The following is a 72089-nucleotide window of genomic DNA, read 5'->3' as shown; positions in this document are numbered from 1 at the left end:
TCCAAAATCTGTAATACATACGCCTTATTTCGTTGTTGGCTGTTTGTACAAAACACTCCATATTGCTCAAATATTAGCAAAGCCCTAGCCAAGGTAATCCTTGTACGGAAGCGTATTCTTGTAAAATCAATCTAGCGGTTGATAATTACTATAAGTACACAGAAGGAACTTATTACAATTTCTACACTTAGACTAGAAATTAAAACCAGATAACCTGTGAAGATACACTGCCATTTAGAAAGTGGTCAAATGTATCAACTGTTATATTTGGGATCACTTTCTTAGTAAAGTACTTATTCTCGTTCTTTTTGGGATTGAGTCTCGTCCGGGATTCGAACCCACACTGCCAGAGTGAGGCACCTAATCGCCAGCACACAAAGTCAGTGATCTAACCCACTCAGCCACCGAGGCTTCTACAAAAAGGAAAGTCCGACAACTGGTAGTCTAGATCACATACTTTGTGTACCCCTCTGACAAGGGTAATTTGGCACGGCTCCCATGGCCGAAAGCTATGAACACACAATGCCATATATGATAATAAATTGACATTGTCACTGTGCATATGAGCACAGTAGCCACATTGAAACAAACACAGAAAATGAAAACTGACTACTCACGTGGATTTCAGAAAATATATATATAATGTAGTCTTAAATAAAACAACCAAATAAAGAAACAAACTGCCAATGTGGAAATATCGACCAGTATAACATTTTTACAAATTAAACACGTTACTGCAATGTCATTTGCATACATAGCGGTAACAGCTTGTCAATAATTAGAAAAGAAATAGAAATGAAACCTTTTGAATAAGTAACTGAAAACTATTCACAGATGCCGTATTAATGATAATAAGGGTGAGGTTACCGTAACTGTACCTAGGACTCGCGCGTTTTAAAGGACTAAGCCTCATGTTGTTGATAGCAAATGTACGCTGAACGATGTAGATTAATGTACCAGTCGTAATATGTTAATGGCTGTTCTTGACTTTAGGTGATGGTAATCAACTGTTACCATTTATTTTCATTTTCATGGGCGCGTTGCTAACTGCGTTTTGGTGTTGAACACCTGTACATTGTATTTCTAACAAATAAATGTAATAAAGGTATGAAACCTATACAGTAAACTACGGTTATAACGAACACGCTTATAACGAACTGACGGATATAACGAACTTACTTTTTGGTCCCGACTACTTGCTGTAGTCATGCTGTATATGTACTTATAACGAACTACGGTTATAACGAACTAAAATTAGTAGTCCCTTTGAGTTCGTTTTAACCGTAGTTTATTGTATTTACATTTACGAGAAAACAAACCAAATAAAATACATAATAAGGTGCGGCACGAGTTATTTCCCTTCTTTTTGTAACTGCAGTTAATCTGCTGGGGTGTCACACCTTAAACATGGCGAAGCTATTTGCCTCACATTTTGCAGAAAACATACAGGAGTAAAGAGTCAAATATGTTAAAGACAACACACAAAAGGCACTAATACCTTTGATCATCCGTAAATGGCTTCCACGGGAGATAACGCTTGGGTGAGATCAAGCGATATCTACACTGTAGATATCGCTGCAATAAAACTGCATCACAATGTTTTACAGACCATTGTGATGTCATTGGTTTCCATGACGTCACAATCAAATGACATCACAGATGGCTCTGCTACTGAAGTTGTTAGCAGTACTTTTTACTTAAGACACTGCTTATTACTGTCTACAAACTGAAAAAGTTGTAAGAATGATGTTGGATGATAGATAAAATCTCACCCTCGTGTCTTTTGATATCAAATATAACAACACTCGTTGATATAATTGATATCAAACGACACGAGGGTGAGATTCTCTATATGTATGTACTTAACGGAGAAACAACAAACTGACTTTAAAGCGATTGATTCGCCATGATAAGCCGAAGTTTTGAACCATTTCTACTTTGACGCTCGTTAACGTAACGGGAGCTCTATAATAACTTCTTCAGTAGAAGACTTCCGACACAGCTTAAACAGGTACCTAATTTCACCCCGTATAACTGAAAAATTGATATCTTGAAGAATTCGGAATGTCATTATGCAAATTTTAACTTCACAACTCGCATGCGCGAACTAAAGGATGCAAGGCTATGGATCACTTTTTAAGGTGAGATGAAATTGGGTTTTAACGTCGCGTCCAAGATTATTGCACTTATATAGCAACGTACACGCACGTTTGTGTGTGCGTGTGTGCGTGTGTGTGTGTGTGTGGTGCTGAGATACCATGCCGCAATTTAACATGAATACCCAACTCAGACACAGTATACTGACTCTGAGCCGACCAGTCCTTGTTTTAGCCCCTTAATGCCGAGCGCCAGACAGGGTAACAACAAGTACCATCTTTTAACGTCTTTTGTATGACGTGGCCGGGGATCGAACCCCGGACCTTTCACTCTCCGGGCGGACGCTCTACCACTAGACCACGGAGGCGGTCGATCACTTTCTAAACATTCAAGAGATGATATGTCCAAGATGTATCAAAATATAAACGTGAACCCGAATACGCCCATGGGACTACTTCTCAATAAGGTTAATTCGAGATCAGGTTGTATTTCTGTTATGGGGGAGAACCTATGCCCAGATTGCCTTTTCTTTTGAAAACTATCTTTCCAAGTTTCGATCGCTGATGGTAGAGACCAAAGGATTCGTTTTGTGAAATAGACGTTGTGTTACTGCATGTGACACTGCAAAGACACTATCAAACATCATCAGTAACCATCGTAGAACACGTGGTTCGTCACAGTCGTATACTAACCATTCCAACACTACAACTAAGGGGACCATTCTAACCAAACACAACTCTTCTCCAGCACAAATATTGGCTCTCGCTTGTCATACTGTGAGGTGAGGTGAAATTGGGTTTAACGTCGCGTCCAAGATTATTGCACTTATATAGCGACGTGCATGCACGTGTGTGTGTGTGTGTGGCTGCTTGTACTAGACCGGACTGATGCCGATTTATAGTGCTAGCACACTGAGAAACCATGCCGCAGTTTAACATGAATACCCCTCTCAGACACAGTATACTGACTCCGAGCCGACCAGTCATTGCTTTAACCCCTTAATGCCGAGCGCCAGACAGGGTAACAACAAGTATCATCTTTTAACGTCTTTTGGTATGACGCGGCCGGGGATGGAACCCCGGACCTTCCGCTCTTCGGGCGGACGCTACCACTAGACCACGGAGGCGGTCGTCATACTATGAGATTTCCCTGGATACATATTATCGTATTTCAGAAGAAGAAATATTACACGTGGGACACACTATAAAGATGCTGAATCTAACAAAATACTTACCCAAAAGTCGTACAAACCAATGGGGGTGATGCCTCCTTTGCAAAGGGAGGTTGGTTGGTTGGTTGGTTTGTTGTTTAACGCCGCACTCAGCAATATTCCAGCTATATGAAGGCGGTCTGTAAATAATCGAGCCTGGACCGGACAATCCAGTGATTGACATCATGAACATCGATCCACGCAATTGGGATCGATGTCATGCATCAACCAAGTCAGCGGGCCTGACCACCCGATCCCGTTAGTCGCCTCTTACGACATGCATAGTCGCCTTTTACGGCAAGCATGGTTTGCTGAAGACCTATTCTACCCCGGATCTTCACGGGTCCTTGCAAAGGGAGGAAACCACTCTCAGAAAAATAAGGCCATCTGTCGGGAGACTTCGAAGATGTACGAGAAACTGCACACGTATCGATATACCAAACCGCAGTTCAGGATATTTGATTGAAAAAAAGTTGTCATGTAAAAAAAAAATGATGCTTCAATCTGCGAAAACAAATTGTCTGCCACAAAAATACCTTCTTGCAAGGCGTTTTTTTTTAGGTAAATAAATATTTAAACTTATTGTCTTAATTATATAATATCTGGTTTTGCAGCAGTGGCCAAAAACACCAAAAATCTCATGATCATACAAAGTCCCAGCCCGAAGAGACAACCGGATAAATAAACCCACAAGGAAACAATATGTGGAGCCAAGATTTGGCGCCCCTACTTTGAAATTGATGGAATGTTCCATAATTTGGTAAAATAACTTACTCTCTCACTGACTCGTGTATTAAGGCAGGCTACGGTATATGCAGATAAAGTATTCAGCGTGGTAGGACACAATCTAGTTGATATTCAGAATAGCAACAGAGCCAGTGAAGAGTGAGTGAGTGAGTTAAAGTTTAACGTCACATCGGCAATATTTCAGCCATATCGTGACGACAGTGAAGAGAAACTCCAGTCTATCACAGGCAACCTGGGCTGATCTTTTTGATTAAATTCTTTAATGTACAATATCATAAGCTAATGCTTATGTATATCTTAGTATCTAATATTAGCTGACCATTATCAATACCATTTTTAATCTTAGTTCAGTATTGGAGTATGGCAATTACGAATCTGGAGTAAAATATTCATTCGGTTTTCACTGAGTTTGTTGATAGGTGTTTGCCCGTTGCATAGGTAATTCAGGGAGACACGATGTTCATTCCCTAAAGTAAATTATCTATGTAGTATTTGTAGTGATTGAGTGAGTGTGGTTATACGCCGCTTTTAGCAATATTCCAGCAATATCACGGCGGGGGACACCAGAAATGGACTTCACACATTGTACCCATGTCGGGAATCGACTCCGGGTCTTCGGCGTGACGAGCGAACGCTTTAACCACTAGGCTACCCGACCGCCCCTGTAGTATTTGTAAGCCAGGCATTTAGCATGCATTTAACATGGATCTCGAAATATGTAAGTCAATATGTGTTTACATGCTGTGAGACAACCGGTATTCCTATACGTCAACGGTATACGCGCGTCCCTGTTTGGCCGAATGTTGCGAATTGCTGAAAAAAAACTGTCAGAAAGGAGAGAAGCATTGTTCTTCACAGTTCCTTCAATTGTTTATCATGTAATGTCTTTTTAAATGCAAGGTGAATTTTTGCAAAGAACTATGGTACTACTATTGTGATATCCTTATATACATCATGGTAGGTTTGGTATTCTTTGTGACCCGTAAAAATCCGGGGTAGGTCTTCAGCAACCCATACTTGAGGTGAAAGGCGACTATGCTTGTCGTAAGAGACAACCAACAGGATCGGGTGGTCAGGCTCGCTGACTTTGTTGATGCATGTCATCGTATCCCAATTGCGTGGATCGATGCTCATGATGTCAATCACTGGATTGTCTGATCCAGACTCGATTATTTACACACCGCCGTCAAATAGCTGAAATATTGCTGAGTGCGGCGTTAAATAACAAACAAACAATGGTATTCTTTGTTTGTGTATCTGGCAAGGTATTAGTCGGTGATGTCAGTCCAGTTCTCCGGCTGGCCGCCAGTCTGCTTCTGATAGCCATCCTCCCTAAACAAGGGACTCCAATCTGGTGACGTCTACTGCCAAGGCACAAGCACTGAAAAATACATCTCTTTTGATAATCATCATTGACAACGCACACAATCGTCAAATTATGCACCAATATTAGAATCAATCAGATTTTTCTGGCTTCGTTTATTGAATAACATAAATTGCCAGTGTAACAAGCTACAATGGATAGAAAAGCATTTGACATATTTTTTCTCTGTTCATGCCAATGAGTATTTAAATGTTCACAGAGATTTAATCATGTCATGTTGAGGTGTTTGGAAAAGTCTCCTGAATCGAAATAGTGAGTGAATGTTGTTTTACCCCAAACTATAATCAAGCCTTACAATGATAGACTTATGTGCAAAACTAACAGGAACCAGTAATATATTATGTCTGTCATCCACAAATTGTTGAGACTAACAGGACGTACAAAAAGAATAATGGGGAAACAAGATTTGTTTGTTTGGTGTTAACGCCGCACACAGCAATATCCCAGCTATGCCAGGGGTCTGTAAATAATCGAGTCTGGCCCTAATCCAGTGATTGACATCATGAGCTTCGATCCAAGCAATTGGGATACGATGACATGCATCAACCAAGTCGGCAAACCTGAACACACAATCCCGCTAGTCCCCTTTTACGACAAGCATAGTCGCCTTTTACGGTAAGCATGGGCTGCTGAAGACCTATTCTACCCCGGATCTTCACGGGTCGGATGGTCTAAGTGACGTTTACATCAACCTCAACCAGGGCAACAGAATCTGAGCAATTACGCCAAGTTCTTGGTGGAAAAGGGGGCTGCCATTCCATAAAGTTTCCTCCACAAGCTTCTCGGTTCCATGGACAGGGAGTGTGCTGGAGATGGTGAAACAACCGGAATATGCCAAGATGTTTCCGTTCACGTTGGTTGAACTGTGATGATCTTTGGTGTCTTCCAAACACACACATGCCGACCACAACGCTTTTAAAGCATTGTAGAAGTCACACAATCAATTTCCTGAAAACACGTGCGTTGGTTTGTTTTGGAAAGTATGTAACTTCACTGCTTTCATTGAGCTCTGTAGTGTTGAACAATTCTGTATGTGACTGTTCTCATGTTTATGCTAAGGATCATTAAATAATTGCCTGTTGCCCTCTCATTCAAAAACGGTCTTTTAGTACTGGACACTTAGTTTGTTGTGGTTATTAGTTAAGAAACGAAAATAGTGTTAAGTCTGCAACTAAGATGTCACAATGAGGCAGCGGAAGGCAATGAGAAATACTGTATCGCCACAGTCTTACCTGCTTACCCTTTTCGCGAACACCTGGTGTCATCACTGATTTTCAGTGGCCCATGCATATAGCTGGAATATTGCAGAGTCCGGCGTTAGACAAACAAACAAAACGTTCGGTTATGACAGAACAAAATAAACTAATAGTTTCTGCTCTAGCCTTGCTCCAAGGCTGTACTTAACGGTAAGTCCGTGGTGTATAGTAACACTATCTTTATAATAGGCAAGTCTGGATACTAGAGTAGGCGGATACTATATCTACGGACGCTAGTTTCTTAAAGAAACAACTTGTTCTTATTATGTGTATAATCAAGAAATAATGATTTAAACAAATAATTAATGCCTTAGAGACTTGTGCAAGTCTATTTCTGCTCGTACAAATGCCTCTTTAAAACAGACATAGCTCAATCCCGAGCGGTAAGGGATGGCCAGAAACATGGTATTAGATGAAGATATGTAGAAAACGGTCAAGGTCATGTCGGCTACTCCTGGGGGATGGAAAGAGGTCGCGCCCTGCACGGACGCACGTATCCGGGGAGACCCATGTCCCCCTCCTACAGATCAGGGTCAGGTGATCGCTCATTGTTTTTTCTGGTTATCCACATGTCGAGAATGTTGAGTGTAAGTGTTTCTAGACACGACAAACTAATTTACCTTCTGCCAGAGTTTCTCGGACAGAGTGATGTATCGGACTACGTTGTGGCGATACAATGGTTGTGTTCATAGGTTTGTGATTAAGATTCGGATTTGTTTTGTTTTTTATAATGGAATGATTGTCAAATTATGGTTACACAGGAGTAGGTCACTTACGTTTGTTTGTTGTTAAACGCTACACACAACAATATTGCGACTTTATGACGTCGGACTATTAAGTTGTCTCGCTCGTACGACAAGCATCGAACTAACATATAAACCCTGAAACATCTCCCCTCTCTCTCTCTCTCTCTCTCTCTCTCTCTCTCTCTCTCTCTCTCTCTCTCTCTCTCTCTCTCTCTCTCTCTCAATTTAAACGGGGCGGTCGGGTAGCCTGGTGGTTAAAGCGTTCGCTCGTCACGCCGAAGATTCGGGTTCGATTCCCGACATGGGTACAATGTGTGAAGCCCATTTCTGTGATATTGATGGAATATTGCTAAAAGCGGCGTAAAACCATACTCACTCACTCACTCAATTTAAACTAAAACGTGACTACATACTTCCTCCTTAAATGTGTTTTTAGGCGGTACATGTCAATGTCAAACTCTGACCTATCTCTTACGAGCCGTGATACTGATGCTATTTGTTAAAAGACAGATGTTCCAAACCTGAGACTATCACGTGACTTTTAAGCTCCCCACAGCGATATCATAAACATTGATTTGACTATCGGCGTTCACAATCAGCTCTATGAATATATCACTAGACAGGTGTCCAGTCGAAGTGAAAGTGTGACGTAGAGCTTGGAAAGTTGTACCTCTTTAAGAGATATGGCGTTTTAACAAGGGTACACATTCCCAGTTCTTATCGCAATAACACTGTTGTGTCTTTTTTCAAGAAGCTTGTAGGATATCGACATATGAAATCAGACATATATACAGAGTACCGGTTTTCATGACAAGCAAATTTATTGCACCACACACAGAAATATCACACAACACACACACACACGCACACACACGCACACACACACACACACACACACACACACACACACACACACACACACACACACACACACACACACACACAGAGATAAACATAAAACGTCAACGCCAAAGAATAACCAGTCTCGATTATCCGCCGAAAGACATTCCACCTTATATTAAAGGCAAAATAGTGGAAATAGTAGAAACTAATGTTTATGTATCACTGAAAGGTATTATGTTATGTTTTAAAAACCGTTTTTTAAATACCCATTCTTATGCCACTATTTTGGAGGTGTATCCAAAATCTGTATTCAGTTTGTTTACAATTCCTTTTACATTTTTTTCCTGTTTTTGAAAGTCCAGTTAGCTACTTTAAAGATCGAATTGTTGAATTTGCAATGAATTGATTTCTTAAATGCGCTCGCCTGCCACCAATTTGAATATTTTCTCAGATGTTCAGGCCACGTGAACGGGTCATGACACACTTTCACGATTTGTTGTTATATAAACGTGTATGCGTGTGTGTTGTGCGTGTGTACGTGCGTGCGTGCGTGTGTGTGTGTGTGTGTGTGTGTGTGTGTGTGTGTGTGCGTGCGTGCGTGCGCGCGTGCGTGTATGTGCATGTACATGTGCATGTAAGTGTCGGTGGTCCAGTCATCTAAGGCGCCAGAATTCACTGTGCAGAGTTGCCTTTCTTAAGGTTCCCAGGATCCTATTATAGTTGATTCGAACCTCAGGTTCACCATGCTTATGTTTCTAGTTTTGTCAGCATCCTACACGTGCTCGTGGGTTAACAAAGCGGTAGACATCACTTCCGGTTTTCCTCCAAGCTGATACGCCATGAAATATTTTTCAAAGCAGCATTTAACCAAACTTATTCAATCACTACATATTGAAGTGGTAGAATAAAAATTAGGAAAAGTTAAAACAGAAAAGAAGGGAGAAAAGAATAAAGAATCAACAAGACACACACAAAACAACATAATTTCATTACTGTGTCAGGCTTGTGTGCATGGTAAAGACTTCCCTTGGGTGATACACCATCAGGCATTCTATCCAGATCATGTCAACATTGGTATTAAAATCTTTGACTCTTAATACCACACCAGCTGCCCTGCTTATGTCAATATTTGAATTAATAATTGCCCCAGATCAGTTCATGATAAATTAATGGATCAAAGCCGGCAGTTAAACGGGGTGACTCAAGACCTTCATCACACTATCAACTTACATTAATTGACCGGTATACCATTCAAACTATACCCTCATTTACATCGCAATGAGTCCGTAAACACCGGAAATGCTCCTAGACTACCACACAACCGGAAGTTGTGATTTGATTCACCATATTTGGTAAGCTTCATAGAAAGGTCAGTGAGTTATGACATTTCATTGTTTGTTTGCTAAAATATATATAACCCACAGTAACATGCTTCTGTCATTAAGGGTGATATCATGCTCCATGTATTTAATTAGATTTATTCAACTGCATTTATATTCAACATAGTGGTGCTTATATAGCATATATACTGTTCGATGTTTGAAAGGGGTATTTTTATCCTTCAAAGATACACAAAACTGCACACAAAAATGTCAAGTGTATCAAAAGAGAGACACATTTGATTATCCTTATCAAAGGTTGAGTATTACATTATGCAAATATTAATTTCATTTATCAAAAACATTCAATTCTACTTTCCTTAAACACATTTTTCTATCTGTGGGCGGGGCGGTCGGCCTGGCTTACAAATACTACAGGTGCGGTCGGGTAGTCTAGTGGTTAAAGCGTTCGCTCGTCACGCCGAAGACCCGGGTTTGATTCCCGACATGGGTAAAATGTGTGAAGCCCATTTCTGGTGTCCCCCGCCGTGATGTTGCTGGAATATTGCTAAAAACGGCATAAAACCATACTCACTCACTCACTCACTATCTGTAGACTAGACTTGTTTCAAACCTTTCCGCCGGGCGAAAAAAAGTATACACTTTGACAAAAAATATTTTAAACGTAATCAAACAGTAGCCGGAACACTGCAAACGTAAGTTTAAAAAACCCCATTGATTCCCGTATCCAATACATGTCTTTTGTGTTGAATCTTTAGCTACCATTCAATCTCATTAAAATCAGATCTTAGTTCTCGCTACCGCTAAACAAAGCTTAGCGGTAGCGAGAACTAAGATCTGATTTTAATGAGATTGGCTACCATTAAACATGGGTGTATTCTTTCATTTGCTGGGGCCTTTATTATGTCTTGTTGCGAAAGCAAGTATAAAAATATAAGTGTATTGTACACGTTTTACGGACCGAAGACCAGCATACAAATCAACATTCTTCTTCTAAAATGTACAAGGTTATATTTTGAATAAAGATTAATTACTGTTGCGCTAGGAAACATTAGTACTGGAATAATCGTGGCTAAATCTGATGAATTGGCCTCTCGCTTGTGTGTGTACAATTACCCCCAATGCTACCCCAGCGGTAATGAGGGGGCATGTCCATATGATAGATTGATAAACCCGTAGACGAAATAAAATTTCACTGTCCGAAAGGTTTCCATGGCAACGGGTACTGATGATAAACGACAAAGGGAACTGGCCGGCTTTGTTTCACTAAGTCTCAGACGATAATGGGGAATTGATTATTCAAAATTAAAAGCACGTGCGGTAGCACGTAATCTGCAGAAGGGGTCAAGTTTGGGGGACTGCGGGAGATGCTGAAGGGGGAGGCGGGAAGGGGAAAGGAGTGGGGTGGGTACGGTGTAGGTTGAATTAAAAACGGTTGCAATTGAGAGAGATGCGTAGTGCCTCGGTGATTAGGTTCATTTTGAATGGAGGGTCAGCTTAGATTCATTTGGGGAGGGGTGACGGCGAAGATGATCCCTGGGAGGGTGGGGGATCATTGTTGAAGGGTGCCTTTATCACATTATAGGGTGCGGTTCATTAGTGGTAGCTGGGCGTTATCCATTGGGGATCTGAAGGGACGATTGCAGATTACCACTGGAAGCGGAGCGTCTAATCGCATGTTCGCTTCATTGCTATTTCACTTAAACTCTCAGCCAGCTTGTCAACATTATTTTGTCCCAAGAACTTCTCAATCCATTATGCAGATGCAGAGGCAGAATACAATTTGTAACATTCCCCAGTTCTTCAGCAAACGACTCTCAGACACCCCCCCCCCCCCTCCACCCCCCACCCCCCACCACACACCCCCACCACCGCCATGCCAAAGTGTATTTCCTCTATGTGGCGAATTCGCACACTCTCTCTCGCCCCCTCTCCCCTCTCACTATATCTATCTCTCTTTCTCCGTCTCTCTTTCTCCGTCTCTCTCTCTCTCCCTCTCTCTCTCTCTCTCTCTCTCTCTCTCTCTCTCTCTCTCTCTTTCAGTCTCTCTTCCTCTCATACATTTGTGATAACGGTGTGACAGCCCTCTATTGTGCAGAACTACATAATTTACATGTATGTCACGAATTGCATTGATTATTGTCTGCTGTGTTTATGCAATACTGTTTAAGTCCACGCCTTACATTCAAGACAAACATATTGGATATAACACAAGGTACACTTGTTCGAGATTCCGAAATTAGAAAATATATCCCCACAAGGACCATATTGTACTGATTCAGAAGTTAAGTCTGGTATTTGTGTTCATACATATCACTCCTTGCTCTCATCAAGACGTCTCTTTGTTGTTCAAACAAGATTGGAGCTGCCTTTTCATAAATCGTTATGATCATATTTTGTAATTTCAATATTTTGCATATGACACTATCGCGTCTTTTCTCTCTCAGTATATACAGATACTTCCCAACTCCTACACCCTGAACAGAATGTAGGTATTAAAAATATGTCTGACATCTTTAGCTCTACGCTTGTTTAGGATCTAAACACAAATCTAAACATGTTTTTGAAACTTAGAAACAGTTTACGTCTCACACTGTGTTTAGAATGCAAGCTTGTTCTTAAAGTGCACGTTTTAACTTATTGAAGGATATGGCTGGACGCAAATGTAAATTTTGATAATGCTGTAACGGAGTAGTTTTGTTTTAAGCCGATACCCCACTTGACAAGAGCACCCCCTGCCCCCGTGTCACACTACCCAGTGACCCCCTCAGTACAGGTACAGCGTATCGTGTCTACTGACAATAACGCTATCCCCATCGCCTTACCCTCAACATTCCCCGCAGGGGGCTCCGATACAGCCTGGTCCCATTGGGCGTGTTTATTTCAGACAAGCTTTCACTGATACGCTTTGCCGAGGGGTAATGCATTGGCCCGAACATTCAGGCCCCTTGCTCCAATCCCCAATACGTCAATGCTAAATATTCTCTTTTGATTGATTACTTGTATCTCGGTAACAATGTGATTCGCTGGTTAATTTAACTTGACAGGAGTAGAAATCTTTCTCCCAGACCCTCGAGAAAAAGATTTAAATAGGGTCCAACTCAAGTCAAGAATGAAATTAAGGAATGTGTAGATATATGTTTTTAAACTACTACTACTACAACTACTTGCTGCTACCACTACACCACCACCACCATTACTACCACTACCGCTACTAATACTAATACTACCACTACTACTACTACTACTACTACTACTACCATTACTACTATCCCTACTAATGCTACTACTACTACCACTACCGCTACTACTACTACTACTACCATTGCTACTACTACTACTACTACTACTACTACTACTACTACCACTACCGCTACTACTACTACTACTACTACTACTACTACTACTACTACTACTACTACCACTACCGCTACTACTACTACTACTACTACCATTACTACTACTACTACTACTACTACCATTACTACTATCCCTACTAATGCTACTACTACTACCACTACCGCTACTACTACTACTACCATTACTACTACTACTACTACTACCATTACTACTATCCCTACTAATGCTACTACTACTACCACTACCGCTACTACTACTACTACCATTACTACTACTACTACTACTACTACCATTACTACTATCCCTACTAATGCTACTACTACTACCACTACCGCTACTACTACTACTACCATTACTACTACTACTACTACTACCATTACTACTATCCCTACTAATGCTACTACTACTACCACTACCGCTACTACTACTACTACTACTACCACTACCGCTACTACTATCCCTACTACTACTACTACTACTACTACTACTACTACAGCTACTACTACTACTACTACAAATACTACTACCACTACTACTATTACTACTACCGCTACTAATGCCACGACGACGACTACTGCTACTACTACTACCATTACTACTAATGCTACGACTACTATTACTACAACTACTACTACTACTACCACTACTAGTACTAATACAAACACTACTACTACTACCACCACTAGTATTACTACTACTACCACTACTATTACTACTACTACTACTACCATTACTACTGTTACTACTAGCATTACTACTATCCCTACTAATGCTACAACTACTACTATTACTACTGCCATTACTAATGCAACGACGACGACTACTACTACTACTACTACCGCTACTTCTACAACTACTACTACTACTACCATTACTGCTACTACTACTACTACTAGTAGTACTACTACTACCACTATTACTACTACTACCACCACTAGTACCACCACTACTACTACTACTACCACCACTAGTACTACTACTACTACCACTACTATTACTACTACTACTGCTTAATTTCAACCACAATTCATTTATTGTCAACATAAAACTGACCTTTTTTAGGCCCGATACGTCACACTGAATACAAAGTCTGCCTGTTTGTATACAGGCATTGTATTGACAGATAGAAATAGTTGACATACGTCTCAGAACTGTACAACCACTGATCACAGTAAATAATTCAGCAACCAATGTTTGTCTTAAGACTCGACTAACGGTATCGGGTGGTCAGGCTTATCATTTCCCAGTTGCGTAGATCGATGCTCATGATGTCAATCACGGGTTGTCTAGTCCAGACTCGTTAATTTACAGACCGCCGTTATAAAACTGTAATATTGCCAAGTGCGGCTGGACGTTAAACAAAAAACAAATCACACAGGCACCTGATTGTTCGGACTATGAAGCCTATGAGTAGCCCCGGCAGTTTTACCCCTAGACCGAGGTGGGTGGCACACATGACTAGATTTACTGCCCCTCTCTTAGACTTGCCTCCAACTATCTCTGGCATTCACCGTCAGTTTATGTGAGAACAACTCTTCTAAATATTTATAAGTTTTTGATATGTGCACCTCTCCCCCTAGCTTCTGTCTTTTTCCCTGGGGATGAGTCAGCGAAGACTGCTCAGTATGGAGCGTAGCCCTAGCTGTCGACAACATCCAACGACACATATGCCATGACGTCACAGTCAAACACAAAAAGTGAAATATTTGGGATACAGCAGAGACCATACACCGGTATATCTCAGGATATAGTAAAGATTCTTTCGGCCCAAAATATTGTTTCTTTACGGTGAACCAGAAAGCAAATATATACATTTGCTCTTACAAAATTGTGGCGCTACGCCTGTCGTCATATATACTATTTATATGTATTAGGATAGCTCTATCGCTACTTTCCCTTTTTGAAACAGGGCCTTTGGTCTTTGGTATGGGTAAAGATTCAGAGTGATAAAAAATATCCAACTTTCCAACAATCAAATTTCCCTTTTTGTTAAGCAATATTTTAGCAGCTCCAGGCTTTGGTGTCTACATTTCACAACGTTATTTGTACAATCGAGTCAAAGAGCGTCAAACGACTCTTGCTCAAATGCTCAAAAGTTGTTTGATCAAGGTTGCCACATCCAAGGCCTTCCTAAAGCGTTCAAAACGTCTTTCTGTAGACGTGTAGAGGACACACTTGACGCATCAGTGACCATGATGTCCGATGTAACTCCCTGTTTGGACTTGTACCAAATTTTCCCGTGATCAATTGACTTTGCATGTGTTTGTGACAAGTACAACCAGAGGGGCAGGATACGCTCAACTTTTCGTGAACACTTGGTATCATCACTATCAGATAGTGATTCATAACCTCGGGATTATGAAAAAGTTGGAATCGTACAATCGACTCAGTAGATGTTTCTATTGATCATGGAAAGGGTTTTGTCTCTTCTATAGAAACGTTTGCCACTTTTGGTGAAACCCATTAGCACAGGTATTTTGCTGCGAAATCTAGAAAAATAACCAGGGCGAACCAGGATTCGAACCCAGGATCATAGGTTTCTGACACCTGTAAGGGACGCAACTCCGCACAGCGAAAAGTTTGGAAGGGAAATTGGGGGATATAACAAATTGGGGGATATAACAAATCGGGAAACAGTCATTTTCTAGCTGACTTTACAAGTTAGAAACAGAAAAAAAATCTGGACAGGAATGGCAGTCCCAGCTAGGTTTGTTTAAATCGATCACACGTTACTTTGTTTACCTGCCAACTGACGGCGGTCTGTAAATAATTGAGCCTGGACCAGAAAACCCAGTAATTAACAATCGTTCTGGGTAATTGGAATACTATGACATTTGTTAATCGAATCAAAGATCCAGTTAGTAGCTTCTTACCACAAGCATGGGTTACTGATGACCATTTCTAACCCGGAATCTTAGTCTGTCTTACAGACCCTGATACATTTATATCAACTACAGCCCATGCAAGTCTATAATGTTTGGCAAGTCTAGATTACTGCAGAAAATGAAGAGAATCACTGGGCTCCCTTTTTATTAGATTTTTATTTTCTGTATGATATGTTCATTTCAGAGACTATATGTTAGTCTACCGGAATCTGCACGGGGCTATATGCTAATGATTACACTGATACAAACATCCTGGAGTATCGTGTATAATGTATCCAGTGTATCATGTATCCAGTGTATCATGTATCCAGTGTATCATGTATCCAGTGTATCATGTACCGTGTATCATGTATCCAGTGTATCATGTATCCCGTGTATCATGTATCCTGTGTATCATGTACCCAGTGTATCATGTACCGTGTATCATGTATCCAGTGTATCATGTATCCTGTGTATCATGTATCCAGTGTATCATGTATCCTGTGTATCATGTATCCAGTGTATCATGTATCCAATGTATCATGTATCGTGTATCATGTATCCAGTGTATCATGTATCCAGTGTATCATGTATCCAGTGTATCTTGTATCCAGTGTATCATGTATCCGGTGTATCATGTATCCAGTGTATCATGTATCCAGTGTATCATGTATCCAGTGTGTCATGTATCCAGTGTATCATGTATCCAGTGTATCTTGTATCCAGTGTATCATGTATCCGGTGTATCATGTATCCAGTGTATCATGTATCCAGTGATTCATGTATCCATTGTATCATGTATCCAGTGTATAATGTATCCAGTGTATCACGTATCCAGTGTATCATGTATCCAGTGTATCATGTATCCAGTGTATCATGTATCCAGTCTGTTATAATCAATATCCAGGACCCTTTCACCACATATAGCCTCGTTTTGAAAGTGACGTCACCAGCTTCATCTCTATTGTAACTAACTTAGCACAAAATGTCTCTCGCGCATGAATTTCAAATCAACAACCAATCAAAATCTTTCTTCTAAATGCGAGTCGGGGCGGTCGGGGCGGTCGGGGCGGTCGGGTAGCCTGGTAGTTAAAGCGTTCGCTCGTCACGCCGAAGGCCCGGGTTCGATTCCCGACATGGGTAAAATGTGTGAAGCCCATTTCTGTGACATTGCTCGAATATTGCTTAAAGCGGCGTAAAACCATACTCACTCACTCACTCAATTTAAACTATAAACGTGACCGCATACGTCCTCCTTAAATGTGTTTTTAGGCGGTACATGTCAATGTCAATTCTGGTGTCCCCCGCCGTAATATTGCTGGAATATTGCTAAAAGCGGCGTAGAATCATACTCACTCACTCACTCTAAACGCGTGTCGGACATGGATCTACATTCAAACTATCGCTGGCTCACCGACTTAAAAAAATAGTTTCCAGCTGGAAAGGATGTTTCCCTGGGGACAAAGACAGGGAGGGAAGTAGACTAACATCTAGTCTCTGAAATGAACATATCGTACAGAAAAAACAGTTGTTCAGTTATCTTAATAAAAATATAATAAAAGGGAGCCCAGTGACTCTCTTCATTTGACACTGCAGTAATCTAGACTTGCCAAACATTATAGACTTGCATCGGCTGTATTTGACATATATTTGTATCAGGGTCTGTAAGACAGACTAGGAGGGAAGTCATTAAGCTACAATGTGTGCTGGTTGTATTTCCAACGGCAAGCACAAGTTGAGGGGGTGGGGGTGGGGGTGGGGGTGGGTTGATGCACTCTCCCTACGGGCGCGGGGAACATAAACTAACAGAAAGGATACATACCCCCATGCCATGCGAGTGGGGACCGGTTGACAACGAGTTCATCTAACGGAACACATATATTGCACGCATACTTTGGTCCGAGTCGGCAAGCATACCACAGTTAGGCATGTATAATCCACTCCGTTGTGGCAGAAAACAAATTTAGAGTTATTCCCCTTGATCAGTTTCATTCGGAAATATCGTAAAATATATTCTCTTACATCATTAATTCGAGATACAAAATTGCGGTTGGTATGTTGCAAATGTAATGCCAACAGTACGGCAAAGGCGAAAATAAGAAATATACGTTACAAAATTCGACATTCATGTGTAATGTAAGTTAGATCGTAATAGAATGGATGTATGATACACTTGATGATCGACGATGTAATTACATATACACAAGGTTTTTTTTCAAACTACAACTCCCAGACCTATGGGCAACTGACAGTGGAGTATAATCACCCTTTAAATAAAATAACTCACCAAATCACAACCACGTATTCCTGTCATTCGTGACCAATACGTGTTATTCCGGGACAAGCCGGTTACGGAAAGAGGCGAGTGTTGACGAATGGTGTCCTTGTAGCATTTCGTACGAAAATATCCGAACAATCAAACAAAACGACAAATCTGCAATATGGCAAATCTAGATCTCATCTTTCAGGAAATGAAGAGATTCTCTTGGCGCCTTTATATAAAAAGACAGTTAACAAAAGAAGTCTTCAACTATTTTCATTTCAGGGACCAAATCTTAGTCAAGCCGTAAAGATGATCCTCATTTTACATTAACCCCAATAAATCTATACTAAAACACAATTTAACCAAAAAAATCTTGAACGAATAGTTGCATTTCAGAGACTTAATGCAAGTCTACAACTAATGGTGGAAACGACTAAGCAGACATTTTAAATTACAAACAAAAATTCTCATTTTACCAAACGGCTCCTATGATGGACCACGCATCTCATGACAGAATGTGTCGGCATAGTACAGTCTGACACATTCCAACCGTTATAACAAGCCAACACTGTACAAAGTGCTACATTGGTGGCTTTGAGTGGCCATTTACCGCTTTTCGTGCACCTGCTACGTCACGTGACCTTTAAGGCATGTATGCCAATCAAGATAACATACCATGTTATCAGAAGTCCATTACTGTTCAATACGCCACCCTCGGGCATACATACTGTAACAGGGATGGGACTCGGGCTAGTTGCTTGGGCTTTGATCTTGGTCAGCTGCTATTTAGCTATGGGTAACAGTTGGTTTGTCTAGACAAGTGCTCCAATATCAATATCTTCATAGCAGAGTTAAGAATGAAACAGTTTAGAACCGTTTCTCAGCCACTGTTAGACTAACGTCTAGTCTCTGAAATGAACATATCGTACAGAAAAAAAACAGTTGTTCAGTTATCTTAATAAAAATATAATAAAAGGGAGCGCAGTGACTCTCTTCATTTTCAGATAATGCAGTAATCTTGCCAAACATTATATACTTGCATGGGCTGTATTTGATATATGTTTGTATCAGACTACCATGGTGCTGCAGTAATCTAGACTTGCCAAACATTATATACTTGCATGGGCTGTATTTGATATATATATTTGTATCAGGGTCTGTAAGACAGACTACCATGGTGCTGCAGTAATCTAGACTTGCCAAACTTTATAGACTTGCATGGGCGGTATTTTGATATATATTTGTATCTTATCTGGGTCTGTAAGACAGACTAAGCCACTGTCAACTCCGAAAATATCGTCTAAGTGACCATAAATTAAACACTGAATTAGGAATATCTTTAAATCCAAGGCTTTGTTCTAATTTCGCCATTATTGAAGATGAAAAACACTGTGTAAAACGCTGTATCAAACATTATCATCAAACACGTAATAGTTGCAAGGTAGACACAACCGTTTGCTGAAGGAAGGAAAAGCACTGTTCTTGCCTAGGTTCCAGAATTGTTCCCTAGAACGATTTTATGAACGCTTGAGGCAAGTCATCAAATTTGCACTCCGAGCACTTGAGACATAACGGGACTGCATATTTTAAGCCCCCCTCGTTATTTAGCCCATGGGCTTATAAACGAAAATCTAAAACGCCTTTAAGCCCATGGGCTTAGATAGAATTGAAACAGTGATTGATCTCCCTGATCGGACGTTCTTCAGCAAGTGTTGCGGCACGCTTCTATGTGGCCAATTTGCACCAACATTGAACCTAAATCTCAGTTAGGGGTTTCCACACTTACTAGCCATTTTGGGCCCATAGCGTAGGTTGGTTGGTTGGTTTATTGTTTTACGCCGCACTCAGCAATATTCCACCTATATGACGACGGTCTGTAAATAATTGAGTCTGGACCAGACAATCCAGTGATTGATTACATCAGCATCGATCCACGCAACTGGAATGGATGACATGCTTAAACCAAGTCAGCGAGCCTGACCACCCGATCCCGTTAGTCGCCTCTTATGGCAAGCTCAGTCGCCTTTTACGGCAAGCATGGGTTGCTGAAGACCTATTCTACCCCGGATCTTCACAGGTCCATAGCGTAGGTGATACCCTGAATACTCAATGTGGCATTTTAAACGCATATTACAGACACGCATATCTGTGATATCCGTTTGTTGCTCCTACTGGTACAGCTCCCATTTCAGTTTTGAACGTGTTCTTCGCTCATAACTTTCAAGTTGAAAAAGAAAATCACGTCTTTTGTTAAAGTGCTGTTCTCTCATTTCATTTTTGAGTATTGTTCCATTAATCTTGGGATATTCATTCTCCCTATCATGCTTTTGTCCTTTATCGTTTTCAAGCCATGGGCTTACATTTGGATAAAATGTTACTCAATCAAAATAGGCAATATCCGTGGGTAATCCCAGGGCTTAAAACGGTCTTCTAGATAGAGATCTTATATAAATATGGTTTTATAAATATAGTTTTACATTTATTATTTATATATAATACATTTTTATTATCACTGTCCTGGCCAGAAAACTACTAGTTTTCATGACATCCTGCTTTTCGTAACCACAGGACGATGGAATACTACCGTAAATGATCCGATAAGCTGCATATGGAACGGAAATAATGTTGGTGATGAATTCACTTTTACAGACCTTCGTAATTTGTTTACTGTAAACATTTGCCAAAAATGCGAAGAAATTACAATTTCAGTATCAAAGTACAGAAATTGTGTATAATCTGCACTCATTCTAAACACAATGATATATGACGGTTAACGACTGCCTGTCATTTTTATTCTTCGTCATATGTTGAGGTTCTGCGAAATTAAGTTCTGTTCAGTTTTGCCGTGTCCTGATCGGAGTGTTTGAACTTATTTTATGAACGCTTCAGGCAATGCATTATATTGTAGGCACACGACATAAACACCTGTCGCACGCCTGATGTATACAATAGTCGATTTTGTGTTCTTTTAATTATTTTCTCATGTCAAAATTAACCCTTTATTGGAGAACGTGGTAAGACGTCGGTTTAGTCAAAAAAAAATCAGTAGTTTACGGAATCTGAACTTAAACCAACAAATAACTGGGGCCATTAGCATCATTTTAACATTATAAAAGGGGGATGTGGCCGACACAGAAACCCATCCTCTGTATCTCCAGGGCTCGCATCTCGGTAACCTAGACTAGTCCCTGAATCCATTCCCGTGCTTCACAAACCAGAAGCCAATTTGATTGCAACACTGCACAGCGAATCGCGGCGCCTTAGACGACTGTGCCACCAGTGCCCCCTGGTGACGTATAACCCCATGTTACTATCTCACTTTTATTAGGTCAATTAAGAATGGGTCCCGTGAAGATTCCGGGGTAGAAGAGGTCTTCAGCAACCCATGCTTCCCGTAAAAGGTGACTCTGCTTGTCGTAAAAGGCGACTAACTGGATCGGGTGGTCAGGCTCGCTGACTTGGTTGATACATCACTGGATTGTCTGGTCCAGACTCGATTATTTACAGACCGCCGTCATATAGCTGGAATATTGCTGAGTGCGGCGTTAAACAACAAACCAACCAACCAACCAACCAATTAGGAAGAGAGTGTTTTATTTTCTTTTTTTTCTTTTGTCTGATACAAATCTATAAAAGTAATCGTGATTCTAAGGTAGCAAGCTTGTTGTCTTTCAAATCACAATTCTACCTTGAATTTCAGTGTGATTATTTGTTGAAATAAATCACATTTCCTTTTACTTTGACAAAATTCCCAGACATGGTACTGGCATTCGAGACAAGTGCAGCTGGCTCGTTTGAACCTTGTGGTATTGTTCCAGGGACTGTCGATAGCTTACAGCACGCCACGCTTTCGTATGTTAAGTATGCATTTGATATAAAGATATTGTTTCTTCAGTTCAATTTTTCTAAGATATGTTTTGACCTTACAGTTGTCAGGTGGCAATAGTTCCAAGCATTTGAACTCGAACCTTACTTATTCTCGAGCAAATTTTACACGGATTCTGTACTTTCAGACATATTTAGTATTTTCTTTACCGTTTGTCAAATTCAGTATTTTTTCACAGGTAGTCAAATTCAGTATTTTCTTTACAGGTTGTCAAATTCTGGAATTTTGATACAGGTAGACATATTCAGTAGTTATGCATAATATACATATATAATTATGAGTTTGTGACATACTATACATTCAATGTCTAACGGGAGGCGGTGTGGTAGCCTAGTGGTCAAAGTGTTCCCTGGTAACGTCGAAGACCCGGTTTCGATTACCCATTTGGGTACAATGTGTGAAGCCAATTTCTGGTGCCCCCCTCCGTCATATTGCTGGAATATTGCTAAAAGCGGCGTAAAACCATACTCACCCACTTCATACATTGTACCCATATGTCGGGAATCGAACCCGGTTCTTCGGTGTGATGGGTGAGTGGGTGGATGAGTATGGTTTTACGCCGCTTTTAGCAGTATTCCAGCAATATCACGGCGGGGGACACCAGAAATGGGCTTCACACATTGTACCCATGTCGGGAATCGAACCCGGGTCTTCGGCGTGACGAGCGAACGCTTTAACCACTAGGTTACCCGACCGCCCCATCAACTGAGTAGAATATCAATGACTAGATATGACTGATAAAATATTTGGTATGAACAAACTATGGGCATGATCAGTTTTAGAAATATATATACTCTGCAAAAAAAAGAAACGCAAAAGTGATTTCAGATGTATATTTTATGTATCATATAAATAATCAACAGATGGTAATTGATTGTTTGATTTGAGCAAAATCAGGATTTACGAAAAAATGGCAAACCCTTAACTGAACTGTTACCAATACATACATATATGTGACTGTTTGATTTCAATTCTACCGTGAACACTTTTGTATTAGTCAAAGGGAGATTATTTAACATTTGAAACCTGTAGCTGGTCTCTCTGTTTCAAATTCAATTTATCAATGGCAAAACTAAATTTAGTGTGTGTGTGTGTGTGTGTGTGTGTGTGCTTGTACTAGTCCGGACTGATGTCAATTGATAGTGCTAGCTCACTGAGATACGATGCTGCAGTTTAACATGAATACCCCACTCAGACACAGTATACTCACTCCGAGCCGACCAGTCCTTGCTTTAGCCCCTTAATGCCGAGCGCGAGACAGGGTAACAACAAGTACCATCTGTTAACATCTTTTGGTATGACGCGGCCGGGGATTGAACACCGGACCTTCCGCTCCCAGGGCAGACGCTCTACCACTAGACCACGGAGGCGGTCTAAATTTAATCCTACATTAAAAACTATGTGAGTTATCACCATTCTACCATGGCAAACGTGAAATCTTTGGGTTTGACGAAGGAAATGAGTGAAATGGCGCTAATTTAACATTTAAAACCTTTATTGCGTTCGGTTCCAAATTGAACTGAGCGCTGTCAGCTCTACAGGAAACTTTGCTCTATTTATGTATCACCCTGTAAATTTGACATGCTAAAATTAATCAAATACCTGAGTTCTATACCCAACAGATTGTTTTTGGAGATAATGTATTGAGTAACCTTACAGTAAAGTTCAATACAAATGATGCAAAGATCTGCCAGTGGTTGACATATCCCATTAAGTACCTCGATGGTATATATAATAATCGAGACTTGCTATGTTCAGGGAAGCCGAGAATACCTAGTGTATTTGAATTTGAATATAGGTTTCTATATTATCTACGTTTCTCAAAATGAAACACCTTTTCGTCCTCGCCACACTGGCCATTGTCAAAGTTATGGCAGCTGGTGATCCTGACAGCTTCGACGAAAACGTCGAAATGTCGAGTGACGGAAATCTTGATGCTGAATTTGACGCTTGGATAACGTCGGAGGAGAAGCAAGCGAAGAGTGGACAGGCAAGTGTGGAATACAAGGAGGGACAGAATAACCATGGTAAAGACAGCGGAGACGATGTCAGAGATGACGAGGAAGAAGATGACTGGAAGGCTGGGGGTGCTACGAGGGGTAATGTCAGAGATGACAGGGAGGATCGCCGATTGGACATAGGAAAGAGGAGAGGCAATGGTAGAGGAGAATGGATTTCCAGAGAGGTTACAATGGTCAAGAAGCACCCATACCAAGGTCAATATGATTTTTATCTTCTTTCTTTCGGGATAAGTAATCAGTACTAATTCTTGTTCACGAGGAATAAGCACTGATTTTATTGGGACGAAGAATACAAAGGCATATTCTGCCGACTCTCACAGGGGGCACGGGTGGCCCGGTCGTCTAAGGCGCCGCGATTCGCTGTGCAGAGTTGCGTCCCTTGGGCACACCAGAATCCTATGATTGTTGGTTCGAATCCCGGTTCGCCCCGATTATGTATCTAGGTTTGTCAGCACCATACCCGTGCTCGTGGGTTTCACCGAAGTGGTAAACATCTTAGACCTGCATCACTTTGGGCTTTCCTCCCACATTAAGCTGACACGCCGTGATATAACTAAATACTGTTAAAAGCGGCGTTAAACCCAACTCACTCACACTCACTCACTTTCTTTCGGGATAGGTAATCAGTACTAATTCTTGTTCACGAGGAATTAGCACTGATTGTATTGCGACGAAGCATACAAAGGCAGCGTGTGTCGACTCTCACAACGATAGGTATCAATTTGGATTATACATCCGTTACCAGATACCCGTCTGCAGGTGATAGAACACATGATAGTGCTCAGGTTTGGTTGAGTCGTCTAAGGCGTCGGTTCGACTCCCAGTTTTGATCGGATTGTACATAACGGTTTGTCAGGACCATTCCCGCCCTCGTGGAGGGACATTTGTCACTAAACGGTGACCATAAATTTACTTTCATCTCTATCTTCAGGTTACATTGTCAAAAAGGAAAGCAACTGTCATCTCCAGTTTACTGAGAAAATGTTTTATTTCCTCATAGATAACATTCATGTGAAGAAGGCAAGAAGTAGGCATCTACATGGGTAACCAGTTATGCTCTTCTTGCTTGTCTGTTTCTTGATCAATTTGAGTTTATATCTCTGCTGGATTGGCAAACTCAGAACTCGAGAATTTAAGTTTCATGTATATACATGATCTGATTTCGTTCAGTAGTGAACAATTAATCTATTTCCACTGATTTACCCAAATGAACAAGTAACAAAGGAAACCAGTGAAACAGCCTCATCTATTTCATAATTAGAATTGACATACGATTCAGAGTGACAAAAAAAAACTCTCCACAAGATTCTACCATGACATTGATGAATGCTTGATGCTTGATTTTCAAAAAAATTACGCCTTTAAAAAAGACGTGCGTATGAATACATAGATATCCTACATATAAACTGGACGGCAAAAGAAAGTATAGGTCGAGTTCCATGATCGATAAAAAAAATTCAAGAAGAGGTTTTGTTGAGAATTATAATATAATCTAGGGAGGGGTAACAAATGATTGATCAACCACAGTTTGAATAAAATTGTGCAATCACAGGTAATGTAAGCTCAAGGTAAACAATGGTGGGGTAAGAAATTTCATTTTCAAAAGTTGTCTGAAATGTCACCAAAAAATTGTCAGACACTCTACAAGTTCATTGTCGACACAGTTGCCTTCAATAGCGTGCTTCAATGCATGCTGTGATACGCCGCCTCATCGATGATGTCAAGTCTTCTGATGACGTGGACTGGAATCCGTTGCCACTCGTCTCTCAGGGCCTGTTGCAATTCTTGTCTGTTGACGGAAGGCTGATGGCGTGCTCTAATCTGTCTGTCAAGATGGTCCCACAGATGTTCAATAGGATTCATCTCGGGTGAGTGGGGAAGGCCAGGGCAAAACGTCAACGTTCTGCTGGTTTAGAAAGTTCCGAGTCAGTCTTGGAGTATGGGGCCTGGCATTGTCGTGTTGAAACAATGTCCCCTGCTGTTGGTTTTGTAAGAACGGAAGCACAACACTTGGTCTCTGTACTGCACAGCGTTCAGGTTTCCCTGTAAAATCCCTAAATCAGTCTTCTGATCTCCACAAATACCGCCCCACACCATGACACCTCCCCCGCCGAATGGATGGACCTCTCGAATACACGCCGGAGCCAAACGTTCTCCTCTGCGTTGATAAACTCGTTCTCTGCCGTCATTTCGAAACAAGTTAAACCGACTTTCATCAGTAAACAGCACTCGACGCCAATTTCTCACTTGCCAGCGTCGAACCTGCCTCGCCCATCGCAGTCTCCCTCGTCGATGTTGAGCAGTCAGTACCATTCCTCGGAAAGGACGATGTGCTCGGATTCCAGCAGCACGAAGTCGTCGTAGTACTCTACGTTGGCTAATGGGATGTCCCAACGCTGTTGCTGCCGTCGCCGTCGCCGTCGCCGTCGCCGTCGCCGTTACGAATCTGTTTCGCAGGTGAATGAGCCGTATCTGACCGTCTTCCAGTGGTGTTGTCACTCGGGGTCGTCCGGTCCTAGGCCTGTCCTGTGTCCTCCCTGTCTGCTTGTATCGTTGAATCAGCCTGGCTACTGTCAATGGTGTACAACTTAACTTTCTGGCAATTCGGACCTGTGTTGCCCCCATTTCGGCCATACCGATCTCTCTCTCTCTCTCTCTCTCTCTCTCTCTCTCTCTCTCTCTCTCTCTCTCTATCTCTCTCTCTGCTCCAGTGACAGTCGTGGCATTTCTTTTGTGTGCTTTCATAACGTGTGGTTATACCCTGCAGACGGACGCATTTATACAGCTAACCTGCACGTGCAGTTTATGCCATAGGCGGGAAACCTGTTTCCACCGCGATGGAAATAGTTTTCTGTATTTTCATTTTAGTTTTGACCTTTTCGTTTTTGTGTTTGACATTTTCATTTTAGTTTTCGACCTTTTTGTTTTTGTTTTGACATTTTCATTTTAGTTTGTTGTTTTTTTCGCTTCACTTTTCAACGATTCAGTATCTTCCTTATACATAATTTATCACATAGTTGTATGACAAATCGTGTTGATTTGCAAAAGGTTACGATAACAGTATGTGAAATATCAAAATATTGAAAAACAGACTCCATGTCACTTATAGGCCACTGTATTCCACAGAACCTAGACTTCATATGTAAGAGCGACAGGGGGTTATAGGTTTACTTGTCACACTTGAGCCGTCTGCTGCATTTGACATGATAGAACACACCAAATATAAATTACATACATTGTCAGGACAAGAGAATACCAGTGAAGATAACCCACCGAAAACTATTTCATTTTGCGTACATGGCAACATAGCTGTGAAAATTATCTGAATGGACAACTGAGTGAGTGAGTTGGGTTTAACGCCGCTTTTAACAGTATTACAGTTATATCGCGGCGTGTCAGCTTAATGTGGGAGGAAAGCCCGAAGTGATGCAGGTCTCAGACGTTTACCACTTCGGTGAAACCCACGAGCACAGGTATGGTGCTGACAAACCTAGAAACATAATCGGGGCGAATCGGGATTCGAACCCACAATCATAGGTTTCTGGCGTGGCCAAGGGACGCAACTCTGCACAGCGAATCGCGGCGCCTTAGACGACTGGGCCACCCGTGCCCCCGAATGGACTTCTGAAAATCAGTGATAACCATATGTGTTCGTGAAAGGGTAATCATGTTTCTCTACCAGTAGGATTAACTAATGGATTGTTCACACCATGAAATATGACTAGAATGAAATGTCCTCAAATGATTCTAGTCATACTTGAATGGACGCACTCGGTCAGTCACTGTCAATCAAGCAGCATCTTATGGAATAGTTCTCAAGTGGGAAGGTGTTCCTCAATCATAGGATAATTAAATGCTTGTTTTTTCATGGGTTTCACCGAAGTGGTAAACGTCTGAGACCTGCATCACTTCGTGCTTTCCTCCCACGTTAAGCTGACACACCGTGATATGACTGGAATACTGTTAAAAGCGGCGTTAAACCCAACTCACTCACTCACACTCACTCTTTGAAACAACAATATCTGGTATTCCTGCAGTTGTCAACATTTGTTTATTTGCTTCCTTTTGAATTTCAGAATCAAACTGTCCAAGGGATTTTGTGTATATCGCCAAGCTGAAGTTCTGCTTCAAAGCGATTCACGAGAATCGCTGTATGTATACCGCCAAGAGAAGATGTCGGGGCATGGTCCAGGGAGGTCGCCTTGTTCAACCGGACACAAGCGACAAACTGAAGGAACTAACTAAATACACCAACAGCCTTAAACACAGTAAGATATTATGATTAGTCTCCAATAAAGTTGTAATTTCTCGTATTATGATACTATCAATCTGCAGTGTTACGTTAACGACTACTCGAAATTAAAATGTGTTTACAAAATAAATGTTTTTTAATTCCTTGAAGGTGAAGTGAAATTGGCTTTAACGTCGCGTTCAAGATTATTGCACTTGAATAGCGACATGGATGTGATTGTGTATATGACTGCTTGTACCAATCCAGATTAATGCCGGTTTTATAGTGCTAGCCCACTGAGTTACCATACATTTTACTGACTCCGATCCGATCAGTCCTTGTTTTATCCCCATAATGCCGAGCGCCAGGCAAGGTAACAACAAGTACCATATTTTAACAGACGGGGATCGAACCACCGCTCAATCGAAAAGATCAGGGAAGCACTCGAAGACCATGACGTCAGGAGTAACTTACATGCGAAAGTGATTATAAAATATTTTGGACTTTGGGTGTGTTCATAACATCATCTTACTGACATAGAGGCCTGGTTGTTTGCAGTATTAAGACGTTAATAACACAGTCAGCTTGCAGGATGTGTCCGTTAAGGCAATTACATCAACTCCACGTGAGGATTCTGAGTTAGAATTGTCCCAGCAACCTTTGCTGGTCGTAAGAGGCGACGTTTCGCTAACTTTGTTTGCTGTTTAACGCTGCACTCAGCAATATTCCAGCTATGTATGACGGCGGTCTGTAAATAATCGAATCTGGTCAAGATAATCCAGTGATTGACATAATGAGCATCGATCCACGCAAATGGGATACGATGACAAGCATCAACCAAGTCAGGAAACCTGACCACCCGATCCCGTTAGTCGCCTTTTACGACAAGCATAGTCACCTTTTTACGGCAAGCATGGGTTGTTGAAGACCTATTCTACCCCGGATCTTCACAGGTCCAGTGTCACGCGGACAGAATATCGGGTGCCTATTTCCAAAATATTCATAACATGAACATTTGGTTCCAGTGACTCGAACTGGCTTCAACATTGGCGCCATGAAACTGTTCTCAGTCTACAATTGGATGGACGGAAGCGAAATGAAGTATTCCAACTGGTGCCCTGGTTCCCCGGATAGAGGTCATATGTGTGTCAAACTCATCTCGCAGCGAGAAGACGAGGGCACGTGCATGGACGACGACTGCTGCTTCCGCCCGGGATACTTCATCTGTGAAAAACCTATCCTGTAATAATAGGGGTGGCCCAGTCTGAAGTCTGTTGAAAGCATCTTCCCGAGGTAAGTGAGTTGACTGACTGTAAAAGTCCAGTTTCCACCCTTGCCGAACTAGGCTGGAATTATGGAGTTACATTTTGCCTGGACTAACGAATCAAAATCGCGCAACGAAATCGAAATCCGGTTATTAAACTGTCGTGCAGATTTAGGTCGATTACTGGATTTGCAAAGCATGTGCACCACTAACTCGTCAGCAGATATTTTCCAAGACTTTGCATGTTTATGATCAAGTTGCTCACGTTATTTGATGCACTTCGCGATGTAAGAACCATTTTTATCACAATATAGATCTTGACTATCGATCAGATCGTCTTGACTGGCCGCCGCCATTTGGCTTGAAACAAATGCAAGTGATAAGAGAGGTAGAATCTGATTGGTCCATAAGAGAGGGTTATAAAGAACATAACTCGTAATAACCACTGGTGGCGCTACGATTGAGCCTAGGAATTCCTGCCTTGTTCGGCAAGGGTGGAAACTTGGCTTTCAAGTCAGTTAACCCCATTGCCTCGGGAAGATGGTTGAAAGCGACATTAAACCTAACTTACTATCCTTTAATATGTTTTGTATTATGGGTGTATCCAAACCCTTTTTATATCTATCCAGCCAGCCAGCCAGCCAGCCATCCATCTCTCTATCTGCACACTTCTTGAGGCGAGGTGAAATGGAGGTTTAACGTCGCGTCCAAGATTGTGTGTGTGTGTGTGTGTGTGTGTGTGTGTGTGTGTGTGTGAGATTGATTGTACTAGTCCGGACTGATCCGATTTTATAGCGCTAGCCACTGAGATACCATGCCGCAGTTTAACATGAATACCCCACTCAGACACAGTATTTTGACTCCGAGCCGACCAGTCCTTGTTTTAGCCCCTTAATGCCGAGCGCCAGACAATGTAACAACAGGTACCATCTTTTAACCTCTTTTGGTATGACGCGGCCGGGTATTGAACCCCGGACCTCCCGCTGTCGCATACTGCTTGAGAATTTTAGGAGCTTTGAATGGAACTTGGATATAAACGGAAGTACAAAGGCAACTTGGCACCTATATTGACTCCGTTATTAACCATTCAAGGAAATTTGTCCCGGTTTTGCAATAACAAACACCAGGTACACTTTTCCAGCAAGATAACGCTAGACCTTATACAACCGGAATACCATGAACTTCTTCACGTCTACGTTTTGCCATGGCCAGACTCGATTATTTAGAAACCGCCGTTATATCACGGGAATATTGCTGAGTGCGGCGTTAAACAACAAACAAACAAGTTGCAAATCACGAGACACAGGACAAGCTATTCTAGTGAGTGAGTGAGTGAGTGAGTGAGTGAGTTGGTTTTAACGCCGCTTTTAACAGTATTCCAGTGACATCACGGCGTGTCAGCTTAATGTTGGAGGAAAGCCCGAAGTGATGCAGGTCTCACACGTTTAATTACCACTTCGGTGAAACCCACGAGCACAGGTATGGTGCTGACAAACCTAGAAACATAATCGGGGCGAACCGGGATCCTAACCCACAATCATAGGTTTCTGGCGTGGCCAAGGGACGCAACTCTGCACAGCGAATCGCGGCGCCTTAGACGAGTGGGCCACCCTTGCCCCTCATTATTTTAAGAAGGATAAAGAGATGAGTATTAACCTCCTGTGTTTTTGTATCGTAAATATCATATACTTAGGAATAAAAAAATATGTATTATGCTCTCCAAAAACCGGTGCCCCTGTCAGAAAGATGTCTACAATATTCATTTTATTAAAATGGAGTGACTCCCTTCAAAATGGGGTTAAACGGGTCGTGACATTATAGTATCGACCAACAATGATAATGTAATAAAATCAGTCATATCACAATGTATAAGTGAGTATGATGTCATCTCGTTCTAAAAACAAAGTGCTTGTAAAGTGAGTGAGTGAGTGAGTATGGTTTTACGCCGCTTATAGCAATATTCCAGCAATATCACGGCGGGGGACACCAGAAATGGGCTTCAGACATTGTACCCATGTCATTGAACCCAGGTCTTCGCCGTGACGAGCGAACGCTTTAACCAAGAGGCTACCCGACCGCCCTGTTGTAAAGAGATACCCAATCACTAGTTGGGGTATGGATGGTCCAGTAGTCTAAGCCGTCGGAATTCGCTATGCAGAGTTGAGTTGGGGCACGCCAGAAACCTAGGATCGTGTGTTCGAATCCCTGTTCGCTCCGATAATATTTCTACATTTGTCAGCGCTATACTCGTGCTTGTGGGCTTCAGCAAATTTGTACAGTTTAAAGCCAGCATCATTCAGGTCTTTCCCATCACACCAACCTGTTTGTTTGTTTTTTAACGCCGCTCTCAGTGTGTGTGGCTGCTTAGTCGGTTTTATTGTGCTTAGCCCACTGAGGGACGTTGTCGCTGTTTAACATGGATACCCCACTCAGACACAATATATTAACTCCGTGCTGACCAGTCCTTGTTTGATCCAGATAATGCCGAGCGCCAGCCAGGAAAACAACAAGGACCATATTTTATATTTGGTGTGACGCGGCCGGGGATCGAACAGCCTACCTTCCGCTCTCCGGGCAACTGCGCTATCCACTAGACCACAGAACATTAAGGAATGATATAGCAATGCAATCATTAATTTTCTCTCTTTAACTGAATGAGTCATATATCATTGTCGTAAACATAAACACCGGCTGTCAACTTCATACCAAACAGACCGCCTCCGTGGTCTAGTGGTAGAGCGTCCGCCCGGAGAGCGTCATACCAAAAGAGGTTAAAAGATGGTACTTGTTGTTACCCTGTCTGGCGCTCGGCATTTAGGGGCTAAAACAAGGACTGGTCGGCTCGGAGTCAGTATACTGTGTCTGAGTGGGGTATTCATGTTAAACAGCGGCATGGTATCTCAGTGGCTAGCACTATAAATCGGCATCAGTCCGGACTAGTACAAGCAGCCACACACACACACACGTTCATGCACGTCGTTATATAAGTGCAATAATCTTGGATGCGACGTTATACCCATTTCACCTCACCTCACCTCATACCAAACATAGAGAAACTCGAACTGTAGAGATTTGTATTTAATAAGAGGGTAGTCGCGCAGATGTCGCTACGTGTTGACGTGAAGCCCGACTGCATATAACGACACCTCAGTCGTCCGCCTTCCTAATCACAAGAACGGGAAATAATAATAACAACAACAGCAACAACAACAACAACAATAATGTCACGATATGACACAGTCCTGAATACCTCCCTGAAAAACGTATGGTCGTTGGTTGGAACCCATGATGCGTCCTGGTATTCCTTCTTGGTTTTGGAGGGTGACAGCACACCATACCCGTGCTCGTGGGTTTCACCAAAGTGGTCACCGTCAAACACCTGCTTCACTTCGGGCTTTCGTCCCACATCAAGCTGACACACAGGACTTACAGGAATACTGTTCCAAGCGGTGTGAAACCCAACTCACTCACTCACTCACTCACTCACTCACAGCTACATCATCCTGACACAACGGTTAACGCATGCTGACACGCAAACGGCGTTAAACCTGACGCGGATCCTGCACAGCTAATTGCGGTGCCTTGGATACTTGGTGTATCCAAATTGGAAGGGTCATAATAAATTTGTTTTGTGTGTTTTCTGTTTGTTTGTTTGTTTGTTTAACGCAGCACTCAGCAATAGTCCAGTTATATGTCTGTTGTTAATCGAGTCTGGACCAGACAATCCAGAGATTGACATCATGAGCATTGATCCACCCAATTGGGATACAATGACATGCATCAACCAAGTCAGCGAGCCTGACCACCCGATCCCGTCAGTCACCTCTTACGGCAAGCATGGGTTACTGAACACCTTCACTGGTCGGTCATACTTCTAAGCTTAAATTGAGTCACGACACACGTACCACGCTTCAAGACATGGGGAGTTCACACAGGGATGGCGCCTTATAATTACACGCCGTGTCGTCGAGGCAGGTTTCAGTTTGTTTCCATATGTCAACACAGGGCATGCCATCATTTGGTTCATTGGGACACCAAAACCCCTTCTCGATGGGTTTTCCATTAATCCAGGTGTATTCGTAGGCGTCCCCTCGTTTACCACTCGGCCGTGTACCATTCAGATGTCTACCAGTCAGCCATTTAAGACTTGGTCGTTTACCACTCGGCCGTTTACCATTCAGATGTGTACCAGTCAGCCTTTTAAGACTTGGTCGTTTCCCACTCGGCCGTTTACAATTCAGATGTTTACCAGTCAGCCTTTTAAGACTTGGTCGTTTTCCACTCAGCCGTTTTCCACCAACAAATGCTACTCCGCCTGTGAGAGCAAATAACCAATTGTTATCTCACTATATGCAATATGAGGTTAATGTAAATTATTCTCGGGTCTCTGTGCTTAAAGTGCCAGTGATGAATATGCTGTGTTTTCCGTGTAGACCTAGGCTACCTTTAGATTTAACCGCACAGCGTGAGGTTTCAAATGATCAGTTTAGCGCGTTTAATTCACAGGTAACCTAGCTCTGCATTTAAAACACAGAATGTTTATTTCCATTCTACCACGACTAAAATAAACCTGAACTCTGTCTGTTGTTCTATAGTTTAACGCCGCACTCAGCAATATTCCACCTATATGACGGCGGTCTGTAAATAATCGAGTCTGGACCAGACAATACAGTGATTGACATCATGAGCATCGATCCATGCAATTGGGATCGATGACATGCATCAACCAAGTCAACGAGCTTGACCACCCGATCCCGTTAGTCGCCTCTTACGACAAGCATAGTCGCCTTTTACGGCAAGCATGGGTTGCTGGAGACCTATTCTACCCCGATTCGTGACCAACTCGTGGTATTCCGGGACAAGCCGAATAGCGATTCGTGCCCTTCTCATGGCCATTTTTGCGACCGGGTTCCGTCTTAGCGCAAACGGGCATACCTAAAACAATTGTCAACTCGTTGCGTAATGGTTCACATATATTTCCCCATGTATATATATTTCAGATGCAATTTAAAGCACATCTGGACATGCGGAATTATACAGTATGATTGGGCACATTTAACTGTGTCTTGGGTATATTTTTAGATGCAAGACATATGTAAAATCTAAAATTATTTCTGAGGGATTCTTTGACGAAAAATTTGAAATCATACGCGCACTCTGATTGGTTTGTCGTATTTTCGCACATTATATTCATCGATAGGAGGGCCGAGTCTTCTTGCAGGTTACGGAAAGGGGCGAGTAGTGACGAATGATTCTACCCCGGAACTTCACGGGGCTGTGAACTCGGAGTCAAGGAAGATATTGAGTGAGCGACATGGGCTTTGCTTTGAATGGGTTGTCGATTTCAATTCAGGAAACGGGCGGTGAGGTAGCCTCGTGGTTAAAGCATTCGCTCGCCACGCGGTAGACCCGGGTTCGATTCCCCACATGGGTACAATGTGGGAAGCCCTTTTCTGGCCCCGCGCTCGTGCTCCCGTGCTGGAACATTGCTAAAAGCAACGTAAAACCATACTCACTCACTTAGGGAACACCGATTGTGTAGTAGATAAGGCGTCTACCAGGAGAGCGGAAAGTCGCTGGTTCGATCCCCGGCCGCGTCATATCAAAAGATGGTACTTGTTGTTTCTCTGCCTAGCGCCCTGCACTAAGGTGGTGAACCAAACAAAATCGCCTGACGAAATAGACATCCGGTTCGTAAGCAACATCGATTCCAACGTGCAGATTTCGGTCGACTGCAGGATTTCCAAAGCATGTGTACCGTCAACTGGGCGTCGACAGATGTTTTGCCATTTTCATGTTTTCAATCAAGGTGCTCATGTGATCTGATGTACTTCGTGGGGTAAGACAAGTTTTATTACGATATATTGTGTTTGAAGCAAATGCAAGCGATATGAGCGATGGAACACAATACAATACAACCTACCTTTTAGATGTTCAGTAACATAACGTTGGACAGCAGAGAATTTTTCCCTTTCATCCAGAATAACAAGTCGTCCATTCTTTCCAAGATTCAAACAATTGGTATTCGCGTCAGTCCATGTCTTCTTTGCAGTGATCAGCTTGAAACAGATGTTCAACGTCTTGTTGTATTGGAAGTCAGAAGGGCAATATCTCCCTGCGTGTAAAACACATTAAACATGTAGCTCACCTAGTTATGTATTCAAACGTTTAAAACGTCAACGAAGACAGCAACTTTTGTTGTCAGCACTTACAGGGTACAATTTCTGATTAAATATTGAAGCCAAGTAAGAAACAAATAACAAAATATGAATAATTTCTGAATATATTACAATGAATGTAATGTTTTAATTTTTAACATGGTTGCAGTACACAAAGTAAATACCTTCTAATGATGTTTGTTTGTTTGTTGTTTAACGCCGCACTCAGCAATATTCCACCTTCTAATGATAATAGTTTTCTCGTTCTAAGCTGGGTGACATAAAAATTAATACTTAAAGAGACAATGTAACCACATACTCTAGTGAGAATCATTTACCTTGTGGACTTAAACGGGAGTTCCGAATGTAAATAATAAAAACTGAGTAATATTGTTTGTGGATATCTACCCATCCTTTCGTTTCTGAGCGCCATGACATATACACACAAAGGCGAGAACATTCGAAGGAGGCGACTATGCTTGTCTTAAGAGACGAATAACGCAATCGGGTGGTCATGCTCGTTGACTTGGTTGATGCATGTCATCGTATCGTATTCGCCGCTTACGACAAGCATAGTCGGGTCTTCACGGGTTTGCTTCCATGAGGAATGGTCTGGTGGAAAAGATCTGATTTTGTGGAGAGTGTGATTTCCAATACCAATTCCAATGTGGCCTACACAAGACATCTAAAGGAAACTGGCCTTAAAGGGCCAGGATATGGTATCACCAGGAAGAGATTATAAAAAAATATTAATATTATTGTAATAAAGTAATATATAAATCAATAAAAATAGAATTAGCGGAGAGTGTTTCTGTATCGTAAATATAGCAGGAAAGCAAATTTATTATCTTAGTTTTTGGAGAGCATAAAACATATTTTGTATTCCTAAGTATATGATATTTGCGATACAGAAACACAGGAGGTTACTCATCTCTTTATCCTTCTTAAAATAATGGGGGGCACGGGTGGCCCAGTCGTCTAAGGCGCCGCGATTCGCTGTGCAGAGTTGCGTCCCTTGGGCACGCCAGAAACCTATGATTGTGGGTTCGAATCCCGGTTCGCCCCGATTATGTTTCACGGTTTGTCAGCACTATACCCGTGCTTGTGGGTTTCACTGAAGTGGTAAACGTCTGAGACCTGCATCACTTCGGGCTTTCCTCCCACATTAAGCTGACACGCCATGATATAACTAAATAATGTTAAAAGCGGCGTTAAACCCAACTCACTCACTTAAAATAATGGGTGTTCAAGACGTATATTCACTCAATGAATAAGCTTTAGAAATCGCGCATGAATACAATTCTTGGTTGAATCACTTTATTGATCAAATAGTGCCAAATGACTTGCAGCCAATTTTGTCGCCATGGTTGGGGGGACACTTTGGGAAACACCTGGTGTGTAGTTTTCTGGACAAAAAATGCATCGCATTGATATATGGAGCTTGAAAGTAGTTACTCATCTGCATATTTATCGGATCGTGATGCCATGTTTATCGAAATGGTTATCGCATCGATAACACAAACCTTTATATGATATAACATATTTACCTAAACTAATTTGAATCAGCTTCTCGTCCATCATTCTGGAAACATCATCCATATCGGTCCGGCACATGTCCTTCATTCGTTTCTCAAGTTCATCCAGCTGGTCCAGCATAACATTCTCAAAGGCATCTACACTGGTTTTAAGATGGGCCAGACCGCTTGAGACCTTCCTTGTTTCCTGCTGTAGTGTCTCAATAGGTGATGAATTAACATGCAGGGTCTGGACCATTCTTTCTCCACGTACAATCCCAGCAACCATGATGAAACCAAAACACAGTGTTGCCACCATATTGGCACGATGGTCAGTCTTGAAATACCACAAGAAAGCTTGTTAGTGCGTTTATATAATCTGCTTAATGCGTACGTACGTGTGACCTTTCTTTGTGTCTTTCAAAAGTTTGGAAACCTGAGGTTCCATGCTAGGAATGTGTTTGAATCTTTGGCAGAGGCGTGGCCAGGTCAACAGAAGTGCCAACGAATTTACCGTTGTTGTCAATTGACACGCTAGTTAACAAGGTTACTGTGTTGAATAATGGGGGTTTACTCTCACAAACCTCATTGTTCTCCTGGCTGACATGGCTGATTAACTCTATTACTCATTATGCGCTACTTGGCAGTTATAATTAACATTGTAATAAAGAATTCAGAATGCGTCAAGGGCAAGGCTTATTGGGTGTAACGACAAACATCATTGACGCTGTTCTTAATATCGTACAATATGGTTTCGATTAGAAAACCCTGACGGCCAAGGTGACACCGTGTTGAAGAAGGTATAACCAAAATTAACCTTGGTTTCGATTGTTGATACAAATAATTTAGAATTATGAATGCAAATTTAATGATTATTTTTAACTTCGTCGTTTAACATGCATCAAATAGAAAAAAAAGAACACGGCTCATAATTTTGTGTAAATAAATAACGCAGCCTCAATCTGCTTGAAAAAAACAAACAGCCTCAATAAAAAGGCTCGCACACAATATTTTTTGTTTGTTTGTTTATTTGTTGTTTAACGCCGCACTCAGCACTCAGAAACCTATTGAAGTGGTTTGCACTATGACACTACCCCTGAACGTCATGGAGGTTTTGTCATCAAAAGCCTTTTACAAATAGTGACAATAATGTAAGTACAAGCATACAGTAAAATGCATTTCTCCAATCACAAAGATCAGATGCAAGAAATTGAGAAGCCAATATCATTCAGCCCAGATCTTCTGAATGGCACTTTCCCGTTAAAAAACGCGATATCTCTCACCGCAAAGACGGCCCAAAGCAGTTACCAAGCCTATAGTTTGCTTAATGGGCACTTCATATCACAGTCAACCACTGTTTCCGTCATATGACAGTGAGACAAAAGGAGTCTATAACCATGCCCAAGGATACAACCCAGGGACTTGCATGATATGGCCTCTGGAAATGGAAGATTTGAAATAATTGTTAATAAACGATTACCATTATAAACCCATGTTTCATACCTAGAAAGTGGACCTTCCATTAGAATGATTTAGCAAGTCTAGATTGCCTCAGCATTAGATTTTTGGGCTCCATTTGGATTTTTATTATTTTCGTTCTGTAGATATATATTTAGATAAGATAACTTTAATTCTGGGACAAATGGGCTAATGGCCATTCTTCAAAGGGCCTTTAGATACAGGGGCAACCATAGGAATTAACTAAACCGGCCAGTACAATATTGTCTAAGGAGGTACAACTCTGATGTTTTCTTCAAACTAATCATTCATCACTGATCATCTCTATCAAAACTAATCATTTAATCTTTTCAAGACCTAGATGTACATAATGTGTTATTTAATGCATTTTTTAATGCAAAAAAACAAATTGTCATTTTTCAATTATCATAAATGTTTGTCGGAAAGAAACAAAAAGCCCTGTTTACTATGTTTACTTCAAACTTAGAAGGTAATTAATCATTATCTGCTATGGCTCACTCGAGCAGCCATTATAGAAAAGTTATCATTTTTCCAGTTTCATCCATGATTTTACGTATGCTTCATTTCTTACTAAATGTGGCGCGGTTTGGTAAGAGTGATCTCGTTTTCTGATGACCTACATCTGTCTGGCGGTGTTTATTGATTACAGAAGGGACATATATGGTGGATTTAGATTAGACACCCCCCTCCCCCATCTTTCTGGGATAATGTAGATATTGAACACAGTGAAGGGTCAGTGACAAACGTTGGACATTAATGTTTTTGATGCCTTTGCAAACAATATGATGAAGCATTTTGAGCCATCAACCAAATGAGGACGCCCAACCCGACGAGACATAGTACATTGTCTTCTATTTCATAACAATTTGCTGATACGAGGAAAGAGGCATCTCATATTGTTAGAAAACCCACAGTAGATGGACTTCCCTGCAAAGTGCCTCGTCAGAGAAATCGGAACCTTGCATGAAATTATTGACCTTTTCAGGCATCTGTGGAGGTTTGTCAACCAAGGAGACTGAAGAGTTAAGTGATTCTGTTTCATCGACTGTTGACCGCCTCCGTGGTCTAGTGGTAGAGCGTCCGCCCGGAGACCGGAAGGTCGTGGGTTCGATCCCCGGCCGCGTCATACCAAAAGAGGTTAAAAGATGTTACTTGGTGTTATCCTGTCTGGCGCTCGGCGTTAAGGTAGTCGTAGTCAGTATACTGTGTCTGAGTGGGGTATTCATGTTAAACTGCCGTATGGTATCTCAGTGGGATATAGCACTATAAATCGGCATCAGTCCGGACTAATACAAGCACACACACACACACACACACACACACACGTGCATGCGCGATAAGTGCGATAATCTTGGACGCGACGTTAAACCCCAATTCACCTCACCTCATTGACTTCGGTTGTTGGTCGAAGCGGTGAGATGTTAGTTTGGAATCAGCTTCATGAACTTGCAACAATTCAACCAGGCAATCGTAGCAGCTTTTTTTTCCAAATATATTCTGATATGAAAAGAATTTAGTTCCCACGAGGAAACCGATACAAGGATAGCGCTGCATGGAATTCACTTGTCAGAGCGATATGACCATATGGTTAATCCAAGTGATGACATAAATGTCATGGTACTTCTCCTGTACTAAACAAATAAAGCTGTGCTGGGGCCATTTGTATATCTTGAGGTGAATGAAATGGGGTTTAACGTGGCGTCCAAGATTATTGCACTTATTTAGCGACGTGCATGTACATGTGTGTGTTTGTGTGGCTGCTTGTACTAGTCCGGACTGATGCCGATTTTTAGTGCTAGCTCACTGAGATACCATGCCGCAGTTTAACATGAATGCCACAGTTGAACATGAATACCCTACTCAGACAACAGTATACTGACTGCGAGCCGACCAGTCCCTGTTTTAGCCCCTAAATGTCGAGCGCCAGACAGGGTAACAACAAGTACCATCTTTTAACCTCTTTTGGTATGACGCGGCCGGGCTGTATATCTTGAACCTGGTAACTGTACACAAACAGAAACAGGTACGTTCCCATCAGCGCCTGTAGTACATCGACTAGCAGCTTCAAAAAAGTTGGAAAATCATCTGTTTGCACCAAGCTCTTGCAACATTCCAAGCGGTTTTACGCCGCTTTTAGCAATATTCCAGCAATATCACGGCGGGGGACACCACAACATTCCAAGAAGGAACCTGCGACTATGAAGAGATGTGACATGTCAGACAATTTTAAGGATGACGTTACCTCAGCATGGGGCTATATTCTGTTAAAGAAAATACTACCCCTGAGCAACACTGGATCGTTTGCCATATGTGTTGGCGTCAACAACTGACTGCTCAAACAAGTAGCCATTTGGTGCCAAAGTCACGTACCCAAACAGATCCTTGGTGAGCCCGTTGTCAATGGATGGAGAGTAGCAGCGGACGGTTCTTTGGAAGCAATGATGTTCACATAGGAGGTAGCTCCAGCTTACGTGAGAGGTCTCACACACTTGTATTGCACAGACAACAACTGCGATGTGGACAAGAAGTTTGCTGAGCATACAAAAATCATCCAACAAATAAAGATTGAAATTTATCGGAACACTATGATTGGGTAACCCCTATAGGACCACATTTTCATGATGAACGGACAGAGGCATGCTGTCACGGGCACGATGTGCACGAGGTGCTGGAAAACATGTGTTTGCAATAATGTATCGTGACAGAATCGTTGTACTTCATTATCAGGGAGCACAACAACATTTGCCTCTGAGGATTGCAACAACTGAATGTTCTTATGCTCCCTCAGCGTCAAGGTCAAGGTCAAGGAGAAAGATTTCAACATAGCCGAACATGACCGCTATGGAGGGGGCTCAATCATGTTTATGGTTGGGATCAGCCGAACTGGATGAACCGATCTCCATGTCCTGCAGCGGAGCACGTTGACAGGTGTGTGCCACAGGGATGACATTCTGCATGTGTACGTGTGACCGCATGATGGTGCAATGGGACCGGACTTCATCATCATGGTCAGGGTCATTGATGCCTGCTTTAAGCAGGAGACCATTGTCCACATTGAGGCGCCAGCCCGGTGACCAGACCTCAACCCCATTGAACACATGGGGAGCGAGCTGCAGATCGCCCCATCACGACGCCCTGTCACTCTTACAAGAACTCGGAAATGTTCTTACTGCAGAGTGGAACAATCTTCCCTTGGCAATCATCCAGACATTCATTGGGAGCTCGAGACGCCGGTTCCAGGCTCTGATCGCATCACGTAGATCACATACGTACTGCTGGGGGTTGTTTTTGTAGACAATGAATGTGTTTTCGTGATGTTTTGACGTTTCAATTTTGGTAAGATGTTCTCATTTTGACGGGTGATATGACTGATTATTGGTCACATGTTGTTTGGTGGCATTGTGTGTCTTCACGCAATATTGTCTTTTGGCTATTTCAACAGATGCACACAATTTGAAGTATTTCCTTGTGGTGGTCCTTTGACTTCATAGCTTACGGGGGTATATACATGATAGTTGTTCGGTATTGCCCTTTAAAGTGGTGGTCCTTTGCAACCTCTGAGTAGATTATAATACCTCACAGCAACGGTGTATGCTTTTGGATGGTGATTAAACTGTCATATTGCGGATGTTTGGGATGCTTGTTTCTTGCTTCAAGCCGCATTCAGCAAATGTCCAGTCTGTAAATAATCGAGTCTGGACCAGTGATTATCACCATGGGCATCAGTCTACACAGTTGGCATTCGATGACATGTATCAACCAAGTCAGCGACCCTGACCGCCCCTTACAAGAAGCATAGTTCTGACTCGGATCTTCACGGGTCTATATTACGGATGTGTGGATGAATGGATAAATTAGTAGTTACAAAAATTTGCAGAAAATATTACATATGATGTTATTCTGGATACTGTGATATTAAAATACACTCACATTGAATTTGCGCTCAATATATCATGCACAAAAAATGTATAATCTGAATTAAAATGATTATCACGTGTGGCTACGTCCCGAAACTTGAAGCGCACTTAAAATATTTTTTAGTAATGTACCACCATTGAAAACACATAAATGAACAAGTTAATAATAACAATTCTCACTTTTATTGATATCATTGCAAAGCTTAAGCTTTACACAATGTAATGGACATAATGTTATTCTTGTTTTTGTCAAATTGTTCTTTTGTGGGATTTGAAAACACTTGAAAGCGTGTTTTTGTCCAAATTGAATTTAGACGCTTGAAATACAACTATTCAATGAACTTTTTCAAAATAGATGTCTATGCTGAATAAAAGGCCAAACCATTTGCTTTAATTTGCAATGAATTTTGATGAAATATATAAACTATTTCAGAAATTATTACCTGTTTCGTGAAAATAGGTGTTCGTCTATTTTTTCAGACATTGCCATGGAAACGTGTTGATTACCATGTGCTATACCCATTTCATGAGACAAAAAACATACTTTTCTTAAAGAGTAGATGTGTTCCATCACTACAAAATATGTAGTGAATTGTTATACCTACCTATCTCAATGAGTCCCAAACCACGAGTCTATAAATTTTAGTCCGCTTCCCACAGACCTAGTATATTCAACCCGCGAGGGTTCCTGGGTAGAATTGGTCAACAGCAACCTGTGTTTGTCGTAAGATGGTTCGGGTCGTCAAGAAATGGTGACTTGTTTGATAGCGTGTCATCATGCCCTGATGGTGTGGGTCGATGACCACAATCACTTAATTGTCTGGTCCAGACTCGATAAGTATTTACAGGAAAATTGCTGAGTGCGGCGGTAAACAATAAACACTGTAAACTCGTATAGACATATTTTATCATCCAAAACTGGCTTCTACGGGATTAGATCAAGCGATATCTACTCTGTAGTTATTGCTGTAATGAAATTACATCACAATGCTTTGCAGACCATTGTGACGTCATTGTTACATGACGTCACAATCAAATGACATCACTAATGGCTCTGCTACTGAAGCTGTTAGCAGTACTTTTTACACTGAAGACACTGCTAATTATTGTCTACAAATTGAAAAAGTTGGAAGAATGATGTTGGATGATAAATAAAATCTCACCCTCGTGTCTTTTGATATCAAATATATCAACACTCGTTGATATATTTGATAAGCCGAGGATTTTTGCCACTTTCATCAACTTGTGTTGATATATTTGATATCAAAAGACACTCGGGTGAGATTCTCTATATATCCCACGTGATAAAAAAAACCTGGCAGTATTTATACTTTATACGCCAAAACGCAATGTGTATATACATATAAAGACCTTATCATACAAAAAAAAATTGCTGTTTCTGCGCTTTATTTCCTCAACATAACGCAAGTTAAACTCCTTATTCCGCAATGACAGATTCAAGTTTGTGCACATGTGAAAATGTTTACTCTGAAGCTCCCCACAGGGTTAATTTGTAGGTGTCGCTGAAAGCCTAACAAGAATGCAAACGGAGTTCAGAGTTTGTAGTGTTTTGATATTGCTTAGTGACGTCATATCGAGGTTAACCACACGTACATCGAAAGTAGGGTTAACCTCAAAGCGGAGGTTGTTAGCACAATATCTGCCGACGGGATATTTAAATAGATGTGATAATATATATATGAGCCAGTAGTGGAATCATATCAGTTCTACTGGTGTCAGATGAGAGACGACTGTCTAAAACGACGCAGATATGTCCGGGTACAGAAGACTGAATTAAAAGTGAGACTTGACTGAACTGACAGCGGAAGATAGGGTAAGTTTGGAATTACTGTGTAGCGTTAGTGAGGATTCGTTACTTGGAAAATGATACACTACTCCACGGGGATATTATTTATATTTTCATGATACACAAACCTGATTCTCGTATTGTGTTAATTTTATATTTACATGTAGAAAGATATTTGGTCGGTTGGCTTGTTGTTTTTCGCCGCACTCAGCAATATTCCACCTATCTGACGGCGGTCTGTAAATAATCGAGTCTGGACCAGACAATCTAGTAATTGACATCATGAGCATCAATCCACACAATTGGGATCGATGGCATGTATCCACCAAGTCAGCGAGCCTGACCACCCGATCCCGTTAGTCGCCTCTTACGACAAGCATAGTCACCTTTTACGGCAACGGAAAGACGTATTTGATTATCCCTACAAAAAGTTGAGTGGTACCATATGGCCCCCATATTAAGTGTCCATAGAGGTACATGATGAGACCGGGTCTTTTGGCAATGTTACAGGTAGAGATGAATAACTGGTCATGTATTTAGGGACTGATAATTTAAGGGGGAGGGGGTTCATGAAAAAGTGACAATTAATAAATTATAAATTTGTACAATTTGACTGGTCATTTATTAAAGAGGAACAAGAAAAAGAAATGTTACATATAACTGAAGCGGTTGGGGTGTTGACAAAATTTGATACAATCCTAAGAACAATCTCACTCCACCCCTCACCCCACCCCTCACCCCACCCCTCAACACCAATCTCTTAAACCTCAGGTGTATTGCGATGTGCTTCTTTTGGGCCAATCAAGACTACTTAACTTCTCCATTTCAACAGAGCGTGTGAGACGAACCTGCCATGACCTTCACAATGACAAGAGAAGGATGCGATGACCCTACTAAAGTATGCCTCTTCCATGACAAGAGATGGAGAAACCGATTTCAGTTCTTCATCAATCAAATAAGAGTTGAAATAGTCCCTGTTATCAACCTAGCCAAGTTTCAAAAGCTAGTGTGTACCTGCGAAGGTCAAGGTAATGACTATTTATCACAGAGATACAGGGTATGGCTGGGAAGGGTAACTCGGGTACTCAGGTCAGGTGGTTCCTGAGTGGCACCGGATACCCACAGGACTACCCGGACCTGTGGTTTGTCACGTGATATATTGTTTAATGGCAAAAATTATCTGGAACTTCCAACGGTTACAGTATAAGTGACTAGTGTTCGAATTTCTTTCTGACTATGCACCCATTCCTTCTGACTTTATATGTTTGAATTGAGATAAAAGTTTAGTCAACTTCAATGAATGCATGGCCAGATTGCTTTCTATGAGTATCTAAATACATTTTGCAAGGGCTACGGTCAAACTATTCCCAGCCGGACATTTGTACCCATCTCTTGAGACCTACAGCGCGTACCAAGGTAGGGTCGGGTAATATATAGTGGGGTGGGTACCCGGGTAGTAAATTTGGACTCGTCCCAGCCCAAGAACTAATAAATGGCATCAAACATTTGGACTCATTATCTGCAAAGTCTCATTTTCAGACGTATAACTGTTCATGTAATGATTGCAGTTTTTAGAAATAATATCTGATTAATTGAAAGTAGACATGTATGCTGAAATGTTTTGAAATAATGATTTGAGAGAGAAAAATAAGATATATTTGTACAGTTCACACAAATGGCGATATATATATGGAAGTAAGTTGACGTCAGAGTTCTATCTTTATGACATCAGAGTATAATTTTATCGCGGCACCCAAAAGGTCACTTTTCTTCTGGAAGATCACGTGTGATACTTATGATACTGGAAACAGGTTATAATCTCTTCATCATCTATAGGATGTGTAGGAATATTACACCTGAGTAATCTGTCCCATCTATGATGTAGTGCCATATGAATTGCAGCCATGTTTGTTTACATGAGCACTCACGCATTCGGAAATCAGTATTTAATGATTAATGGAACGTGATGCAATAGTTTTTGACAAGTAATACCACATCGACAAACACAGCATACTGAAAGTAGTTCAAGCGTGGTGACCTAATTTGCATATTTATCGGATCGTGATACCAAATTTATCGGATTAGTTTATCCCATCGATAACACTATTCATTATATACTAAATTATTATTTATCAAAGTTGAAAAGAGCCTAAAAATGATATCAGATAATTTTTATCCTTTTCAGATCCAGAGACATTTCCTAAGGATTTTGACAAGGTCTTGTCTGAGTTTTCGATCAGAGATATACCCCCAAAAGAAGCCAGAGAGTTTGTAAAATATCTCTATAGGTCTGACATCTGGAAAACAGAACAAAATAGAAGTACAAGTGCAAAGAATCTCATCTACCTTCTGCAGTGTTCACTGCAACAGGACTTTGGCCTCATTGATGGTCACGACTCCAGGCCTGACGCAGCCAACCCGACCAAATGGACATCAACAACGGTCAGATTTACGGTGAAAAAGTTTGAGCCTCATTTCATGGGTTTTTTCATTGGCATAAAGGGTCGAAATATCCGTACGGTAGAGAGAAAGTTTAAGTGCAAGATCCGTCTGAAGGCGGAATTTGTCTCCAGTCAGGGTTGTGGAATTGCAGCAGTGATTGAATACCTTTCAAGCAAACCTGTAACTTTGGAAGATATTTCTCAATGTCTTGAGAAAGAAGCTAATCGGATTGTCGTTGAAAGAGAATACTGTCAGCGGAAGGTAGGTGTTTGACTTGCTTCAGAACAAACAACTGTATTACCTTTGGATATGGTACAAGGAATGATAGAATGTCTTTGTTAGTTAGTTCCACATGATTAAATTTTGATGGGATGAGCTCATACTTTTCCCAGAATAGTCCTTTGTGACCAGGGATTTGGGTCAGACAGATCCGCACAGAGTTGTCTCCCTTGATCGTGTCAGGATCCCCATGATGCTTGATTTGTGAAAACCACTCTTGTGCTTGCAGAGATATACTACTACAAAAGGTTCAGGACACCCCGATTCTTTTGTATTAATAGTTAATTAATGACCATGATGATGGATTAACTACAGTAAAATAAAGAAACCTCACTGCATCATGGTCTGACAACACCTCCACCATGAAGGAAAATTCACATGAAACATTCTCCGAGAGGGGTGACTTCTGATCTTCACGCAGAGAGGTGAAGAATAATGATTTGATTTTATTATCCCCCGCCTCGAAGTGAAAGGGGGTATAAAGGAATGGGTGCGGTCCGTCCATCCATCCATCCCTCGTTTCATTTCCGGACCAGAATTAAAAAACCATGAGAGATATCGTAACCAAACCTGGTACATAGATAGGTCTGTTGGTGAACTGGTGCCTTTTGATAGTTTGGGATTTTTTAAATTCTATTTTTTCGAGTTTCCATAGCAATGACTTGACTTATACTGAAAATAGCAGTAGTGCTCGTTACCGGAGCAGATCTTGAAAACTGTACAGTATTTCTTGCGCACAACCGGACATGTCGTATTGGTGTCACATGAGTATTTCATGCTTGTTGTGATTGATCATGCCCCGACAGCGTGGATTGTTGTTCATGCTTTCACTCACTGGTTTGTCTGGTCCATACTCACTTTTTGGCAGGCTGCTGTAATATTGCTGAAATATTGCTGACTGCAGACTGCATCATTAAACAACATTCACCTGCTCACTTGACTTCAAATTGAGATTAAAAGATGTTTCTTTTGAAACAGCATTTTGATCATTGATATCAGATGATGTGATCTTTTTGTCAGACGCTGGAGTACTATCGCAAAAAGAGTGAAAGGAGACACAGGACATTCCGCCCAAAAGGTAACTAGTTCTGTCGACCATTAGTTAACATTTCTGTGTTCTGTATTGGCCATATTAAGTGGCCTGCTCTCTTAACCGCCCCCTCACCAACTTCAAGAATGATCTGTGAGTAATCTTAGTAAGCATCTCCGTATAAGACCGAATATTTACATTTATCCACATTTCCTTGTGTAAACATGGTAAATGACACAAGATTTACATGACGGTCCATTTTTTCTTGTGTAAATGACACAATATTGACAAGACGGTCCATATTATCTTGTGTAGGTGACACAAGATTTACAATCAGTCCATGTTGTCTTTTCTAAATGACACAATATTTACAGAAAACTGCAGCCCAGAAGGGTATATAATTGCCATGCGACTGTTTATATCAAAGTTGTTTTAGTTTCATTGATGTTTGAACTAGGTTTGTTCACTTCTTCCGAATTCTGAAATCAAATTTCAATAATATGTCACTAATGATATACACAAAATGTTGCGTGACGAAACTCCTTTTACGTATGTTGATTTCATGAATATTTATTTCAACTGTAAGATCATATATATTTGTCATAAAGATGTAGGTCATGTTTTTGTTTATAGTTTACAAATAACACCTGGTCGGGTTACCATGGTATATTGTTTGTTTACCTGGATTCCATTTCATTGGTTCAAAGAGCTCTTGTTCTGTTTTGAGAGGTACAAAATTATCCCTTATTCCTAACAACTGTTTTGTGGTAGCAGGGTTTGCATTAGCTGCATCTAAAAAATATAAGTACCGTATTCGACGTAATAAACGCACATGGCGCCCTCAAAATTAAAAATAGGAGTCTCTTATTGGAATATTATTTTAGTGAAAAAAACAGAGTTGAAAGATAAATATCGTGGTGTATGCCGACAGCCTGAAATGTTTATGTACGACAGATATTTTTTTCCAGATTTAATTGCCCATAATTAAGTGTGCACATAACACATGAGTGCGTATTATACGCCAATAAATAAGTCTTGTGTACATTCGGATGTGTACATCAATCGGAAGGGGTGCTAACTGGGATTGTTCACTGGCCAATACATTAGCAAATATCGCCGTGGGTGCTTATCATGTCGAATACGGTATACATATTTGAATACATTGTATAAGTGTTTAGGAAGCAAATCGCGTAGCAGTTTTCACGGGATTACGATTCATGTCCATTATGGGTTTTTAATGAGATATGTTCAGAATCAGGAATCTACAGTGATCTCTAGCTACAACGCTATATACCTGGGGTCCAAATAATTGATGGGTGTTATAGACGATCAGTGGTTTAACCTGTATTAAGAAAACACTATGGGACTGTCAATAGCTCTGTGTTGCCACAAGTCAAAATCAAAATCATTCATATAAAAGGGAGCAGAACAGAGATACGGTTATCGCAGCTAGGCTTGTGTAGCCGGGTGGTGGTGCTAACTCTGAATGAGTTATAGCCACATAACTACCACCCACTTATAACCCCCCTTAGATTCATTCTATACATATATACATACATGTTCATCTATTATCACCATCACTTCATTCTGTGTTCATTATATGTTCATTATATGTTGTCCTTGTCTGCAGTTGAATGTCAGCCAGCTAACACCAACCTGATACCCTTTTGCAGCCTCTGTAATTTCTCCAGCTTCACCTGGACTTCCCCCTATCTATTTTTAGATATGTCCACCACTTTATGTGACTGAAGCATCTTGACTTCCTTTAATATTTGTCAGATGCTACCTTTCTTTTGATTGGCCCTTTGGTCCACTTCTTTAACTTCCTTTCTCACCTGCCCTCCTCATGCATTCTGCATGAACTCTTTATGGAGGGAGGACTCTTGTTTACAGCTTCCCTCCCACCATCTACTACAAAAGAATAAATATCATCATCATCTTCAAGAACTGCCTCATGTTTTGACTAGCAGCCCAGTGGCTGGACACATGACACCACGCCCGGCTACACTTGCATGTTCAGAAGAAAGTGAATGTCATGTGCTTATATTCCACTTGTACAGATGCATACATCAATGAGAAGACAGCAAGCATAAGGAAGTACAAGAAGAGAATGGGAGCCAGCAGAAAACAGTAAGTTCTAGGGCTGGGACAAGTCCAAATTTACTACCTGGGTACACATCCCGCTATTCCCCGACCCTACCCGTGATAGGTCCCAAGAGTTGGGTACAAAATGTCCTATTGGTAATAGTTTGACTGTAGCCCTGGCAATATGTATTTAGATACACATATAAAACGATCTGGTCGTGCATATGCTGAAGTTGAAGTTTTTTATCTTTGTTCAAACATATAAAGGTCAGAAGGAATGGGTGCATAGTCAGAAATAAATGCAAACATTTGTGACTTGAATTGTAACCGTAGAGTTCTAGATAATTTTTGTCCTTAAACAATACGTCTAGTGACCACGGGGCCGGGTAGCCCTGTGGGTACCCAGGTCCTCCTCAGTACCCACCCGACCCGGGTACTAGAGTTACCCGTCCCAGTCCTAGTCACCTCAGGACATATAACTTGAAACAGGGATTTTCTTTAGGATTCCAAAATAAGTGGTCGTAGCAGCAAATTGTGAGAAAAAATCATTTGTTCAAGAGTGGGAATTCTTAGGATTCTTATTTTCGAAAACTCAGAGGTATTTTCCTTTTCCTTTCTACTTGACCTGTTATCTGTGAAATACAGGATGGGATATATATTTTATTTCCAATATCTGAATGTTTACTGACATTTGTTGCAGACTTAGGGCCGAATATCAATCTCATTAAAATCAGATCTTTGTTTAGCGGTAGCGAGAACTATACATACATCTTTAAGCCTGATAATGATGTTACAGCATGTAGCACACATTAAAATACAGCTATGACATCAATCTATTGTTTCAACTGTAGATTATCTGTAACAAATTACAAATTTACTTACCTGCTTTCTGCAATGCAAATTTTAAGCTCAATGCATTAATACTTAACCATGTGCATTTAACAAATGTACTGGCTACAATGATCAAATCACTCAAAATGAGTGTGTAGTACGGATGTACGTGCTTGTTCAAATGCAGCACAGAGACTGAAGCACAAAGTTATAGATTCTCAAGTGAAAAGAATACCGGTATGAGGAGCCAGGGAACTCCAGAATGCGTACTGTACATGTCTGGCTTCCTGTATGTCGCTATATACGTCATCTACCTGAGGCAATTGAGATAACTGACTGTAAAAGTCCACTTTCCACCCTTGTCGAACTAGACTGGAGTTTTGTGGTTAACCAGTGGTTAATATGAGTTGTTCCTCCTATTGACCAATCAGATTCCACCTCTCATATTCCTAATATTTGCTTCAAACAAAATGGTGGCGCCAGTGAGGAAGATCTGATCGAGTTAATCGAAGAAAAGTTTGACATTCCCTGTCTCGCAGACACCCAGTGCATGTGGATTGTAGCACAACACTTGAGCAATTTGATTAAAAACATGAAAACATTTGTAAATTCGGCAATCAGCCTACATGCCTACAGCAGTTGCCATGTTGTTTACAAACAGGATGTCGATTTCATTACACGATTTTGATTGGACAATGCATAGACTCGTTAGTCCTGCCAAAATATAACTCAGAAATCCCAGCCTAGTTTGGCAAGAGTGGAAACTTGACTATTATAGTCAGTTATCTCCCCTGTTTCAGGAAGATGGCTACATATAGGCTAAGTTCAATAATCTGTAACACGAAGCTTAACCCCATTTCACCTCTCCGCCTCAGACGGAAGTAGATCAGTGAGCCCCTGGCCCCAAACACAGATAAAAAGTGTGGATATTTCATGCTTGTTCTTCCTTGAACTTCTCATTGCATTGGAATAGTGCAGATACTGATGATCACCATGGCAACAATCAATATATCTATCATAATCAGGGGCCAGTCTATCTCAGTGTTTGTCTGTTGTTTAACGCTTCACTCCAGCTTTTCCAACTATATGACAGCAGTCTGTAAATAATCGAGTCTGAATCAACAATCCGGTTATGAGCACCGATCTATGCATTTGGGATGCAATAACATGCATCAACCAATTTAGAGAGCCTGACCACCCGATCCCACTAGGCACTGCTTCCGACAAGCTTGGGCTGCTGAAGACCAATTCTAATGCGGATCTTCACGGGGACTGTCTCAGTGACTATTGTGAATAGATATATATGTTCATTTTCCTTCATGTATATATGTGGATTTGTGTTCGCAGCCACCATGTCAGACAAGTAAATGTCTCCAAACTTGAAGGGAGCCGCTGCCTCAACTGTTTGGTCAGCTACACAACGCCATTGTTCAAGGATGCTAGGTGTACCCACCACCCTGGATACATAGGTATTATCATTATTGTCCTGTTGCTATGCAACACCACTGTTAAAGGATGCTAGGGGTACACACCACCCTGGATACATAGGTATTGACATTATTGTCCTGTTGCTATGCAACACCACTGTTAAAGGATGCTAGGTGTACACACCACCCTGGATACATAGGTATTGACATAATTGTCCTGTTGCTATGCAACACCACTGTTGAAGGATGCTAGGTGTACACGCCACCCTGGATACATAGGTATTGACATAATTGTCCTGTTGCTATGCAACACCACTGTTGAAGGATGCTAGGGGTACACACCACCCTGGATACATAGGTATTGACATTATTGTCCTGTTGCTATGCAACACCACTGTTCAAGGATGCTAGGTGTACACACCACCCTGGATACATAGGTATTGACATAATTGTCCTGTTGCTATGCAACACCACTGTTAAAGGATGCTAGGGGTACACACCACCCTGGATACATAGGTATTGACATTATTGTCCTGTTGCTATGCAACACCACTGTTCAAGGATGCTAGGTGTACACACCACCCTGGATACATAGGTATTGACATTATTGTCCTGTTGCTATGCAACACCACTGTTCAAGGATGCTAGGTGTACACACCACCCTGGATACATAGGTATTGACATTATTGTCCTGTTGCTATGCAACACCACTGTTAAAGGATGCTAGGGGTACACACCACCCTGGATACATAGGTATTGACATTATTGTCCTGTTGCTATGCAACACCACTGTTCAAGGATGCTAGGTGTACACGCCACCCTGGATACATAGGTATTGACATTATTGTCCTGTTGCTATGCAACACCACTGTTGAAGGATGCTATGTGTACACACCATCCTGGATACATAGGTATTGACATAATTGTCCCGTCTCAATACCAAGCCTCACTCAAGCTGCATATTTGTGTAAAATCCCCAAAATAAATTGCCATAACCCAATCAATTTAGAAACGCTTTAAGCAGAATTAATTTTTTCAAAGATCAATCCAATGGTTTAAAAATACCCAATAGACTGGACTCAAGGGTGAAAAAGGGACTACTCAACTTTTGGAAGGGATAATCAGATATGTGACCCGTGAAGATTCCGGGGTCGTCAGCAACCCCTGCTTGCAGTAAAAGGCGACTATATAGCTGGAATATTGCTGATTGCGGCGTTAAACAACAAAAAAACAAACAAACCAAATCAGATATGTTGATCTATTTAAACATACACAAACGATGAATTGCAAAATGACTCAAAATTGGGAATAGTCTGTTAAATGTCAATACCATACATGGTAGTGAATACCCTGTACCCAACAATATCTGCTGTTAGTTATTTTTGTTCCAATTACTGGAAAAAGTTGTTTTAAAACTAGCATGTTGTTATGTGTAAAAGTTGACATCTTGAACGGAGTGCCCCGTAATGGCATTTGATAGACTATTCCTGATTTTGAGTTATGTTATTCTTCATTGTTCTCATTTGGAGCCAATCGGACTGTAATATATCATGAGATAGTTTTGTGTATGATGGGAAGTTATTAGTATCCCCAGTAGTATATATTGAAGACCCATAGAAACCTATCAATAGCCAATGTCAAAGATAACATATGTAAATATTCAATGGCTCAAACCTTTAACTTGACAGTAGGGATCTTTCGTCACACCCTTCTTGTCCATCGCCTGTGAACAATTTTCTCTCAGAAACCACAGAAACGATGGAAGCTGAAACGTGCATGTATATTCCAACCGATGAGGACACCGAAATGTGTTCAAGCATACACTCAGATTTCAGACCCGTGAAGATCCGGGACAGAATAGGTCTTCAGCAACCCATGCTTGCCTTAAAAGGCAACTATGCTTGTCGTCACATAAAAGGCGACTAACGGGATCGGGTGGTCAGGCTCTCTGACTTGGATGATGCACGGTCATCGATCCCAATTGCATGGATCGATGCTCATGATATCAATCACTGGATTGTCTGGTCCACACTCGATTATTTACAGACTGCCGTCATATAGCTGGAATATTACTGAGTGCGGCGTTAAACAACAAACCAACCAACCAACCAAATCAGATTTCAAAATAGCAACCATTGCCATTTGTCATCCATTTTGGAGGATCAACTCTATGACCAGGTTAGCTACAATGGTGTGGCACTAGTTTTATTATCATGCATCAGTTAAGTGTTGCCATGACAACACAAGGTAAGGCAAGGGTAATTTATTGAAGGGTTAGGGCTGGGACGAGTCCAAATTTACCACCTGGGTAGCCGACCCCCTATTGCCGACCCTACCCGTGTACCCACAATAGGTCTCAAGTGTTGGGAACAAAATGTCTGATTGGGAATTGTTTTACCACAGCCCTGGCAAGAACTGTTTAGATACATGTATCAAACTATCAGATCATGCGTTCACTGAAGTTGACTGAAGCTTTATCTTTACTCAAACATATACAAGCCAAAAGGAATGTGTGCATCGTCAGAAAGAAATGCAAACATTAGCGCCTTGTAGTGTAACCACTGAGCTATAGTGAGTTTTTGTCATTAAACAATATATCACATGATTAACCACGGGTCCGGGTAGTACTGTAGGTACCTGGGTCCTACCCAGGACCCACCTAACCCAAGTACCCGAGTTACCCGTCCCAGCCCTAGTTAGTGGGGACATTGACCAATGAAGTTTTATGCATTTAGAAATATGAACAATTTTTGCTTAAAACAAATGACCAAGTATAACAATAATTTTGATCAATGACAGTGATAAGATGTAAATAAGTTGCATTATCATAAATTAATTTAATTTCTGATAAAAGAAAATTAATATTTTTAATTATGGAAGCACATTTTCTTACACTGACAAAAGATCAGTCTGCATCAGTGTTTCATAAGTCTTACCGGAGAATAGGCATGTTGTGATATTCATGTCTCTCATTTCAGTACAGGGGCGGTAGGGTAGCCAAGTGGTTAAAGGGTTCGCTCGTCATGCCGAGCAGCCGGGTTCGATTCCCGACATGGGTACAATGTGTGAAGCCCATTTCTAGTGTCCCCTGCCATGATATTGCTGGAATATTACCAAAAGCAGCGTAAAACCAACTCACTCACTCACTCATTTCAGTGCATATCATGATATATGAGTCATGATACAATATTTACTGGGTATTTTAAAAAACAATTTGCACAGATATTGAGTAAATTACTTCCCTTTCCCTGTGGCATGGCCATCAAAGGTTCGTTGCGATGACCATTTTGTATTAAACTTGCATAACTCATTCTAATAGTTTCATGAGATTGGATTAAACATTTTTTTATGTAAAAGGTCGAAAGATGACATAAGCCTGAGTTCACAAATAGAGTCGTTATCAGACCTAGTTATTGCAAAACTTTGTAAATACAGTGATCGCTCGCTATAACGCTACCAATGGGGTCCAAATAATTGGTGGGCGTTATAGACGATGAGCCGTTTAACCGAGGCCGAGGCGCGCGCTCGGAAAATCTCAAATCATCAATATCATATTGAATATGTGTTTATCTCACGTCACATCACTATTTCCCGCGATGTTATTGAAAATAAAATTCTCGGACACACATTTCGACAACGGGTCCACATCAAAGAGCAAAATAAAGACGTTTTAAACAAATCTTTAAATATATTATACAAAGTGATAAATAAAATCAACAAAAATATATCTAAAAGTAATCAAACTTACATCTAAGTTATTATTTCCATCGTTTCGTGCGATCGCGTGTAATGTAAGTCAAATGACATCTCGGCTTTCGTCGCCTTGAATTCTCGGCTCGGACACAATGTTTAATGCAAAAATATATGCATGAAAAATCTCGTAACCTGGCTCACAGCTCGTAACCTAGCACGATACATTCGCGTATTACTTTCCGAATCAATACAGAATTAAACCATGAGTTGATAGGGGGCACAGGTGGCCCAGTTGTCTAAGCCTTAGACTCTAAGGCGCCGCGATTCGCTGTGCAGAGTTGCATCCCTTGGCACGCCAGAAACCTATGATTGTGGATTTGAATCCCGGTTCGCCCCAATTATGTTTATGTTGTCAGCACCATACCTGTGCTGGTGGGTTTCACCGAAGTGGTAAACGTCTGAGACCTGCATCCTTTCCTCCCACATTAAGCTGACACGCCGCGATATGACTGGAATACTGTTAAAAGCGGTGTTAAACCCAACTACCCACACTCACCAAGAGTGGATACATGGTAAGGCATACCCTGTATTATATCAGCAGGTGTAAAGTTTTCATTGTTTCCATAAGTGATTTGCAACACCCCAACTGGAGAACTAGTAGTTTTTCTTTTTTTCATCTTAAAATTGTAATGTTTATTCCGTTTTTAATAGTATACCGATTTTATCCTCGTTATAGTTGCAGAACCATTGTCTAGCACCAACGGGGGCAAGAAGAAGACACCCAATCATAGGTGGACCTGTTGTAGCCTCGTGACTCAAACATCGCACGTCACCATGAATGAACACACAGAGACAGGGTACGTTTGTGGCCATGTGATGCAGTTCTTGTCTTCTGTTTCCAAAGGAAGGTAGTGCATGAATGTTATTTAATGGCTCAGTCAGCAATATTCCAGCTATATGAGTGTATTTTTTCAAGTATGGTCCACACTAGGGATGGGTATTGGAGGTTTAAAATGTGGTTGAATATTTTGCAAAGCACAAGGCGGTATTGCGATATGTTTTGTTTGTTTGTTTGTTGTTTAACGCCGCACTCAGCAATATTCCAGCTATATGACGGCGGTCTGTCAAATAATCAAGTCTGGACCAGACAATCCAGTGATTGACATCATGAGCATCGATCCACGCAATTGGGAATGATGACATGTATCAACCAAATCAGCGAGCCTGACCACCCGATCCCGTTAGTCGCCTTTTGCGACAAGCATAGTCGCCTTTTACGGCAAGTATGGGTTGCTGAAGACCTATTCTACCCGGGAATCTTCACGGGTCTATTGCGATATGTATCACAATATAATGTATAATTCAAAATTTTTGATTCAGAAGCAATCTGATACATTAATATGAACTGAAGTTCATAAATGGAAGAAAACAAGATGCTGGTACAACATGTTTACTCATTCAATAAATATGCAGTCATCTTGGGGCCCCAGATGCTTCCTAATTATTTTTTGGGGTGTCCTTTTTCCACAACCCACACCCAATCTCATTAGAATTAGATCTTAGTTCTCGCTATTACTAAACAAAGATCTGAGGACATCCCATTACCGGTCATGTCAGACTGACCTTGCGTGAATTTTGACCGACCAATGGAAGGACTGACAAGAAGTCGACATTAGCCAGTCAGAAGGCAGCTTTCATGATATGGTAAGCGACGCTCTGATTGGTCTGATGAAAGGTCGTTCTGACGTGACCCCAAATGGGATGTCCTCAGATATTTGTTAAGTGGTACCGAGAACTAAGATCTGATTTTAATGGGATTGCACCCACACCCAGACTCCAAATCTCACTGCCCTACCCCCAACCTTAATGTCGACATATCAAGCTGGTAATGTACATAGGGCTTCCAGTAAGCTTATGTCTCGTGTTTTCCAGCTGTACTGTTGGCCTCCACAACTGGCGACCCGATCGGAAACAAGAAAAGGGTGATATGAAGTCGAAAATTATGCATCTGGAATAATCCCATCTCACTGTAAAGTTGGAGCCAGTTCCAGACTACAGTCTCATTTCAATGTGGATCTAGAGTTGATACTGCAGACCACAGTCTCATCTCACTATGGAGTTAGAGCTGATTCTGCATTCTGCAGACTACAGTCCCATCTCACTGTGGAGCTAGAGCTGATTCTGCAGACTACAGTCCCATCTCACTGTGGGGCAAGTGTTGATTCTACAGACTACAGTCCAATCTCACTGTGGAGCCTGAGCTGATTCTGCAGACTTCAGTCCCATCTCACTGTGGAGCTGGTGTTGAATGATTTTGCAGACTAGTCCCATCTCACAGGAGCTAGAGTTGATTATGCAGACTATATTCTCATCTCGCTGTTGCTAGATTTGATTCTGCAGACTACAGTCCCATCTCACTGTGGAACTGGAGTTTGATTCTGCAGACTAGTCCCATCTCACAGGAGCTAGAGTTGAATGATTCTGCAGACTAGTCCCATCTCACAGGAGCTAGAGTTGAATGATTCTGCAGACTAGTCCCATCTCACAGGAGCTAGAGTTGAATGATTCTGCAGACTAGTCCCATCTCACAGGAGCTAGAGTTGAATGATTCTGCAGACTAGTCCCATCTCACAGGAGCTAGAGTTGAATGATTCTGCAGACTAGTCCCATCTCACAGGAGCTAGAGTTGAATGATTCTGCAGACTAGTCCCATCTCACAGGAGCTTGAGTTGATTATGCAGACTATAATCTCATCTCGCTGTTGAGCTAGAATTGATTTCTGCAGACTACAGTCCCATCTCACAGATGCCTGGGTGAAATAAGTTAACTTAGCTGATGCAAGTTTATTCTTTTATTGCCACACGATCAGCCCAGTCAACATGGTGACCATCGATCCCGGATTTTAGTTGATTCTTACGACAGACATGGAGTATTCTGTCAGGACATCATGGAGCTGTTGGTGCCAGACGTAGTAAATAATACAGACATTGAACTGAAGATTATCAGTTTTGTAAGGATCACTTACTGATTCTCAGGCAAAGAGACACCTTACAGTGCCCTTAGACAGCAAATCTGGTTTGAAATAACACTTACGTTAGCTGTGATATGCTGGAGAAATAGATTTGAAATACCGTATTCGACGTAATAAGCGCCCCACTCTAATAAGCGCTCACGGCTAAGATATTGGCTAGTGAACAATCCCAATTAGCACCCCTTCCGATTGTTCAATGTACACAAGACTTATTTATTCGCGTATAATACGCACTTGTGTGTTATATGCACCCTTAATTATGGGCAATTAAATTCTGGAAAAATATATCTGTCGTACATAAACACTTCAGGCTGTCAGCATAACCACAAAATTTATCTTTCAACTTCACCAAAATAATATTCTAATAAGAGCCCCCTATTTCTAATTTTGAGAGCGCCCTGGGCGCTTATTACGTCGAATACGGTATTACATGTTGTGAGAATCAGAACAGGTTAAGTGGAATGATTGTGAATCAGACTTCTTTATACTGCAGCAAGTTAATTTACAGGACTTCCTGAGGCCAATATGATGGAATATGCTGTGAGATTAGTATTTAAAGGGTTGCTGAAGACATTTTCTACCCCGGATCTTCACAGGTCCAGGAGAAAGGGGTAGTAATTAGCGACAACAGCTATTTCTCACCATATCCAAAGTACTGTTGTAAATTATAGTCTCAACTTTTGATACACACGGTACAGGTGTTTCTATTTATTTAAATTCTATGTTACACCAAGCCGATTATTTATGATATGGATGTGAACTTTATACAATAAATCGGATTGAATGCCAGAAATGTTTGAGATTTTTCACTGTGTATGAATCCTTTCCTTTCCTCTATTTGTCATCCAAACCAAATTTCATAAAAAAACATGCAATTCTGCTTGAAGAAATAGATACATCAATTAATTATTAGGTTTGGACAATATTTATCAGACCAACTTTCAGTTTTCACAAAGACATGTCACGTCATCCTTTGTATCATGACACCATCGCATTCCAGGGTGATGTTTTAACATTCCAGAGTGACATATTAGCATTCTAGGGTGACGTTGTAGCATTCCAGAGTGACATTTTAGCATTCTTTTTACGTGTTAGCATTTTTTTTTACGTTTTATCACTCTATGGTGATGTTTTAGCATTCCAGGTCACCGTTTTAGCAATCTAAGGTGACGTTTTAGCACTCCAGGGCGACGTTTGAGCATTCCAGGATGTCTGTATCCCAACTGCAGAATTGAGTAAGAGAGATAGTGCTATGAAAACATACTGATAACTTTTGAGATTTATTTCACAATGTTGATAAACATGTTTTCCAATCTGCGGGTGTTATTTAGTATTCGATGCCTGGATAACCGAAGATGTGTAATCTTCGGCTAGTGCTGTCAGATCCAAATGAAACTTTCTGACATCAAATACGCAAATACACCAACAAATGTGAAAACACTGTTTCTCACCTAACTCAATATGTCAGTATTGAAAGTTGAATAGTACAAAGTTTTTATTAGTTTTTAATGAACACATTACTTTCTTCTTTATACATTTATTTCATATATTATATGAATATGATAAATGTATTAATACCATTTTTTAGTTTTGTTTGCTGTTAAACGCCTCAGTGAGCAATATTCCAGCTTTCTGACGGCAGTCAATACCACAGTACATAAGCATATGTTGTTTTTTCAAAATGTGCACAGCAAATGGTTTGTTATTATTCAATACAGGCTCAGAGAATGTAATCAAGCGGAAAAAAACAATATTGTTACAGGGTATGTCGTGATGCATACATTTGTACAGTACAATCTGACAGGAGCGTTCACAGACTGCTGACTTTGATATTAACAGTGATCATATGTTAGCTGTATTTGATTAAAAACACTGAGATGGTAACAGCTGACACACATGTGTTTAGTTGGTTTGCAATGACAAAAAACCTTACTAAACCCTTCCCGTGCTCCAGTACCTGGTGAGAGTTTGCAGTTCCCACACATATAACGTCATTGTACGCAATCCTACCGAATCTAACCATCCATGGTCAGTTCCCACATGATCCTGGGTAGAATAGGTCTTCAGCAACTCATGCTTCCCATAAAAGGCAGTTATGCTTGTCGTAAGAGGCGACTAACGAGATCGAGTGATCAGGCTCGCTGACTTGGTTGATGCAAGTCATTGTGTCCCAATTGCATGGATCAATGCTCAGGATGTCAATCACTGGACTGTCTGGTCCAGACTTGATTAATAACAGACTGCTGTCATATAGCTGGAATATTGCAGAGCGTGCCGTTAAACAACAAACAAACAGTTCCCATGTAGCCCGACTGGTACTTCATATATTTTATATTTTTCTTATTTCACAAGATAATGCTGTGAAGAGGGCTGTAAAATTAGACTACTCACTTGTCTGGCCCTAAAAATAACAAACAACACATTTTTTTGTTCATATCCATTTTTATTTTATCATTCTGGGAGGGGGATATGGGATTTTGTGTGGAGACTAAATATTCTTTCAGCTTCATATGCAAAACCGAGTTTAATTAAACTATGAGCCTAAATATTTTTAACCAAAAAAAAATGTTTCTTTTTTTCTCAACAGTCTGAAGTATAATTATTTCATTCAATTATTTTCTGGGACAATGTATTTTTTTTTAGTAATCCAAGGCTCACGCAACCTCTCTGGAATATCAAGTGGTTGGTGCCTAACTGCAACAAGTCAAGGTATTCAAGGGTTATCTTTGGATGCTACACAACAATACCAGCTGATCTAAAAATCAAATGACATCTCACTCGGGTAGCCTAGTGGTTAAATTCCCAACATGGGTACAATGTGTGGAGCCTATTTCTGGTGTCCCCCACCAAGACATCTGGAATATTGCTAAAAGTGACATAAAACCATACTCACTCACTCATTGCCAGCTCAAAGCATTAAGATGTTAGGTACAGAGATTGGCACTAGCCTGCCAGCCCGTATCAGTTTATCCAATGTTAAAGGCATCCTGAGGACTAGTAGAAATAACCTGTAAATACTTCAAATGTCGCTAACAGATCAGGTCACTTACAGATATACGTCCAGTGAAATTAGTGATAACATATGACAACAGTCAGATTGTTGATTTGTTTGTTGTTTATCACCACCTCAGCAATATTCCAGCTTTATGACAGTCTGTTAATAATCATATCTGAACCAGACAATCCATTGATTGATATTACGATCCATGATGTCAAGGTACGATGACACACAATGAACCATGTCACTAAGCCTGATCACCTGATCCATTAAGATACCTCTCAGGACCAGCATTGTGTGCTTGGAGTGAGTGAGTGAGTTGGGTTTAACGCCGCTTTTAACAGTATTCCAGTTATATCACGGCGTGTCAGCTTAATGTTGGAGGAAAGCCCGAAGTGATGCAGGTCTTGGACATTTACCACTTCGGTGAAACCCACGAGCACGGGTATGGTGCCGATAAACCTAGAAACATAATCGGGGCGAACCGGGATTCGATCCCACGATCATAGCTTTCTGGCATGCCCAAGGGACGCAACTCTGCTAAGCGAATCGCGGCGCCTTAGACGACTGGGCCACATAACCTGGAATCCACACGGGTTCCCAAAACCATGAAATTCTACTAGTCCTCAGAATACATTTAACATCAGACAATCTAACAGGATAGTGCCAGCTTGTTTCCCTGACATCTTGATGCTATGACCACATATTGGAGAAGGCCAATGCAAGTTTTCAAGAGATCTCACAAGACCTTAAATCAGCTAGCATCATCACCTAGCCGTTAGAGATCAAACTTTCATGTAATGTCTCAAAACTTACACACCTGCTTAATCTACAAGTTTTGTCATCTTTTGTGATACATTCTACCATAACATTGAAGAATGCTTGATTCTGATTGGTTAAAATTTTTAATTTTCCTTTTTGCTACAGAAACCTCTTTTAAATATTAAAAGCACTCTATAGAGGAACTACATCAAATTTCAAAAACACAGTAGACATATCTCCTAAGTGGCTATTAATTTAGTCATTAACAGTCAAAACAAAATCTGTCACACAACACTTTAACAAATGCCCTGATCCAGTTAAACAGTGTTTCCCATAGGATAATTCTCCAAATACATTACACCTTATACATCTATAAAGTCTCAGCTTGCTCAGTGGCTGAAAACACAGGGCCAAAAAAAAGCAACAAATTCTCTACCACTCTGCATAATAATAAAGGCATCCAATTTCAATCATTGAATATCATATATGAATCAGATTAAAACTTGTGTCTCTAAATTGAGCATTTCTAAATGCTGCCACCATATTCCTGGAATACTGCTGAGTAGTGTTGAACATCAAACAAAACATCAAACAAATTTGGTCATCTTTAAAAAAAAGATCAGTTTCCCTTACAGATGACAGAACATACTATACCTTATTCGGCGTAATAAGCGCCCCGCTCTAATAAGTGCCCACGGCAATATTTGCTAAGATATTGGCTAGTGAACAATCCCAATTTGAACCCCTTCGGATTGATCAATGTACACAGGACTTATTTATTCAAGAATAATACACACTCGTGTGTTATATGCACCCTTAATTATGGGGAATTTAATTCTGGAAAATATATCTGTTGTACATAAACATTTCAGGCTGTCTGCATAAACCATGAAATTTATCTATCAACTCACTTTTTTTCACCAAAATAATTTTCAAATTAAGAGCCCCCTATTTCTAATTTTGAGAGCGTCCTGAGTGCTTAATACGTCGAATATGGTATGTGAAATATGTTATACAACAAATCAAGGGAACTTATATATACTACTCAACTTTCAATAAGGATAATAAGATATGTCATTCTCTTTAACCATACACTTGACATACTAAGAGAATAGGTTTCGTGTATCAGGGAAAGAAAAATATCCTTATCAAAGTGGAATAGAACATGTTATGTATCATGTCATTAATGCTCGCCAATCTAGACCCTTGTGTTAATGACCGCCTCCGTGGTCTAGTGGAAGAACACCCGCCTGGAGAGTGGAAGGTCCGGGGTTGGATCCCCGGCCGCGTGATACCAATAGAAAATGCTACTTGTTGTTATTCTGCCTGGTGCTTGCTATTTAGGGGCTAAAACAAGGACTGGTCAACTTGGAGTCTGAGTATACTGTGCCTGAGTGGGGTATTCATGTTAAACTGTGATATGTTAATAAAATCAGCATTAGTCCAGCAGCCACACACACATACGTGCATGCACGTCGCTATATAAGTGCAAAAATCTTGGACGCGACGTCAAACACCATTTTACCTCACCTCACCCTCTCTGATTAACCACAAGAAAATCTGGTCCAATGCAAATCAGTTCAACCAAATTACACCTGTACACTGTTGTATTTTTGATTCAACTGCATCACCCACACTGCAATTAAATAACAAACTGACTGACTGACATATTTCTTGATGTATTTGGACTGGTTAACATACCGATAATATGACCGATATCTTTCACTCTACAAAGATCATAAATATTAATATTAAATATTAACCTAGCACTTCACAGTTTTGAGTCTGTGGATTCTATTTTAAGATTGGCAAAATCTGCATATGGAGCTACATGTTCAGCTGCCATTTCAATATTGCAGGTGACACGCCCCTTGCGCTTTCCCTCGCTGTCCACAAGATACTGTGTTCGATGGTGGCGAGGATGTTTACGTTTCAGTTCCTCCAGTGTCAAGCTGCTGTTCAGTATTTCTCCCTCCCCGTAAACATCCGGCACTTTCGGATATAGGTCATCACCTGTAACATTGCACACCATTTTTAGTGAGTGAGTGAGTTAAAATTTAACATCGCATCAGCATTATTTCAACCATATAGCGACGAGACCAAGTTTAATATGTTAACAATTAAGTCATTTAAGCAAAGGACTATTTAAAATCAATTCATGCATACCATATTTAAAAACAATTTTCACACTATTAATAGAGATGACAGTTGATAGATAAAAAATAATAATCATGATAATGAGAACGCTTGTACCCTCAAAATGCTACACAATTAGCCATCAGTAGATCAGTATGCCCTTGAAGTCATTCTCATCAAGCTGCCTAGCAACCACATTACCATCTCATCCTACCGGGTACCCATTCACAGCAGTGTTAGAAATTGGCATTAATCCTGTAGTCCTTGTCAAACTGCCCAATAGTTGAAGTATCATAAGGACTTATAGACATTTGTCGTTATTAGGGGTTTGGCTATGTTATGATTAAAAGGACTAGTGGTCTTAAAAACAGTTTCTATCACTGCATTGGTTGGTGAACAGAGGCATATTTCAAACAAATTCCCATGGTCAAAGAGTGAGTGAGTGAGTTGGGTTTAACGCTGCTTTTAATACTATTCCTGTACTATCGTGGCATGTCAGCTTAATGTGGGAGGAAAGCCTGAAGTGATGCAGGTCTCAGACGTTCGGTGCTGACAAACCTAGAAACATAATCGAGGAGAACCTGGATTCGAACCTATAATCATAGGTTTCTGGCATGCCCAAGGGATGCAACTCTGCACAGCGAATCGCGGCACCTTATACGACCGGCCCCCTTTGGTCAAAGAGATACCACATGAACATGTGTTTCAGTGTGGGGCAGAACCAACACCCTAGAAACAATCAAGTACGCTTGCACCCAGTGACTATCCACTACTCCCCATGACCAACATCGCCTAACTTCGCCTGATTGTGACTTGTACTCTGTACACTGGGCCATGTTCCATCACAGAATGAACATGACGCCCCATTCTAGTAAAATGTCTGACATGATATTCAGGGATGAGAATGGATATTTTTCTTTTCAGCTGAAACTTCTTTGCAATGGAGTGTGGTCCATAATTTAGGGGTGTTTAGGGGGGAAGCCATGAGTTTTTAACAAATTTGTGGTCACTAAAATTCATAGAAATTTGTGTATCTGTGGAAGATTCTCATCCCTGGGTATTATAAAACTTTGTGAGGGAGTTAATCATCTCACCAGGCATTAGGTACAGGACAGAGTCGGCACATTCAAATCTGACAGGAAGCCATCGCTCAATTCTGTTCTTTGACCGTGCCCAGCTGAAGTGATGCAATTCCTCAAGGCTGGACATGTTCAGCAGTCGAGCCAGTTCGTACATCTGAGGTGGAGCTATACCTGCCCATCCACCTTCAAATTCCATTAAAATGTTTAATGGGGATCCCCACTGCAACAAAACAAACATTATTTTAAATAATAACTTATCATGTTATAGAAAATAAAATATATATTGTGTTTCCTATTTCATCCTATGCCATAATTGAGTAGGAGGTTGCTTTTATTTGGGTTTATTAAATTTTAATCTTTAAAACCCCCCCAGCAATTTGCAGCATGTCAGTAAAAGCCTGCTGTATGTGAATATGATCATGATATTCACTAGCTTATCTACAGTGAAGTGCAACAAAATTTACACTAGTACTAGTAAATTTACACTCCAGACAATACCGGGATGGTGATACAATAAAATGGTACAGCTGAATTTGGGAGGAAATGCTAAACTGATGCATGTTTTAGATGCTTAGCCCTGGAGAAACATACAAACACAAAATATGGTTCTGACAAACCTAGAAACTCTCAGGGAATTTGAACACATGACCATAGAACACAACTGTGTGTGCAGGGAATTGGGTCAGTCATGCCTCTGGTAAAAAGTGATGATGATGATGATGATGATGATAGTAAAAATAAATAAAAAATAATATTTAAAAAACAATGCAGTTTACCGGGCACAGCCCAAGCTCTACCATCCGCTCAATTACTGCGCTATAGTAGGACCTCTGTCTCGCCATACTGTTACCATGCCTCACGCTTCAGTGACTCGCTTCACGATCCAACACCCCTTTTCGGTCTTAGCGAAATTTACACATCTTTACGATCCAACACCCCTTTTTGGTCCTAACTGGATATGAAAAAGTGCGACCGGTAAAGTGCACTACTCCCAAAAATAATAATACATGTAATAATAATATTAATTGTTATCACTGGTTATCACCAACAGTAATATCAGTCACTCGTTAAATCATGTTTATCCAGCCAAGTCAATATTATCTACAGGACATTCAATGTCATACATTGATGACAGTATAATCATGACGTAATGTCTGTTCACTGTCATACTCATAGAAACTTCTTTATCATTTGCAATCGTACCTGGCTGTGGACAGTTTCCCCCTTGTCTTCAGCAACATCTGGTTTTTCTTCCAGGCAACACAGAAAGAAGGCAGTATCGTATCTTCTGGGTTTACGATGAAGAATGATCTCCTGAGCTGGTGTCAGCCAGTCCGACCACTCGTATAGTGACCACACATCAGGCACAATATTCATATCACGACACATCGTGATGAATTCTGATGCGTTTTCTTCAACTCTCTTCCTCCAAGTATTAATGTTTGAATCTGTTTTCAAGGCATTTCCATATGTTGGCGAGTCTACATTCATTACCGTCGTTTGCTTCAAGTTGGAAACATTTCTCGCTAGCAAAACGCCTGATTCTTCAAACGTTTCTCGTATAGCGCATATCCTAAACGCTATTTCACTGGGAATGGCAGTGAATTCTGCATCACGAATTCGACTGAACATCGGTGCCCCTTGTCCATTTCCTTTCACAAAATTGAATAAGTTCGACCTTGAGAGTTCACCAGCTTGACCGAAAATGTCGAGCCAGTCTTTCGAAAAGTCTGCATCACTTGCTACACCACCAGGGAAGACATACAAATTGGGCATAAAAGTTGACTTGCTACTTCTCTTTAGCATAAGGGTTTCAAAGTTATCTCCCTTTAGTTCAGCTGTCCTGCGACTTGAACCAACTGGTTGGAATGTTATACCGTTGCGACATTTGTTAGCTGAAACAATTATCAGAGTAGCGGCCTCTCGCCAAGATTTCAAAATAGCTGCCATGCTTTAACTTTGACAGTACGATCTCTTAGTCTGTTGACCGATATTAGAACTCTAAGCTCTCGAGCCTACACAATCGCTGCCATCTTGGATTTACAGGATCGAAGTCCACCGAGCTCCTCACACCGCATTTGGTAGGTTGACAGTCTGCTCGGTTGGATGGGCCCTGCTCTGGACTCTGCACTACCGTACGTTCGCTGTCTCTGACATATCTGACACAATAAATTATCAGTGGGTTGGTAAATAGTTATGCTTTGAAATTGCGGCCTGGCGTATTTGTTAACAGCGTGCGCAAAGCGTGCTTGGAGCGATCACAATTCATAGGCGGATCCAGAGGGGTCCGGACTCCCCTAGACTAACATTTAGTCTCTGAAATCTTATATTACACAATATCCTTCTTGGCTCTAAAAGTAAGAAAAAATTCCCTTTACTGATGTGGAGTAGAGCAAGCTGGAGCTGGCTAGACTTGCGTTTGTATTCGTTCCTAGATTATTATTTTTTTCATAAAATAAATATATTCCACATTCACTGGTGCAGGACTAGGACTCCCCATCCTTTTTGAAAACCAAATGTAGTATGTTTTATGCAGTAAACTTATCTGAGAGAGAATTTTGATATTTTGGACCCCTCCCTTTTAAAAATGCTGGATCCGCCATTGCAATTATCTTAATAGAGGGCTATGTAAGATTACACACACGCGTACGCACGTACGCACGCACGCACGCACGCACGCACGCATACACATTCAAACGACCTTATTCGCTTTCTGGACAACATTTGAGACAATTTAAGACGAGTTTTTACAATAAATTCCATTAATGCCGAACGCCATGCATCTCCTTACGTCTTAGAGGTTGTTATTACAAAGGAACTGATGTGTAATGTTGGGCCTACATATAGGCTAGAGTTAGATAACAAAATGGGGACCCTGGGTATACAGGCCTCCATAGCAACGTAAGCTAGACGAATTGGTTCAAAAGGTCAAACGATGTATATATACCACGATGCCTCGTCGAATGAGGCGACTGACGAATTAGGTCAAAAGGTCAAACGATGTTGTATATATACCAGGATGTCTCAAACCTTAAGGAATTAATATAAAAATCCTTCGTGGAAATTTTGAACTACTCGGTGGTCAGGCTCGGAGGCTTGGTCGATCGCGCATCTGATGAGAGGACACGTTATGCTTAATATCCAAGAAAAGGCTTAAAATTCACACCCATGTTGGGAATCAAACCCAGCTAATGGGTATTGGCGCATCCACTTTGAAAGATGTATGAAGTAAATGTTTCATACATAGTTGTGCATCCAAGAAAGTAATCACAGTTAATCATCATTTTCTCTATATAAACAGAAAAGTAGGGCAAGGTCCAAATTGTATACCACCCCTTTTCGGAAAGATACGATCATTTCCGAAGTCTAAACGTCATCCTAGCCTTAAACGGCACTGCGTCAAAACGTGTTTGACGATATCAGGTCTGAAAAACTCCGGTGCCATACTGTCATGTGTGCTATTTCTTTGTTTACAGGGGGCACTGGTGGCCCAGTCATCTGAGGCGCCGCGATTCGCTGTGCAGAGTTGCGTCCCTTGGGCACGCCAGAAACCTATGATTGTGGGTTCGAATCCCGGTTCGCCCCGATTATGTTTCTAGGTTTGTCAGCACCATACCCGTGCTCGTGGGTTTCACCGAAGTGGTAAGCGTCTGCGAACTGCATCACTTCGGGCTTTCCTCCTACATTTAGCTGACACGCCGTGATATAACTCGAATACTGTTAAAAGCGGCGTTAAACCCAACTCACTCTTTGTTGAAACGTTATGACCACGTACGTTCTTCTGTATGTCACGGCGATAAATTTGTTCGGTTTTTTTTGCTGAACGCCGCACCCAGCAATATTTCAGCCTTATGATGGCGGCCTGTTCATAAAGAATTGAGTCTGGGCCAGACAACTCAGTGATTGGCATGATAAGCATCGATCCATGCATTTAGGATACAATGATACATCATGCATCAAACAAGTCAGCTGACCATCTGACCATCCGATCCCGTTAGCCGACTTTTAGCTAACAAGCATGAGTTGAAGATGAATTCTAACCCGGATCTTCACGGGTCACGCCAGTGGTTAGAAAAAACCCAACCGAATCTGGACCAGGCAAACAAGTGATTGATATAAAAAAAAATATTAATAATAAAAATAAAAAGTGACACAAATCTCTTCTAAAGGCAGAGTCAGTTGTTCAATTCCACCAAAAGCATTTGTTTATGAATCACTATGAAGTAGTGATACCAGGTGTTCGCGAAAAGTTGGGAGCATCCTGACTCCGCCGGTGACACCCGTCACAAACACATGCAAAGGCAAGACAACTGTTCACCTGAAATGACACGGGCACATATGGTATTAATCAAAATAGGGCCACACATGCGTCAAATTTGGAAATGCCCTCCGCGTGTCTGCGTGAAATCGTTTTGAAAGCTTTACCAAAGCCTTGAATAATTGTAACCGTCTAGCTATTTGAAAACTACGTAGAAAAAGGCCTGCTCGATTGTGCCTCAAAGGTTGTGAAATCTGGTCACCGAAGTCTGGAGCTGCTGGAAAACTGCTCTACATAAATAATGTAGACAATTGGAAAGTTGAAGTCATCTCTCTTATATACAGTCTTACGGAGTTTGTTGTCTGTCTAAATTTAAATATGAAACAGTGAGTAAGTGAGTGAGTATGGTTTAACGCCGCTTTTAGCAATATTCCAGCAATATCAAGGCGGGGGACACCGGAAATGGGTTTCACACATTGTTCCCATGTCGGGAATCGAACCCGGGTCGTTGGCCTGACGGGCGAACGCTTTAACCACTGGGCTACCCGACCGCCCCTAAATATGAAACAGATGAGCCAGTTTCGCAGGTTGCGTCTGTTTCTAGCTCAGGTGAGTAAATCAGTTGAAGGAATTTGGCTATATGACCATGATTGAACTATAACAGATACTCGACATACCTGAATCTATTAAGTTTAACTTCTTAGCCAAATTCCTCTGTTTTGAATGTGGCAACTCGAGCAGAAATTCTGATTCATGTGCATAAAAAACCCCAGATCAGCAAGGAGTGAGTATGGTTTTACGCCGCTTTTAGCAATATTCCAGCAATATCACGGCGGGGGACACCAGAAATGGGCTTCACACATTGCACCCATGTCGGTAATCGAACCTGGGTCTTCGGCGTGACGAGCAAACGCTTTCACCACTCGGCTACCCGACCGCCCCTATCAGCAAGGAGGGGAGCGCAATTGCTGTCACGCTGTCGAGTACGACACACAATTGCACACCCGATCCACAAAGTCGTACGACCCATCTTCCCGAGGCAAGGGAGTTATCTGACCATAAAAGTTCAGTTTTCACCCTTGCAAAACTAGGCTGGAATTATGGAGTTATATTTTGGTTGGACTAACGAGTCTATGCATAGTCCAATCAATATCGCGTAACGTAATCGACGTCCGGTTCGTATACTGCCATGCAGATTTCGGTCGATTGCAGGATTTGCGTCAAGACTTAACAGATATTTTCCAAATATTTTCATGTTTTTAATAAAGGTGCTTACGTGATTTTATTACAATATAGACTTTGATTATCGATCAGATCGTCTTGACTGGGCGCCGCCATTTTGTTTAAAGCAAATCAGAGACTATATACCGATATATTCTCTCTGAGCAAATGCAAGTGATATGAGAGGTGGAATCTGATTGGTCAGTGGGAGGGACATAGAATGGACATGGGTTACAGCAGAGACCATATATGGTCTCTGGTTACATCTAGGGGACCTAATGTAACCCGGAATCCCTAGTGCGTGTATGTATACAGATATGAGAATGGTGAGAAAATATATTATAAGAACAGACCCTGAGTGAGTAAGTGAGTGAGTTTGGTTTAACACTGTTTTGAACCACAGGCCTAAGACGCAAGTCTAATATCG

The 72089-nt window shown here is 41.1% G+C and overlaps 4 protein-coding genes across 4 annotated transcripts; 2 read left to right on the top strand and 2 right to left on the bottom strand.

Moving 5' to 3' along the window:
- Positions 1-23821: 23821 nt before the first annotated feature.
- LOC139478148 (uncharacterized) lies at positions 23822-29494 on the top strand. The gene is made up of 3 exons (XM_071260482.1): positions 23822-24212; positions 28094-28285; positions 29274-29494. Exons 1-3 carry the CDS (start codon positions 23822-23824, stop codon positions 29492-29494), a joined length of 804 nt encoding a protein of 267 aa, XP_071116583.1.
- A 3929-nt stretch (positions 29495-33423) lies between these two features.
- Positions 33424-37503, bottom strand: LOC139478149 (C-type lectin-like). The gene is made up of 4 exons (XM_071260483.1): positions 37218-37503; positions 35436-35627; positions 33756-33827; positions 33424-33635 (listed from the first exon to the last, which is right to left on the bottom strand). The coding sequence occupies exons 1-4, from the start codon at positions 37501-37503 to the stop codon at positions 33424-33426; spliced, it is 762 nt and encodes a 253-aa protein (XP_071116584.1).
- Positions 37504-45224: 7721 nt separating this feature from the next.
- On the top strand, positions 45225-59992 carry LOC139478150 (uncharacterized). Its single transcript, XM_071260484.1, has 7 exons — positions 45225-45415; positions 46573-47090; positions 48129-48186; positions 50199-50268; positions 52402-52523; positions 56911-57031; positions 58107-59992. Exons 1-7 carry the CDS (start codon positions 45241-45243, stop codon positions 58189-58191), a joined length of 1149 nt encoding a protein of 382 aa, XP_071116585.1. The 5' UTR covers positions 45225-45240; the 3' UTR covers positions 58192-59992.
- A 1621-nt stretch (positions 59993-61613) lies between these two features.
- Positions 61614-68206, bottom strand: LOC139478147 (acyl-coenzyme A diphosphatase NUDT19-like). Its single transcript, XM_071260481.1, has 3 exons — positions 67387-68206; positions 66196-66403; positions 61614-64978 (listed from the first exon to the last, which is right to left on the bottom strand). The coding sequence occupies exons 1-3, from the start codon at positions 68131-68133 to the stop codon at positions 64737-64739; spliced, it is 1197 nt and encodes a 398-aa protein (XP_071116582.1). The 5' UTR covers positions 68134-68206; the 3' UTR covers positions 61614-64736.
- Positions 68207-72089: the final 3883 nt, after the last annotated feature.

Source organism: Haliotis cracherodii, unplaced genomic scaffold, assembly GCF_022045235.1.
Source record: "Haliotis cracherodii isolate W230 unplaced genomic scaffold, xgHalCrac1.p SCAF_39, whole genome shotgun sequence".
In the NCBI taxonomy this organism is placed as follows: Eukaryota; Metazoa; Mollusca; class Gastropoda; order Lepetellida; family Haliotidae; genus Haliotis; species Haliotis cracherodii.
The sequence above is the reverse complement of the archived record's forward strand: the minus strand, read 5'-3'. Positions and strand labels throughout refer to the sequence as shown.

Excerpts from the sequence above, each read along its gene's own strand:
- LOC139478148 (XM_071260482.1), top strand. The coding sequence starts at position 23,822 with ATGAAACACCTTTTCGTCCTCGCCACACTGGCCATTGTCAAAGTTATG. Across the intron at positions 24,213-28,093 it reads CAAGAAGCACCCATACCAAG|AATCAAACTGTCCAAGGGAT; the intron begins GTCAATATGATT and ends TTTGAATTTCAG. Across the intron at positions 28,286-29,273 it reads CACCAACAGCCTTAAACACA|TGACTCGAACTGGCTTCAAC; the intron begins GTAAGATATTAT and ends ATTTGGTTCCAG.
- LOC139478149 (XM_071260483.1), bottom strand. The coding sequence starts at position 37,503 with ATGGTGGCAACACTGTGTTTTGGTTTCATCATGGTTGCTGGGATTGTA. Across the intron at positions 35,628-37,217 it reads GCTGATTCAAATTAGTTTAG|GGAGATATTGCCCTTCTGAC; the intron begins GTAAATATGTTA and ends TTTTACACGCAG. Across the intron at positions 33,636-33,755 it reads TAAAAGGCTGACTGGTAAAC|ATCTGAATGGTACACGGCCG; the intron begins ATCTGAATTGTA and ends TGACTGGTAGAC.
- LOC139478150 (XM_071260484.1), top strand. The coding sequence starts at position 45,241 with ATGACCTTCACAATGACAAGAGAAGGATGCGATGACCCTACTAAAGTA. Across the intron at positions 48,187-50,198 it reads CAGGACATTCCGCCCAAAAG|ATGCATACATCAATGAGAAG; the intron begins GTAACTAGTTCT and ends CCACTTGTACAG. Across the intron at positions 57,032-58,106 it reads AATGAACACACAGAGACAGG|CTGTACTGTTGGCCTCCACA; the intron begins GTACGTTTGTGG and ends CGTGTTTTCCAG.
- LOC139478147 (XM_071260481.1), bottom strand. The coding sequence starts at position 68,133 with ATGGCAGCTATTTTGAAATCTTGGCGAGAGGCCGCTACTCTGATAATT. Across the intron at positions 66,404-67,386 it reads GGGAAACTGTCCACAGCCAG|TGGGGATCCCCATTAAACAT; the intron begins GTACGATTGCAA and ends GTTTTGTTGCAG. Across the intron at positions 64,979-66,195 it reads TGTCCTGTACCTAATGCCTG|GTGATGACCTATATCCGAAA; the intron begins GTGAGATGATTA and ends GCAATGTTACAG.